At 34.6% G+C, this 72089-nt stretch overlaps 3 protein-coding genes and 1 pseudogene across 5 annotated transcripts; 2 read left to right on the top strand and 2 right to left on the bottom strand.

Annotated features, from left to right (window-relative positions):
- Positions 1 to 17091: 17091 nt before the first annotated feature.
- Positions 17092 to 19107, bottom strand: LOC136208542 (UDP-glycosyltransferase 73C1-like). The gene has a single exon (XM_065999505.1). The coding sequence runs from the start codon at positions 18759 to 18761 to the stop codon at positions 17199 to 17201; it is 1563 nt and encodes a 520-aa protein (XP_065855577.1). The 5' UTR covers positions 18762 to 19107; the 3' UTR covers positions 17092 to 17198.
- Positions 19108 to 26792: 7685 nt separating this feature from the next.
- Positions 26793 to 34336, bottom strand: LOC136208544 (UDP-glycosyltransferase 73C6-like). Of its 3 annotated transcripts, none has more exons than XM_065999509.1 (4): positions 34175 to 34336; positions 33564 to 33626; positions 33077 to 33205; positions 26793 to 31500 (listed from the first exon to the last, which is right to left on the bottom strand). In XM_065999509.1, the coding sequence occupies exon 4, from the start codon at positions 28556 to 28558 to the stop codon at positions 27143 to 27145; it is 1416 nt and encodes a 471-aa protein (XP_065855581.1). In that variant the 5' UTR covers positions 28559 to 31500; positions 33077 to 33205; positions 33564 to 33626; positions 34175 to 34336; the 3' UTR covers positions 26793 to 27142. The 3 variants fall into 3 exon arrangements, with proteins under 3 accessions (XP_065855581.1, XP_065855578.1, XP_065855580.1); XM_065999506.1 differs by having other exon boundaries at positions 33572 to 33626; XM_065999508.1 differs by having other exon boundaries at positions 26793 to 31423; positions 33572 to 33626.
- LOC136208543 (UDP-glycosyltransferase 73C1-like) lies at positions 31117 to 32748 on the top strand (annotated as a pseudogene).
- Positions 34337 to 37520: 3184 nt separating the features above from the next.
- Positions 37521 to 41163, top strand: LOC136208160 (protein FAR1-RELATED SEQUENCE 5-like). The gene is made up of 7 exons (XM_065998974.1): positions 37521 to 38221; positions 38754 to 38998; positions 39146 to 39459; positions 39608 to 39873; positions 40030 to 40481; positions 40583 to 40709; positions 40859 to 41163. Exons 1-7 carry the CDS (start codon positions 38128 to 38130, stop codon positions 41161 to 41163), a joined length of 1803 nt encoding a protein of 600 aa, XP_065855046.1. The 5' UTR covers positions 37521 to 38127.
- The last annotated feature ends 30926 nt before the right edge of the window (positions 41164 to 72089 follow it).

Here is a 72089-nt window from a genome sequence, read left to right as displayed (position 1 = left end):
CAAAAATAGAGTGTTTTAATAAAATAACAAAATAAAAATAAATTCCTTACTTTCGGATAATTTTCCTTATTTTTGATTAATATTAGAAAATAAAACGTCAAGCTAACTCGGCTCTCAAAGATTCATATTTCAGGTACGAGGAAGGAGTGAAAATCTACTCAAATATGCGGAGCGTATCATTATTTACGCGGGGCGTATCATCATTTACGCGGGGTGTAAAACATGGTGTCAGAAATAATTGCCTTATACACAAGCACCATGTGGAAATGACTCAGCATACGCGGGGCGTATGACACCTTACGCGGGGCGTATGACACATATCGGAAATGATTGGCCTAATCCTGTAAGTCAGACTGCATTGTCTCCCGGAGTCAACTCTCCATACGCGGGGCGTATCACCATTTACGCGGGGCGTAAAAGGTAGTTCTTCAACGTAAAAAGATCAGAGACTCATTTACGCGGGGCGTACTTCAGCTACGCAGGGCGTATTTGAGACAATTAGACACAGAATTGGTCCACATGCAGGAGATTTCTGACGGAATGGGCACTTACGCGGGGCGTATATCACCTTACGCGGGGCGTATCATGGGATTTCTGCACCAAATAATGTTGCTCCATACTTGTACCATATGAAGTTACAATTATACCCCTAGCTTGATGTATAAATAAGAGTGACTAGCACTCATTTAGACACCTTACCTTGAACATAGCTACATTTTGCTTCTTCTAGATAGTTGTTGTATAGTATTGGTTTTAGATTCAGTTTATGTAATAAAACTCTCCCACCTCGAGAGCTTGTTCGGTTATTCCGGCATTCCATCAATGTTCCGCTCCATCATTCGTCACCAAGCTCGAGAGTTCCACCTCCAAGTCCTAAGAGACGGCCTTGAGTCCGGTTAGTTAGTTCCGAGGGTGAATTCTTCCCTTATCACTTGTTAATTAGTTTGTACTCTTCCTATGTACTAGGCTTGGCTGTATTCTATATTTTTATTCTCCATATTTATAATTTATGATTTGCAATTTCCGTTTCCATATACGTGTTGATGTTTATTGCTTGTTTTGATACTCATAATTGACTATTGTGTAGGGGAACGCGATTTCCGACGCCATTCGGGCTACCTTTAGGGATTCATATAGGTGTTGCCTTACCGGAAGTGACAAACCGGAAACCGTAGGAATTGACAAGCCACGAAACTTACGGGCCCTAGTTCCTGATCCCCAGCATTAGACACGCCTTGACTAGGAACCACGTAGTCTAAGTACTTCACCGGTCGGTCGAACTACACGTAGTCGTCTTTGCAAAAGTAAATCGTCAACCGAATATATTCGGAGTTATTGCATATTATATTTATAACTTATCGTCACCCATATCACTCTGTGGAGTTTTCCATGACATAAATCTGTGTCACCAATAGGTTAGGAGTAGTTTGTAGTTGTGTCTCACACCAACTTAAAGTATTCACCGCTTAGATAACGTATAAAACCGAGTCGTCTAATACTTGCAGTTATAAATCCCGTGGATTCGATACCCGGTCTTAACCGGATTATTACTTGATACGACGGGGTACACTTGCCCCTAAGTAGTCGTAGCGTCTAGTAGAGTTAAGAGCATTAGAAAGATCACATCCATATTAGTAGCACATTCATCGGAATACACATTTAAGTCGTCCTACAAAAGCTCTATACCCCTAGATCCTACGCCCCATCAAGTTTTTGGCGCCGTTGCCGGGGATTTATAATTTCTTGCAATATTAGACAAAAACGTTTTATTGTTAGTCTAAGCATTTGTACATATTACTTTCTTTTTGTGAATAATTTATTTTGTTTCATACTAATAATCTTCTCCATGGTATCATAGTTGTCATCTGTGGGACGATCTCATGGATGACGAATGTTCGCACCAACAATCTCCCTTGCAATTTGATGTGGTAATCTCTATCCTTAAAGATATTCAAGTGAGATTATCTAACAATGAGGCATATTGCAGGGATTTGGGAAATCAAATCACTAGATTGACATCTCGTATTGATTCAACCGCGGACGAATCAATTCGAGACGCCAATCCGGGTGGTCAAATTGTAGGGGTCGAGTTAATTGAGCCCTCTCAAGAGGAGTCCCCAAGTCATGTAGGATGTCTCAACTGCGAGGAGCCAGAAATCCTAATCGATAAGCCGGTTGTGTGCGGGCCCATGGAAATAAATCCAAAGCTAGAAGAGTTTGAGGTTCCTTCTACCTCGGAATATTTCACTCTTTTTGAACTACCAAAGGAGTCAAAAAGGGAGCAAACGAAACTCTTCAATAATTTCTGTAAATATAGTTTTTGGTTTTTGTTAAATTCTTATGAAGCTAACAATCCGTTTTGTAGGTACGGATTGTTTATTCAAGAATTTGCATTTCTAACGCGAATGGAAGCATCCACCTAGGAGGAAATGCTAAGTCGAGCTCACCGACTATAACGTAGCGCTTCTTGGGAGGCAACCCAAGCTCGAATAAGGGAGTTTTCTTTCCCAACTTTTATTTTCCGCATGTCATTTCTTTTAAAATAAAAAAATCCCACTTTATCCAAAGAAGAATAAACCATGCGGGGCGTACACACATATACACCCCGCGCACCGTGCTAGTTATTTCTGTTTTTGCGTGAGTTAATAACATTCACGCGGGGCGTATCCCTGTTACGCCCCGCGTGCTCCACCTTTTCCATAATAAGATGGCTCAGAGCTCGGAACACGCGGGCGTCCCTCTACGTGCGCCCCGCGTATCCGAGTCTCTGGCCCCGGTGCACTTAAAAAGCCTCTTCTACACGGGGCGCCCCCAGGGATACGCCTCGCGTAGGAACTGACCTTAAGGGTCCCTTTTTCAGCTCATTCTTTATTTTTGTTTTTGTTTTGTTTTCTTTTTGCGATGCCCTTGGAATAGGCGTCATTTTAATAACGCGGAGGGACGTGCAACCCCGCACTTTTAGTTTGGTTTGCACTAACAAAAACAAAAATAAAAATCAAATAATTATCAAAATAATTAAACAAATTTATTGACTCTTGAATTCTTCCGACACGCTACACCTCCTTCGGAAATTAACTAAAGTTCCGTTATTTATCGTCAAAAATAAAAGACGTCGACACAAGGGGATGACCTAATTAAGGGATTTTAGTCTTGGTTTTGAAATTAGGGAATTTGTGCAAAGCTTAGGTTAGTACTAAACTAAGCCATTGAGTCTTAACCCAAATGTTATCTCCATAATGAACTTTGAAAAGGCAATAAAAACGGGATAGTCGAGAATTTAGCGAAGACTTAATAGTACACAATTTAAACCCGAATCTTTGTGAGGTATTTTTGAGCCTAAAAGAGTTCCTACGAGAACTCTAATTCTTTCACAATTTTTCGAGAGCTTTGACTTCACTCGACTCATAGAATTTGCATCCAATACCGGGTTAAGTACACTTATTTTTGGTAAAAAGGCAATAGATGATAAACCGAACCCACTTAGGCTAATTTTTCTTAATTTATTTTTCTCGTTTTCACTAAACATTAGGAAACCCCTTCGAGCCTATTAACCAACTTTTTTGTTAATACGCTTTTTAACATTTAACCATTTTTCCTCTTGTTCGAATAACGACAAAATCAATTTGCATCCAAATCACTTGGAAAAAGTCACGGCCTTAACAAACGAGCACCATAAGCCTTCAAAATATTGTTTTTGTGCCTCTATCAAAACAAATGATACAATAAAAAACAAAAAGGCATTCTCAAGCTCCACCCAAGCAATTTTGAAGTATATTTTGTAAAAATCGCCAAGGCCGAAATAAATAAAAACACGGTGCAATCACAAAACGGTATTTTGGAACTTGAGTCTCTTTAAACTAACCACTAAAAAGCCACCCGCATTACAACCCCCCTCCGGGTTCATTTTTAATGTTGCCTAACCATGTTATAGGAGGAAAAACCCGGATAAAAATGCAAATTCAACATGATCTTGAGTAAGTACAAAGAAGAGTGCTAAAACACCGACCCACCAAAAATTGAGCGTAAGAGTGAAATTCCTTGGTGAGGTACTACCGAGTTCTCAAAAGATGATCGGCTCCCGTTAATATCGCCTATTAAACTTAATCATGGAGGTCTCAAATAAGTTTTTGTACTCAATTGCTTGCGTAGGTACTTACCGAAACCTTTGCATAAAACCGTAACTTTGAAATCACGCACTAGGTAAAACCAACCTTCGGTTTGTTTCTCAATTATCTCAATCCCTTGTCTTTCGATTTCTTTTACTTGAGGACAAGTAAAACTTTAAAGTCCGAGGAGGTTTGATAGGAGCGTTTCGTCCCTATCTTTTAGCGTGATTTACGGTTTAATTTTAGAAGAAATAAATAAGTTTAATTACAAAAATAGAGTGTTTTAATAAAATAACAAAATAAAAATAAATTCCTTACTTTCGGATAATTTTCCTTATTTTTGATTAATATTAGAAAATAAAACGTCAAGCTAACTCCGCTCTCAAAGATTCGTATTTCAGGTACGAGGAAGGAGTGAAAATCTACTCAAATACGCGGGGCGTATCATTATTTACGCGGGGCGTATCGTCATTTACGCGGGGCGTAAAACATGGTGTCAGAAATAATTGCCTTATCCGCAGGCACCATGTGGAAATGACTCAGCATACGCGGGGCGTATGACACATGTCGAAAATGATTGGCCTAATCCTGTAAGTCAGACTGCATTGTCTCCCGGAGTCAACTCTCCATACCCGGGGCGTATCACCATTTACGCCGGGCGTAAAAGGTAGTTCTTCAACGTAAAAAGATCAGAGACTCATTTACGCGAGGCGTACTTCAGCTACGCAGGGCGTATTTGAGACAATTAGACATAGAATTGGTCCACATGCAGGAGATTTCTGACGGAATGGGCATTTACGCGGGGCGTATATCACCTTACGCGGGGCGTATCATGGGATTTCTGCACCAAATAATGTTGCTCCATACTTGTACCTTATGAAGTTACAATTCTACCCCTAGCTTGATGTATAAATAAGAGTGACTAGCACTCATTTAGACACCTTACCTTGAACATAGCTACATTTTGCTTCTTCTAGATAGTTGTTGTATAGTTTTGGTTTTAGATTCAGTTTATGTAATAAAACTCTCCCACCTCTAGAGCTTGTTCGGTTATTCCGGCATTCCATCAACGTTCCGCCCCATCATTCGTCACCAAGCTCGAGAGTTCCACCTCCAAGTCCTAAGAGACGGCCTTGAGTTCGGTTAGCTAGTTCCGAGGGTGAATTCTTCCCTTATCACTTGCTAATTAGTTTGTACTCTTCCTATGTACTAGGCTTGGCTGTATTCTATATTTTTATTCTCCATATTTATAATTTATGATTTGCAATTTCCGTTTCCATATACGTGTTGATGTTTATTGCTTGTTTTGATACTCATAATTGACTATTGTGTAGGGGAACGCGATTTCCGATGCCATTCGGGCTACCTTTAGGGATTCATATAGGTGTTGCCTTACCGGAAGTGACAAACTGGAAACCGTAGGAATTGACAAGCCACGGAACTTACGGGCCCTAGTTCCTGATCCCCAGCATTAGACACGCCTTGACTAGGAACCACGTAGTCTAAGTACTTCACGGGTCGGTCGAACTACACGTAGTCGTCTTTGCAAAAGTAAATCGTCAACCGAATATATTCGGAGTTATTATATATTATATTTATAACTTATCGTCACCCATATCACTCCGTGGAGTTTTTCATTACATAAATCTGTGTCACCAATAGGTTAGGAGTAGTTTGTAGTTGTGTCTCATACCAACTTAAAGTATTCACCGCTTAGATAACGTATAAAACCGAGTCGTCTAATACTTGCAGTTATAAATCCCGTGGATTCGATACCCGGTCTTAACCGGATTATTACTTGATACGACGAGGTACACTTGCCCCTAAGTAGTCGTAGCGTCTAGTAGAGTTAAGAGCATTAGAAAGATCACATCCATATTAGTAGCACATTCATCGGAATACACATTTAAGTCGTCCTACAAAAGCTCTATACCCCTAGATCCTACGCCCCATCAACAACCAACCTATCAAGCCCAAGAAGGGAAAAGGGGTCATCGAGGAGGCTCAGGGGGAAGCTCAGGAGGAAGATGATGCTGAGCTACCTCAGGAAGAAAATATTGCTGTAGTCGAAGCTGCTGTCCAAACCTAGCAAGAAAAGAAACGCAAGGCAATCCAAACCAGCTCAAAGGATGTTGATGCTGTTCCCAAGAAAATTCGGGTTGTGTCAAAAGGGAAGAAAGTTGATGCTGACCAGGGTAAGTCAGCAGAGAAAAGAAAAAGGCAAGATGAGCCTGATGAACTGGAAAGTGAGGAAACCCCTCTGAAGAAGAAGAAGAGAACTTCTGAACTGAGTCCAGTAGAAGTTGTCCCTCTTGGCTTTGCTGTTCCTGATGATTCTCACTTCATCAGAAGCCAAGAGATTGACCTTGAGCAAATTCCTGTTGATCAAGAAGTTGAAGAACAAAGCAACAACGAAGGTCAGCATGATCATGATGAGGATGTTGAACAACATCAAGAAGCTTATGCTGAGCAAGAACAAACAGAGAATGTTGAGGAAGTTGAAAGTCCAGCTGTACAGGATGAGACAGTTGATGATGAGCTCTCAGAGCAAGAAATGGTCAATGAAGGACTCAACACTGATCTCGCGTAGAATCATCTCTTGATTCCATTCCTGCTGACCCGTCTCCCCCAAAGACCAAAAAGTTGAAACGGCTTAAGAAGAAGGCCTACAGATCTCCAGTTATTGACCTCTTGGATGATTCGCCTCTGAGGGATGAAATCACAGACCTTACGGATACTCAATTTAGGTTCTTCACATCGCATCCTGAGCCCTCTACACAAGAAAAACAAGCCTCTGTTACTCATACCGAGCAACATGCCAAGACTCCAGAAAATCCAAACCAAGCCGAGCAAGAGCTCGAAGCCCTAGATGCTCAAGGAGACAAGCACACTAAGGAAAATCCTGCTCAACTTGAGGTGCCTCTCCCTGCACCAACTCAAGTCCATGTTGAGCAGGTAATTATCTCTGCAGATCCACCTCCTTCCCATTATGTTTCACAGAACATTGAGCAGTCTGCTCCTGCTGCTCGTCAACATCAAAGTCCAGCTGCTGATCATACTGGCACTTCTACTCAAGGACAGCACCAAACACCTCCTCAATCAGGTGCTACTAGAATTCCGGCCACTGAGTTAAATCCTGAGGCACAATTTGCCTATCTTCATGCAACTGAGTCGGGACGTCGCATCATTGACTCAGCTCAGCATCTTCTTCAGGACTTAAACAATTCTCATGCCGATGTTGCTGGGTCCGTAAATGAGATCAAGAATCTCAAAGATTTAGTACGTGTCATGACCTCAGTCCAAACCCAGCAACCCAAGCAAGAATCTTTTGTCAAGCTGACTGAGCTGATATTGATGATGGTGAATCACATGAATTCACTTCAAAGACAGATCAATGCTTTACCAACAATCAACATGGGCTACGCTACCTCTGCCGAGTTAGATCATTGTTTTACCAAGTTGTCTTCTGAGCTGACTGGTACTCGTGACCTTCTCTCCTCATCTTCCCAATGTATGATGGATGAAATTAGTGAGGCTGTCCGTCTTCTAAATCTGAGTAAAGAGGAGATGAAAACTGACGTGGTCAAAACCAATACTATCCTCCAAACCACTCAAAGCCTATTTCGCCATGTGCGTCACACAAACGCTCAGCGTGACATCTACGACAAGGCTATAATTAGAATGTACCATCAATCTTATGCCCAGCTAGCGGAAGCAATGTCATGGCTAACTAAGTCACAAGAATACATGCTCAGCATGATCAGCTCATCTATTCGCGTCCCAGGTTCAGTTCTGGATGATGGAGTTCCAGTGCTTGATGGGTTATTTGAAAGCACAAAACGTCTCAAGGCATACTCGGTCAAGCTAACTCGTGCTGCTCTCAATGACGCCTTCATTGCTCCTCCGCCTGATGGTGGAAAAACGGGGGAGAAAGCACAAGCTGATGGAACTCAGCCTAAGGCAGGAAAGGCAGGAGAAACTTCGGGAAGTAAGAAGAAAGACAAAGGCAAAGGGGTAGCTCAGGCTTAGTTATAAGAAATTAACTTATGTATTTTTTTGTATGTTGACTGTTTATATTAAGCATCTTTTTCATTCACATTGTCTTCCATAAGTGATGCTTATCTTTATACTATATGCTGATCTGAACAAACAACTAAATCCAAAATATATACTCAGTACACATAAACTCTGATACCAAAACTATTCATGTATCAGACTGAGTAAACATTGAACTCTTCTGAAAATTGACCTAGGTTCATCTGAATTAGATCTTAGAAAGTCTAGAGTTGAACTAACTTTCAGAAGAATAAAATGTAATTCAATCATGGGGAATTTCAATACTGAGTTCCATAAATTAAATATTTTGCCAACATCAAAATGGGGGAGTTTGTTGAAACACCTTTCCACAAGATTTTGATTTGACAAAATCATTTAAGTTTAAACCATGATTAAGAGACAATTAAATTTAAGTGCTTTGATTTAATTGTACTAATCCGTTTGTTCAATATTGAGTATAAATATAAATGCGAAAAGAAATAAAAATTAAGACAGGACAAAGTCAGCATGAGAACACAACACAAGCTGAGTGAAGAGCAACTCAGCACAAGAGAAGATAAGTCATCTTCAAAATAACAGCTCAAGATAGAAGCTGATCAAAGAAGCTGAGTGGAACGGAACTCAGCATAAAAGAAGTTTGCTTCAGAACTAGATCTTGCAGAACGAAGCTGACCATGGAAGCTGAGTGAAAAAAAAAACTCAGTATGAGAATTGGTGACAATCAAAGACAATGACTATCGAAGTGAAGCTGAGTGATCTTCAGGACAACATGAATGATTCGTTAGCTAAGAGACAAATTCGACAACTGTCTGCACCAATAATAGAAGTCTTGGAATTACGCAAAAGCCAAATTCCAAGGTGTATGGGTCAACTGTTCTTTGCTATAAGACAAACTGCCGCAAGAAGACAAAGCCTGCAGGAAAAAGACAAGTCTGACATCTGAGGAAATCAGAAAACATGATAGGCCTGCATATCTGAAGCTGACCAGAAGCTTGTCCCCCAAAAGATCCGTTTTGGATTCAACGGACAAATCAAATTCAAATCATTTGATCCTCAAAGTTCAACTATAAAAGGACAAGCAATTCTCTTGGATCATTGCCGATTTACAGAAAATCACAAGTGAGAAAGATACAAATTCAAAGCACTCAAAAACAAGAAAGAAAGCTTACACCAACTGTCTATTCTTTGTGTAAATGCTAGATTGATTGTCTGTAATCATCTAAAGTGTTCTTTATCTTAAAAGGAACAAGTTTGTGATCAATTGTAATATTGAGAGTGTGTGTGCTGAGTACTTGGTATTAAGTACTTAGTGGTAGAGAAATCTAAGTGCTGGGTTGTAGCACTTAGTAGGAGTTGAGTAGACGAATAGAGGAAGGTACTCTTGCATATTCAACTGCCTGTAATCGGTTTGTGCTCTACCTTTAAAGAGCTCAGTATTGGATTCTAAAAATCCCAAAGGATTCTGGGGACTGGACGTAGGCGGAGAGGCCGAACCAGGATAAGTGATACTGAGTAATTTCTAACTCTCTCAAATATATATATATGTGAATGTGTTGCTTGTTATATTTACTCAGCATATAAACTGTTTGACGCTGACATTGAGTAAATTGGAGTGCTGAGTTGGAAGCTGACCATAAAAGTGTCAATTCCCAACTCTCAAGTGAAACAGTCTTAGTCAGCATCTGACTAAAGCTGTCTTACATTAAGATCGGCCAAGCTGACCAAAGCTGAGTTAATAGACTCACCAAAATCATTAAGTCAGCAAGATTAATTAGCGAAAAAGTTATATTAGTTCCTAACCCCCCTTGGAACTAATCACACGGGACCAACACTAATTTCCTTTATAAATCTATAAACGATGATTCACTACAAGAAAATAAACGATGATTAATTGATTTGAATTCCTTTATTATTAGTTGATTATTTGTTATTAATTAATTAATTATTAATGTATGTTTGTAGTAGTTTGTTATTAGTTGATGAATTATTAAAGGTGTTGTTAAACCCAGCCCCAAATTCCCACCCCTAGCCCCATGAAAGGACGAAAATGCCCTTTCATGAGTTGTGGGGATGAGAGACCTATTTTTTTTGCCATTTCGTAAAGCTGGCGTGTGGCTATCACGCCCGACCACGCGGTGAGGCGTGATAGCCACACGCCTAGCCGTGTGGTCGGGCGTGTTAGCCACACGCCCCACCACAAGGTCGGGCGTTTAACTATCACGCCCCACCACACGGCTAGGCGTGTGGGCGTGATAGCCACACGCCCGCGTTACGGAATGGTAAAAAAAATAGCTTATTTAAACCCGTAAATAGGCCGTTAAACTCGTAACTACAAAATTGGACTTAAAACCTAAAAATACCATACAATTTTAACTAAAATCAGTAACAATAATATAAGTTCATGAATAAATATTATTAATTACAACACATAAAACTAATATAATCTAGTCCAAGCCGCTCTCCTTTCAGCGTATAGATTGTCCAAGTGACGAACACTGGGATCACGAAATATACGCCATTGGGTGGCAATGGGAGGCACTGGAAATGCAGGACTTAAATAAAGACGTATGTAGTGATGATAACTCCCCAAATGACAAATCACAATCTCTCGCTCTGGTGGTCTTCCATCGTCCGAACGCATCGATAGTATAGTGCAACATCCTAACTGTGATGTAGTAAAAAGGAATATTACTGCATTCAAAACAGATGCAGCAGCATATAAGTCATCCAGACTCACCATCCAGTGGGACTCACTACACCCCGCTCATGCCTATTTAATATGCGTGAGGGCAGCATCGAATCCGTTCCCGTACACTGGCGTATACAGATCACGGTTTTCCCGCATCTCATTCTCTATGAGCACTCTCATCAGCTTCCACTCCTCCTGGTTATAGGTGATGGCATCGGCTAAAACACGAAATCCACAGTTACCATCTGCTACAACATCATGGTATCTAGTAATAAATGGTACGATGAGATATTGAACCCGATGTAAATGGTGGTAACCGGCGATATCCGCATCAAATCCGACTGCAAATATTAATATATGAAATTCATCAAAATAAATATATTTACTTTAACTTCGACATATATATTACTAAAATAAAATATACCCGGCATCTCGTTGTTATGCACAAATGAGGATGAAGATCGGCCTCGACTACGACTACTCCTCGAACTTAAGGACCGTGCTCGACCTCGTGGTGCCTGACTGTACTCGCATGCACTCGGATTTCGTTTCGTTGATGAATTCCCCTTTGGTCTACCCCTAACAGTGTCTTTGACCTCAGGTTCTTTGAAGCCACTTTGTTCCGGGTTTATCTGGTCATGAATCATCATCGATATGCTACGCACCATCGACGGATCTAATTTTTCAACCTTTTCCATAAGAGAGTGAAAAAATCGGTGATCCTCAGACCCGTCAGCATATACGGGAGCAGTAACTGCTATGTCACTCAAACCTTTAAATGCAAGAGATCTCCAAAAAGGATGGATGCGGTCAGCACGGACCGATTCATCTGTGTCAATACACATTTTAAGCTCACATGCACACAGAATGCCATGAGTCATGGGCAACACGCATCCGCATTCACTTACCACATCCATACTCAATCCGCACATACGTTTGAGCTCCTCATTCAGTACACGCAAGCAGTAATGTGAAACGTGTAAGTTGAGATACTGGAAAGGTTGTTGACAGTCAGCCACCGCAGTTCTTCTTCTCGAGTCCTCGAGTGAGTATCTGATTATATACAATAAAGGATTACAAAACTAATGTATTACAATTTAAAAGATTAAATTAAATAACAGAATAAATGTCTTACTTGATCGCCTCGATCTGAGCCTCAATGTCCTTGTGCACTTTCGCCCACACTGTATCGAGTGCACTAGTAGATGAATTCAACCAGTGTTTCAACTGTGAATGTGAACTCTCCACTCGACATGTTGTGGTGTTTCCTAAGTGTAACACCTTGTTCGTCCATGCTCGACAAAACTTCTCTTTGTGCACTAGCCATGTGGTCTCCACATACTCTATCACACGAGGCCAGTTGGTAGTAGTATTCTTCATGGCTACCACTTCCACCTCATATTCAGCTACTGTTGGGGCTTCAATTATACGTTTCCATTTGGAATTCTTAAAAATTTCACCAAAACTCTTCATTCCACTCAACTTGCCTACTCTATCCTCCACATCTTTATAAATATGCCATGTGCATAATAAATGATGACTATGAGGAAATACCTCACGAACCGGTCTCATCAGTCCTAACTCCCGGTCCGTAGCAATGGCTATCGGATGCACATCAGGTTGGAGCAAAAGCTTCAAGTTTTGTAACACCCACATATAACTTCCCTCAGTTTCATCCTTCATGATTGCATATGCGATCAAGAAGTTTTTGTTTGAAGGCGTCATTCCAATGATATCAAAGAATGGCATCTTATACTTGTTTGTTTTATATGTTGAATCCATACCAACTAACAAGTAATAAGATCGGAACAGTGTGATCGATGTAGGATGTGCCATAAATAAGTGAGTCACAACATTGCTGCCCGGCACCGCTTGCATCCAACGTACGTATTCCTTATCTATAGCAAGCCAATAAAACTGACCGATTACATCCCGACCCTTAAAGTTCTCAGTCCTGATTTTCTCCCTGTAGTTATAGATGTCTTTGTGTCGGGTAATCCTCCGGATGTTTTTCTTTGATTGCAGCAAAAATAGCACAAGGCTTGGCTTGAGCTGAACTCATTTCACGAACAAGTTTTTTGGAACACGGGCTTAGTCCGCTCAACTGTAATCAATGCCGTTTCCGCCAAAATCTTCCCACGAAACCTCTTACAAATAATAAATAACGGACATTACATTCCAACACGCGATATTTCTACAGCGTTTCGGTGTCTAAACCCGAAAAACAGCAACAAATATGCCTGGGCGTGTGAGCATCACGCCTCACCATGTGGTGGGGCGTATGAATATTACGTCCCACCATATGGTGGGGCGTATGAACATCACGCCCCACCACATGATGGGGCGTATGAACATCACGCCTCACCATGTGGTGGGACGTAATACTCAAACGCCTCACCACATGGTGAGACGTGATGCTCACACGCCCGAGTCCGAACCAGCGATTTTTTTTTCTAAAAAATTGACAGAAATCAATGGAAGTTCAATCGGAAAAATACCTCGACTTCAGGGACATCGTCATTTCCGTCTCTTCGCGGTGATAACGGATCGCTCTCCATCAAACATGTTGTCTTTGATTTCGGAAAAAAAATGTATTTGGGAGAGTTTGAGAGAGTTTGAGAGAGTTTGGGAGGGTTTGGAATTTTCAATTTTTTGCTAAAGGGCGGTTACGTCTTTTTCCGAGGCTGGAAGTGTGAAATTGGGGCTGGGTATAGTAATCCACATTATTAATGGTTGATAAAATTGCGATTAACTTTTGATATTAGTATATAAAATGTGCAATATGAATATTTTTAAATAAATAAATAATAATTTATTAAACGGAGTAAAACCTTATAAAGATAAGAATAAAGTTAAAGAAAAATGTGTTTTGTAGAAATAAAAAAAAATGATAATTTTGTCAATATTAAATAAATACAAACATGTTAATTTTTGTGTGGAATTCATATAAGATCTAGTTTTCTTTATAAATCTATAACCAATGATTCACTAAAAGAAAATGGTTTATAAAACATGATTGATTTGAATTCCTTTATTGCAAGTTCATTATTTGTTATTAATTAATTAATTATTAATGTCTGTTTGTTATTAATTGATGAATTATTAATGTTTGATAGAATTATTATTAGTTTTAATGTTAGTATGTAAAATGTGTAATATAAATATTTTTAAATAAATAATAATAATAATAACAATAAAAATTTATCAAACGGAGTAAAACTTTGATAAAAATAAAGTTAAAGAAAAATGTGTGTATATGGAAATAAAAAATGATAATTTTGTCAACATCAAATAAATACAAACATGTTCATGAAAATCTTCAAAAAATGAAGTTCTCATGAAAAGATCCAAAACAATATTGTTTTTATAAAAAAACTAAAAGCTAATGTTGTATTCAACTTAACTAAACATCATATTCCCTACAGTTTGGAGTGAAAAGGCTAAACGCTGGTCTAACAATCTGAAATAAACACTCGATTAATAATGTGTATCGATAACTGTTACATCAAACAAAAAATTCTACTGCGAACCGGGATATTAAGCTAAAGTGATGTTTGCTACTAGTTGTTTGATATCTTTTATTAATAACTTCAAATTCTGATTAGACCATTCATTTTCCTCCAAGCGCTTTCTTAGCTTTCACACTCAACTTTTCCTCTTTTCATTTTTCTCTCCTACCTCCATTAGCTTTAATATAGCCTCTATAGTATCTTCTTTCTTAACCACAACTCCCATCTTATCTTCAATTCCCCCAAACCACAATTACTTCAGCCCAAACCTTCATACCAATCTTCAACGCATCAACAGTTAGCTTTTCATTGCAAAACTGATCCCCGAAAAGTGGCCAAGTAATCATAGGTACTTCTGCACTTATCGCTTCCAACGTTAAATTCCACCTGCAATGTGCCAAGAATTAGGGATGCCAACGGTGCGGGGGCAGGGACGGGTATGTATTTACCACTCCATTCCCAAATGTTTACGGGACGATTTCGAGAAATTTCCATTAAATGATTCGGAAATTTTTTCATCCCCATCCCCCCATACGATTTCAGGGAATCCTCATGCCCAATAAATTAATAATATTAATTTTTTTATTTTTTTTTAATTTCTAATTCCTTTTTCCTCACGTTCCAAAAAAAATATAATATTAATTTATATATATACAAAAATTTAATTATAATATTTTAAAAAAATAACAAAAAAAACATTTAATATTGTACAAATTACATAGTAACAACAAACTGGTTACATATTAATCTGTAAGAGCATCTCCAACAGCCTCTTAAATTGGCTCTTAAATTAAAATTTGAGGAGAGAGAATGAAAATTCATCTCCAACAGCCTCTTAGTGGCTCCTCAAATTACTAAGAGCCTCTACATCCTCTCTATTAATAGAGAGCCTCTCTCCACCTCTTAGTGCCTCCTAACTTCATTTTTTATTAATAATTTATTATTGATGTGTCTCTCTCCTCACACTATTGGTAATGTAACAATAAAGAATAATCTTAATAATAAAATAATAAATAAGGAGTGAATACAAGGAGCATTGTTGGAGATGATATATCTTAGCCACTCTTAAATCACTAAGAGTCAATTATATATATTATTTTTAGAGAGCTCACTAAGAGTCTCTTGGAGATGCTCTAACCACTTTGCTGGTTACTCTTTAATCTGTAACCAGCAACAATTGCTAGTTATATTGCCCATGTACATATATTTTTTATACAAAAGTTACTAATTTATTACGATACATTGATATAAAAATAATGGTTATAAATTAAAATTAATAATTTTATTTGGGGATCTCCATGGGAATTTACACGGTAACGGGGCGGTGATCCCCACGGGACGGATATAGCAATCCCCGTCCCCATTTAGGTTTCGAAAAAAAAATTCTCCGTCCCCATCCCCAATTTTTACGGTTATTCCCTATCCGCGTCGGTTCGGATACCCGCGGTTTTTGGATAATCCCCTCTCCATTGCCACCCCTACCAAGAATCTCCCAAATTGCTATATGTGACAGTATAACAAGTTGCACTACCCATCCACTTATTATAATCTAAATGTGTTACGAACATGTTTACCTCGAACCCACCTTACTCTATTTATAAACCGAGGTTGAGCTATAGAAGAAGGATATGTATCGTGGAGCAGAGTGAGCCACATGTCTCTTGTTAATACGAGAGTGTGAGCCTAGATAATAGGGCCTGATATTCCTCAAAGCCATTGGGCCCATGGTTCCCGAGATCGCAAGTGGTTATGGCAAAGACTAGATTCTTGATTGGATCTTATGAGGTCTCCTGAATCAATCTTCTAGTACACCACCGTTTAGATGGGTTTTACACAATGAGGAGCTACATATTCTATCTTTTAGAGGTAGGTTCAGATGCATGTTGTTCCACGTGTGAAGTTTATATTTTCATGATATTACTAACCAAACACTATATTTTCTATGGTTGAAAGTGAGACACTAAAAGTTGAAACAAACACCCATTAATCATTAGTCTACAAATTCTAGTTTAGCAGATGCGTGATATGATATGACTCAAATTAGAATTTTGGATAGGGTTTAAATTATTTCCAGCTTTTTCGGGGAAGCGCATGTTACTTAGAAAATTTGATCGTGTTGATTTGACTATCACATCAGATTGTGTTAATTTGATCGTCATATCAGATCTTCCTAACATCAATTATATCTTACTTACTGTATTATTAATATAATTAGAAATAATAGACCAAAACAACATATAAATCTATCACAGGTAAGTTAATCACATAAAATTATAGGGACAATTTAAGTTCAAATTTTACCATTTTGTAAATTAATTGGAAATCTATACTCTAAAAACAATAGGTACAAAATTAAATATTTTTTTAAAAAATTCTTTCTTCCATAACAATTTTAGCAAACTCGCTTTTATGATAACCATCATATCACTATATAAGAACGATTAGTGTTAAAAACAAATAGAAATTATACCACATTGCGAGGCACGTCATATTAGAGTATGATGTTGTGTGTATATCAAATTCTATAATGTGATACTATATATTTATTAAATGACATGTGTCATTTTTTATTGAGCAGCTCACATCATATGAGATTCTGATGTGATATGCTTGGCACATAGTATAATTTCTCACAAAGAGAAATGAAAATGAGATGCGGATGAAATTCTTACTAAATTTTCTTTACAATTTGAGGTAATGATGGAGTCAGAAATTTGCGAAAGGAGCAAAATTCTTACTAAATTTTCTTTTATAAAGTGTTTTAAAACCGCTAATTAGATCAACTAATTCAGTACCAAAGGGTTAAACAATGCATAACATGATACATATATTAGCTTATTATGCTAAACCTTTATTTGCGGCTAGCATCCTAATATCTTCTATTAATAGTTTCAAATTGAGATAAGATGACCCATATTCTTCCAACGCTTTCTTAGCTTTCACACTCAAGTCTTTTACTCTTCTTTTCCTCTCTTCACTTTCCTCTCCTACCTCCGTTAGTTCTAATATAGCCTTTGTAACATCTTCCTTCTTAACCACAACTCCAATCTTATCTTCATGCCCCCAAACCACAGTCACTTTAGCCCCAACCTTCACACCGATCTGCAACACATCCACAATTAGCTTTTCATTGCAAAACTGATCCCCAAAAAGCGGCCAAGTAATCATAGGTACACCTGCACTCATCGCTTCCAACGTAGAATTCCACCCGCAATGCGTCAAGAATCCCCCAATTGCTACATGTGACAGTATAACAAGTTGCGGCGCCCATCCTCTTATTATAAAACTTCTCCCTTTAGTTCTTTCTTCGAAACCTTCTTCCTCTATCCACTTTTCCAACTCCCTCGATTTCTCGCCTCCTCTTAAAACCCAAATGAACGATCTATTCGACGCTTCTAACCCTAACGCAAGCTCTATTAACTGCGAAGTTACTAAATTACAAAGGCTACCAAAGCAAACGTATATTACAGAACCTGATTGCTGCTCGTCGAGCCATTTCAAGCATTCATCGGATTTTTCGGTCGATGTACTATCGCCTCTTTGAATCCGATCCAAGTTATGTTTATCGTTGATGAGCGAAACCGGACCGATACACCAAACCTTTTTATCTTGTAACTTTTTATATTGCTGGATAAATTCCGACTCCAAATCTTCGAAGGAATTGATTATGAGACCGTATGTTACCTTTTCGGCAGCTGCCACTTCCGAAGCAAACGCATCGCCGTTTTGAATAACTGCACCTACGAGTTGCCGTTTGGTAAACTGTAGATGAGGAGGCAATCCAGGAATAGAAAAGTATTCTGAATCGGAATTGATAGTTTCGAGTATCCCGGAATTGTATACTCTATCCATAAATAACATAGAAAGGCAAGAAAATCCAACGAAAGATATTCTCGGAAGAAGAAGTTTCGTAGCAACTCGGCTTGTGTAAGGCAAATTCATATCGGAAATGATACAATTAGGGCTTGGATTCATCTGTTGAAGCAATGTTTCAACTGGATCTTGTAGAAGATTGAATGCGGAGTAGAAATCTATGGTTAAGCCTAACGAAGATAGCATGTCGAGATTTTCACAATCTGCTGGTAGTCCTGCTGATTCTGCCGGAAATTTGAGTTCGACGAGGTTGATTGGGAGGCCGGATTCGAGATCACGATTGAGGATTTTTCTGAAACGATTAGCATTGATTGGAGTAGTGATTATTGTGATGATAACTCCTTGTTGAGCTAATAATCTGGCGATGTCAATCATCGGAATCATGTGGCCTTGAGCCGTCAGAGGAAATAACACGAAATGTAGTTTTTCAGATTCAGACGCCATTTGGGAAAGAAAAAGATGGAGGAAACGCAGATAAGAAGATGAAAGAAGAAAAGAGTTTTCAGTACTTGGTGATATACATCTCATAAATTCCACTTATCTCTTATCTTTATCGAATAATAATCTGAATTTCCAAATAAACAATTCAAATTTTTTTTTAAAAAAGCATCGTTAGGTTCTGTGTAAATTATATAATGATGTACCGCATTTGTCATACTTCACACTGATGACCTTTTATTGAAGTGTATAATCGGTAATTTTAACTAGTCAACATGTCACGTTAGTAATTTGACATTCATTAAAGTCAAAACTACTGACCTGACACGTTAACTTTACATTGGCCGGTCAATTTTTTATTTTTATGGAAATCAAATTGTTGATGTGGTGTGTTGACTGAATGTTAGCCAGTCACAATTACCGGTTGTATATTTCAGTGGAAGATCATCATAAGATTGTACCCTTTTATGTGCAAAATTAAAAGTTGTATACCAAAATGTAAAATATAACAAATGTTGTACACCACATATGTAATTTGCCTTTAGGTTTTTTATCATTTTTTTTTGTCTAATTAAGTCCTTAATGAACAAAAAAATCAATTTTGAACATAGAACTCGGTTAACGGAGTGTTATTCATTGCAAATGCATTCAAAATTTTTATTTTTTTTCACTGTTTGAAATCAATTTTAGATGTGTAACGTGGCTATAGAAAAAATGTAAAAATCTTAATTCAAATGTAAAATTATTATTTTTTATAATTTTAAATACAAATAAAATTAATAACATTTTTTTAACAGAATTAGATGTTCACAACTTACTAATTTGATAAGCAATGGTTTAATGGGATCAAAAATAAATGATCATGAACTTAATGTATTCAAATAAAAGATTAAGAGCTTAATGAACAAAAAAAAAAAAGATTAGAGACCTAATGATGCCCTTTGCCTTAGAAAATTGTGAAAAGTTTTATATTTGGATAAAGATCAAATTTAGTCCTAACATTTTAAGAAAAAATGCAGATTTAATTTCAACCAATAAAATTATATAAATTTAAGTTTTTTTTTAGTAGAAAAGGAAAGAAAAAAAAAACAAACAAACAAAACAACTCAACCCGGGATCAGCCTAGGAAAACTGACCCCCACCACATCCTCCAAGATCAAAGAAGAAATGAAGCCCGGTGGAGAAGAAAATGTAGAAAGACCCAACAAACCAGAGTGCCATTCCATTGCAAGACGGTCCGCGATGCGGTTCTGCTCCCTATAAATATGAACAAACTTAATAGACTCAAAGGAGGACCCAATCCTTTTAATGCATTTAATAATATTCAAACTATTCCGGCAAACAGACTTGCCTTCAGAAATCATTTTAATCGCTTCTTGGTTATCTGAATCAATTTAAGTTTAATGTTTCTAAATAAAATCAATTTTAGCATTACCTTATTGAAAAATTAAAAAAAAACAACTTAATTTGTATTTAACTGTCACTCTAGACTTTTAAATATCAATTATATATAAAATATTTAGTTTATTATTAATAAAATTATAAAAAAAAAAATCTATTAAAATGCTAAAAGATAATTCTGCTATGCATAAATCAATCATAATTTTTTTTATCAACTTGTTTAAAATATTTGTTGTGTTTGTAATAGTTACACATAACTAATAAAAAAAATGTAAATTTATTAATAAACATGTTAGAGAAGTTGCAATGTGACTCTATATTTTAAATTTTTCTTTTTTTTCTGAAACCATAACATAAAATATTTATATTTTATTTTCTTAGCTGTTCACTTTCACTTGGTGCTAGTATAAAATTGGGAAGTTTCTATAACCATCCACGTGATTGAGCTTCTTTTTGTACAAATTCACATTATTATATACTATATGATGCTCTTCATCACCGCTTTTCTGGTAGGGTGTCGGGACATAACATGGAAAATTTGTTCATAAGTAAATACATTTTAAATAATTTTAATTATTCTAAATAATTTTAATTATCTTGTGAATCCAGAAATTGAGGGAGGGGTTGTAAATTTTTTTTAGTCCAGGATCACTAATTATATCATCTGGGTTAAACTCAACACTAGTATTTGAATTGAGAAGTATTTGTGCATTAGGACTACTACTGCTAGCTAATTCATCAACCGAACTTCGTGCTCTTTTAAACACAAATTTATCCATTAACCTACATAAATGAATTAAACCAATTCAATTCAATAATGCCAAATCAATTCAATTAATAATACCAAATCAATTCAATTCAATTCAATTCAATAAATACCAAATCAATTCAACCAATTCAATCCATTAACCTAAAATTAAGAATAACCTAAAATTAATATCCATTAACCTAAAATTAAGAACAAACAAAATAAACTATCAATCAATATCCATTTTCCTAAAATGAATTTAACCTAAAATTAATTTAACCTAAAATTTAAATTAAAGGAAAAAAAGAAGTTAAACTAACTAACAGCAGATTGGAGGAGATGATCAGGGGCGGACGGCCGGCCGGAGGCAGGGGAGCGCGTCGGACGGAGGAGGAGGAGAGGAGGAGAGGAGTGTGTGCGTTTGCTGTGAGTGGGGGGAGAGGAGAAGCGAGGGTCGATGATATGAGGGAGAGAGAAGAAAGCGATATATTAATATATTGCTAGGTTTCTGCTGTTTAGAACAAATTACCAAAACGACGTCGTTTTGGGAGAAAAAAAAAAAAATTTTTCCCGGGTGAAGGGGGGCAAATGCCCCCTATGCCCCCCCCCCTCCCCCCTAAATCCGCCCCTGAGAGAGAGCAATTTTTTTTATAATAGTAACTTAGAAAATAAAAAATGGTGATTCCATCTGAAATAAGAACTTTTATTATTGAGATCAATATTTTGAGATTGAATTTTTATGTTAGGACGTGTTTGGTAACACCTTTCAACATTTCAAATTAATACACCAATGATTTTTAATATTTTAGTGATATTACATCAAATAAGGACTTAAAAGAAATTGGACATATGGACCAATAAGAGATCCTATGACTGTTAGGGACATGCATGGAAGGTTCTAGAGAAAGATTGTATAGGCAGCTGCTTAGAGCTTTCCGATTAGGAGGGTTTCCCATCCAAAAAATTAATTTTTTTCTTTATAAAATTAAAAATTACTTTCAATTATAATACAATAATGTCTCTTTTTTTTTTGTTAGTCATCGTCTCTTAACAATAGCATAACAAAGGTCTTCAAATTTTATTTTACAAATTTTCTTTTAACATTAATAGGGATGCGTTACAGATTTAGCTATATGGTTATTGGGGAAAGCAAATTCAGTACTAAAATAGCATAATTTTAAAGCCAAGATTCACCAAACAATACTATGTCAATGTCATTAATAAATGATGAGTTTTTTAGGTAACATGAAAGCCTTATTGGGTTGTCAGAATGCTCGAGGTCGTAGGATAGCCAGAACATAAAATTGCACATGAAACAAAAAATCATCTTTCATTAACGAGACTTTTTTTAGTGAAAGATTGGGACGCGATTAAGAGGTCAGACATCCCAACTAGGTTGACACCTCTAACGCACTTAACCAACCCTGAATATTATTAATAAAAAATAGAAAATTACAAAAGAGGGAGAAAATTAAAGGAAACGAATATGAGCAACATTACAAAGGTCATCGAAAACATGAGATTGGCAAAAATAAGGCGCAGAATGCCACTAGTGGAACGCTGACGCAGATTTGCCAAAACAGGCAAGACGATTCGCAGCTTGATTACCATAGGGATAAATTTATATACAATCTAACAATAATATATCTATTAATTGTTTCGTTATTTGCAAAATTTTCAAAAAGTTTGATCTTTAATTGGTTCTTTTTGTTGAGTAAAAAATTAATTGTATTTTATATATATTAGATTTAAATTTGTAAAAAAAAAGGAGTATAGGAGTTGCTAAGGGTCAGGACTGGCCTGAGCATAGGACAGAAGTGTGACTGCCTAGGACCTGGGCCAAAAGAGATCGAATTGTTTTTTTACTGTATATATAGTAATTTTTATAAATGTATTTAAAATACCCATTCATACTTAGAAAATGACCATATAATATGATATTTTAGAAATATGCCCAACTTTTTATTTTAAGCTTTTAAGTACAATTTTTAATTTATTTAGGGGTCATAAAAATGTAAGGACCGGCCTTGTCTAGTGTCTCTAAAATGCTGAAGCCGGCCATGAGGACATGTGTCCCAATCACTTGGCCGTATTCCAAATATACGCTTCTAATCCTTAAGAAGCGTCGTAACTTATGGAAAGGGTGACAGTTACAAAAGCGTATAGATATGTGGGCCAATCAGGTATTACCACGTGAAGATTAACACAGTAGTATGTACCTTTCATTCATATCTATAAACAGTCATTCACAAATGGCACAAGGTATACATCTTCCTTCACTCTGCCTTCTAAATCATGCTTACTTCACTTTTAGTAACGTCGTTGATTTAAGCATTAGAGGATGTCATACGTCGGTCCACCTCTAACAGTTTGTTAATTCCTTATCAGGTGAATCAACTTCAGTTTCTCAAGCCTACGTCACAGTTTGAGAGTCATCAAGTGTTGCAGTGAGCGTAGACTTACCTCTCGACATGATTTAGATGAAAAGTTTTGTGTTTCAACATGTCATTCGACCGATTTCAGATATCCCAAGTACTTCAGTCATGTACACCAGAAATCGTGGCCTCGTTGACTCCAGTGACAACTTGCTGGAACCATTGCTTATTGCTCTAGCATCATAGCATAAAATTGAAGTCTTCTTAGGATCTCTAGATCATGAGCAGCATAGGTTTATGGATGAGATCACGAAAAAGCTCATATAGAATATTGGCTCCGTTTAGCAATCTATGAATATCTTGAGAGCAAAGCACGCTATTGATAGGGACATTTTGTCCCTATCTTTTGGGATAATTTACGGTTTACTTTAAGTTAAATTATTAGATTTAGTGCTAGTTTTATGCATATTTCAATAAATTAGCAACAAGTAATAAATTACTCCCTCCGTTCTTTTTTATATGTCGTTTAAGGTTTTTCATCAAGACCAATGCAATATTAATGAGACTATAAAAATGACTAATGTACCCTTAATACTTTTCTCCTAGATCTCTACTTTCTATGCAAAGTTTCTCTCTCGTATTAATTTTTATGGCTTAATTAAGATCATTTGCATTAATAACTATATTTCTCTCTTACAATAAATAGGGGCAAATTAGAGAAAGCATTGTAAAAAGTGCATTGGTAATACAAAACGACATATAAAAATGAACAAATTGAAAAGCCCAAAACGTCATATAATAAAAAACGGAGGGAGTATGTACTTTTAGTTAATTTTCGTCATTTTGAATCTCATTTTGTTATAAATAAAGTAAATAAATAAATCAAGTAATCTCGGTGTTCATAGTTGTTCTTTGCAGGATAAACGTACGAGATGGAAAAGGCGATGAAAACTGGTCAACTCAGTCCCCGCGGAGCATAACATGTACCACGCGGAGCTTGAAGCAGTGAGAAATGTTTGATAAACTTCAGAAACTCATTCACGCGGAGCGTGACCCTTTCTACGCGGAGATTGAACCTTTTATAGAACAGAAACAAGGCTTCAGCAGCTCATCCACACGGAGCTTGAGGTATCCCACATAGAGGGCAGATTTGACACATTTTCGTATTTTCATTGTATCTCCCTCATACGAACTCGGATTCAGGCGATTCAAAATGCGTTGGAAAGCTAAGAGAAAGATGAACAAGTGACTAATAATATCATCTCCAAATTTGCAGTGTAACAGACTCAAATAATTAATCTAAATTGTTGGACGTGTTGAAGCCTAGGAAATCTTTCATGGCTGTGAAATATGCAAGGAAGAAAATAAACAAATAATGAAGCATCATATGCTTCATTATTCTACATCAAATTCAAAGTCTTCCTACCACTTTTACACACATTCAAAGTCTCCCTTCACATTCAAAGTCTTCCTTCAAAGTCTTCTCTTCACATTCAAAGTCTTCTTACTTAATGTAATTACAATTATGACCCAAACTTGATTTGTGTATAAATAGGAGTGCTTGGTACTCATTTAGATATGGAGATTTTTGTGTAAGAAAACTCTATCAAATTCAATTTTCCATGTACTAAAGTTCCTTACACCTTGAGAGCTTTGTATAATCCTTCTGTTACGCCGCCGACTTCCATCCGCATTCACCAAACTCGAGAGTTCCACCTCCAACTCCTACGAGACGACTTTGAGTCCGGTTAGCTAGTTCTAAGGGTCTATTCTTCTTCCCTTTCTACTTGTTAATTAGCTTTTACTCTTTCTATGTACCAGGCTTGGTTGCATTCCGTACTTACACGTTCCACATTTATAATATATGATCTACAATTTCAGTTTCACTATACGTGTCATTATTTATTACTTGCTTTGATACTTATAATTGATTATTGTGTAGGTCGCTTACGAGCTCCGAAATCTACTAGGAATCACATAGGTGTTGCCTTATCGAAATTGACAATCCGAAAACCGTAGGAATTGACGAGCCACGGAACTTACGGGCCTTAGTTTCTGATCCTAAGAATTAGAGTCTCCTTAAGAAGGAATCACGACCCTAGAACCTCACGGAGTTGTTCGATCTATACATAGTTGTCTTTGCAAGAGTAAATTATTAACCGTATATGTTTTGAGTTGTTTGTCGTATGTTATAACTTATCATTACCCGTATCATTCCAAAGGGGCTTGAAATACATGAAAATTGTCTCACCCCTAATTTAGGAGTAGTTTGTAGTTGTCACCAAACTCAAGCCTAAAGTATTTACCGCTTAGATAATGTGTAAAACTGAGTAGTTTAATACTTGTAGTTATAAATCCCGTGGATTCGATACCCAGCCTTAACCAGAATTATTACTTGATATGACGGGGTACACTTGCCCCTACGTGGCGTCTAGTAGAATTAAAGCACTTAGAAAGATCATAACCATAACACACACATAATAGTTTACCGATCTATTGTAGGCGCGCCACATCAACTATGCAAATGGAGGTAATGCGAGCTGATCTAAATGGAGCAAATGAGACAAGTAAACATGCCGATAGACATGACTACATGATATGTTCTAATGGAGATCATATCGCCTGAACTTGTCCTCAAAAAAAAATGCATCAAAGGAATCTCAACATGGAATGGATAGAGGGTGATCTAAAAAAAAGGACTATTAGTCATGTGCACCGAAAGCATTGGCATTCGCTAACCCCTCCTAAACAGCCTCATCAATTGGAAATTTAAGAACAACCCAATAAGGGTTAGCTAGACGGGTTAGCATGCCTATGAAAAAGTCTAATCACAATTAATTAAAATCAATTTTATAATATATTTAGTTCAATTATTGTTTACTGTTTAATGTTTAAGTTAGTTATTTGCTATATAAATGGTAACCGATAAATATTAACTAATTCTTTTTTAAAGTAATTATCAACAATTATTTTTCAATTCTTTTTTTTTTTGGTAGGCAAAGGAAAGAAAAAACAAAGAAATCAAAAACCAAAACATTAACCCGGGATTAGACTGGAAAAGCTAACACCAACTCGATCCTCAGAAAGCAGGGAATAAAGGAAATCCAGAGGTGACGAGAAGGTAGAAACTTCCAGCATCCTCGTCTGGCCTTCAGCAGCAAGGCGGTCAGCAACCCTATTCTGCTCCCTACAGACATACTCAAAGATGATGGAATCGAAAGAAGAACATAACCTATTGATCCCTTTTACTAAATTTTGGTTGCCCAAGCATAAAGCCTTCTTATCAGAGATAATTTTAACTGCTTCAAGGTTATCTGATTCCACAAAAAGATTTTTTTAATCCAAATTTTTAGCGAACCTAAGCCCAGAGAAAATTCCCCAGAATTTATTAGAGTTAATATAGTTTCAAGTAAAGAAAAAAAAGTGGAATATACATTAGAGTTAATATTAATTTCCTTAGTAATTTTTATATGTATTTACTTGAAAAATGTTAACATTTAACTATAGAGTTTATACCATTTGGATCAACATTAATCTGTTTTCAACTATAAGTTAAATTGTTGTTCTCCAAAAATGTTAGAAACAAATTCAATCATCATATATATTAATACAAGATAAATCATATTAAACCAAATGATTACATATATATTATGATAATTGATAGATTAATGTTCTATACTAACAACAAGCAATTCTTCTCAAAACAAAACGACAACCAATGGATATTATAATAATTTACTCCAATATTATGTAGATATTATCCGCGTTTACATGTATTGAATATACCTTACTAATAAGTCACAATCAGTCTCCCTAAATTTTCGATGTGGGATTCAGTTTATTCATACTCCTCATTACCATCCTTTACGGTGGTTCATTGCTCAAACCTTCTACCGAACTCCACCCGCTCTGGACCGGGTTTGGTACATACAATGTAACAATTCACATCAAGGTAAGGTTTTGCTTACTACTAACATCCTAATATCTTCTATCAATAGTTTCAAATTGAGATAAGACGATCCATTTTCCTCCACGGCTATCTTAGCCTTCACACTAAACTCTTTTGCTCTTCTCCTCCTCTCTTCACCTTCCTCTCCTACATCCATTAACTTCAATATAGCCTTTCTAACATCTTCCTTCTTAACCACAACTCCAATTTCCTCCTCCTCCCCCCAAGCTAACATAACCTCTACCCCAACCTTCACACCAATCTTCAACATTTCCACAACCAACTTTTCATTCGAAAACTGATCAGCAAAAAGCGGCCAAGTAATCATAGGCACCCCAGCACTTATCGCTTCAAGTGTTGAATTCCACCCGCAATGTGTCAAAAATCCCCCAATTCCTACATGCGACAGTATAGCAAGTTGCGGCGCCCATCCTCTTATTATAAAGCTTCTCCCTTTAGTTCTTTCTTCAAAACCTTCTTCCTCCATCCACTTTTCTAACCCTATCGATTTCCCGCCTCCTCTTATAACCCAAAGGAACGGCCTATTCGACGCTTCTAACCCTAACGCAAGCTCTATTAACTGCAAGGTTACTAAATTACAAAGGCTACCGAAACATGCGTATATTACCGAACCTGATTGTTGCTCATCGAGCCATTTCAAGCATTCATCGGGTTGCTCAATCAGATCCGAATTGTTGAGTGAAACCGGACCGATACACCAGACTTTACCGCTTATCTTTCTATACTCTTTCACAAATACAGACTCCAACTCTTCAAAAGTATTCATTATGATTCCATATGTTACCTTCTCAGCTTCAATTACTTCCTCATTAAAGGAAGCCATGTCTCGGAGAGTAGCTACCGGAAGTTGTTGTTTGGTTATGTGCACAGGATGAGACAATCCAGGGACAGAAAAGTATTCAGAATCAGAACTGTATATCCTCTCCATGCATAACATACAAAAGCAACAGAATCCATTAAAACCTATTCTTGGAATTTGAAACTTGATAGCTACTTGACTTGTGTAGTATAAATTCATATCAGAGATCATACAATTAGGCTTTGGAATCATGTCTTGGATCAATTTTTCCACTGGATCTTTTAAATTGTTGGTTGCAAAGAAGAAATCTTTGCCTGATTCTAATGAAGTTAACATGTCGAGATTTTCGCAATCTTTTGGTAGTCCGGCTTCTTCTGCAGGGAATTTAACTTCGACAAACTTGATTGGAATGCCGGATTTTAGAGCACGATCGAGAGTTTGTTTGAGCCGATTTGCATTAAGAGGTGTAGTGATTAGTGTGACAAGAACTCCATTTTGAGCTAATAGTTTGGCTATTTCCATCATGGGGATCATATGGCCTTGGGCCATGAAAGGGAATAAAATGAAGTGTAGTTGCTGAGATTTAGAAGCCATTGAAAGTAATTTGACTGTACTTTTTAGAATGAAAAGATATATATATATTCTTCTAAGAAATGATTCTTGGAGTTTTATTGTTTAGCCTGCAATACAATGTTGGTAATATTTGGATTCGGCAGATTCCAAAAGTTTATAGAAAATTGTATTAGCAAATTATTAGCTTCTATGTGAATTGATGTATTATTAAATTATAGGTAAATAATTTATTAGTCCCTTCCTTTTTACTGTTATATTTGGCGTAAGCTGAGAGACAGAAAATAACAGAGTAACATGATCATTTTGTAATTACTATGGCTATCCTGAAAACTAAGATATGTTCGGTTAAAAATCTAAGAAAACTAGACAAAATGACCAAATGGTTAATATTCACAAAAGATATAGACCTTATGATGTGTTTTTCAAAATAAGAGGATTAAACAGTATATTACGTAAAAAGATGGGGACTAATAAATTGTTTACTTTTAAATTACATGAATTGGTAATTACCGCCCTCATTTGGACTTTTTGCCTTCTCATAATTTTGATCAAAAACTGAAAATTCTCTCTCCAAAATCACAAACCCGAACAACAATAATTGAAATTATGAAAATAATTGATGCGTGACAACCCGAGAACTCCGGAAATGGATGATTACCTCAGAAACATTAAAATTTACGTTTTTTTATCAAAGAAGTCATGAAAATAATACATATTTTTTGTGACGATTTTGCATTTTTCGCAACAAACAATTTGACTGATTTTTCATAAAAAAAATTTATGCCTAGGCGGATGAATCTGACATGCAGATTCTCTTTCAGAAAAAAATCAATTTTTGAAAAAAATATATGAAAAGGATAAAATTGTCCAAATAGGGGTGGTAATAAGTAATCTGGGGCGGTAAATAGCAACACCCATTGATATTATTGGTACACCTGATACAAGCATTAAAGTTGAAAACCAACTGTATTTTTTGAAGTTGTTTCTTTGGATGTTTATATTGAATTGATCAAATCAATGCTGCAGCTTTAGATTAAGTTTAGAGGTAGAGGGGAGTGGTACAAGGTTTTACTAAACATGGAAATTAATGAAATTGAATTCTATCTTTTCTTGTTTATATATTGTTAGAATTGATGTTAGTCTATAGCAAGATATAATGAGCTTGTTTCTATTAAATCGTATTGTTTATACTACTGTCAAGTGGCACACTATTTCATTTTCTTTATTCTTTGCCGTTGTATGTTTTTTAATCAGTAATGTTCACCTGAACCCTAATTTACCGTTAGATCTAGACTTATTAAAATCCTAATATGGAAATTCAAAGCATTATAAGGCTTCAATTTAACAAATCTAAATCTAACCGTGAGTGACCAAGGGTCTAGATGAATACTACTGTTTTGTTTCCTGAACTATATATATGCTCTGTCTTTTCCTTTTGTAACTGATTATTTATTGCAATGAAATGAACAAAGAAAGTTTATTTCCTCTCTATCAAAATATCATGGGTGTCAGAGCTTCTAGGTTTATTGCCAAATTGTTTCAAACACTGGGTCTGCATTACCAACTTAGTTCTAACTAGTAAATAGTGTAATGTTACTTTAATAACACACTATATTTATTTGTATATATGCTAATAAATGCTAATAATTTCCTAGAAGTTATCTATGTTTTATATGTTAAAACATTTCTTCAGAAATTTAATCTGCCGAATCCAAAATGCACAAAACATACACAAAGGACAACCTTTTCCTTTTTAAATCAAACTAGACTTTGTTGCATCCATTTAACTTCACTTGGTAATGGTGACCAAAAGGTTCCAAAATTTATTGGAGCAAAGCATCTATTTTCAATAGGTTCTCATTAAACAATTTATACTGACACGATGCATTTATACCAGGGTAAAGTTTAAATAAAACCCATGTGGTTTCACTAATTTTCAAATAAAGGACTGTGGTTTACTTTTTGTCAAAACGAGGACTGAGGATTTCAACTTTAGCAAAATAAGGACTTTTTCGATTGATACTATTAAAATCACCCTTAACAACTTCAAAAATGACATATTTTAAGAACTACTAATATTCTAAGCAACTTTAATTCTTCAACTTTTTTATTTCGAGATTATTTAGATGATGTTTGGTAAAGAGAGAGAAAGTTAATGTTTAGAGAGAGAAAGTTCCAAAAAAGATGATTTTCTAAAATCGAAAATGTAGTTCCATAGAAAATATGACATTGAACAACTTTAATTCTTGAAAATTTTCATTTTCAGTTCGTTAAAGATAGTTTTAATAGCATTATTAAAAGTGCGAAACCTCAATCCCCGTTTTGACAAAAAGTAAACCACAGTCCTTTATCTGAAAATTAGTGAAACCACGTGGGTTTTATTTGAACTTTCCCCTTTATACTATTATTTTTTCTTTTTTCATCTTTTATATCAATATAATCATACGAAATACATAGATCATATAACATGATAACCCATTTCAACACTCCTAATTTTGACGAGTATATATATACATATATAGAGAGAGAGACGTACCTATTTAGCCTACTAATTCAGTAGTACCCAACATATTGATTTCATGGCTTCTGAATCTGAGCAGCTGCACATTATTCTGTTTCCTTTCTTGGCCCAAGGTCATATGATCCCCATGATTGACATTGCCAGATTGTTAGCTCAGAATGGAGTTATTGTAACAGTAATCACCACCCCTCTTAATGCAAATCGTCAAACAAACTCTCGATCGAGCTGCAGAATCCGGGCTCCCAATCAAGTTCATCGAAATCAAATTTCCTGCAGAAGAAGCTGGACTGCCAAAAGGTTGCGAGAATCTCGACATGCTACCTTCTTTAGGAACAAGCATGGACTTCTTCTTTGCAACCAACTTGCTACAAGAACCAGTGGAAAGATTACTCCAAGATATAAAGCCAAGACCAAGTTGCATCATTTCTGATATGAACTTTCCCTACACAAGTCGAGTTGCCACAAATCTTCAGGTTCCAAGAATTTCTTTCAATGGTTTTAGTTGCTTTTGTATGTTAGTTATGGATTTGGTATACCATTCCGGGATGCTTGGAAGTATAAATTCGGAATCTGAATACTTCTCAATTCCTGGATTGCCTCCTCATATCCAACTAACCAAAAAGCAACTCCCAGGAGCATTTCTTTCAAATACTGATGCTTTTACAGCAGAAATAATGGCTGCTGAAAAGGTATCGTCTGGGTTCATAATAAATTCATTTGAAGAGTTGGAAAAAGACTTTCTTCCACAATACCAAAAGACAAGAGATGATAACAAGGTATGGTGTATCGGTCCGGTTTCGCTGAACAACAAACATAATCTGGATCTGATTCAAAGAGGTGATAAGATGTCTATCCAAGATTCTGATGAATGCTTGAAATGGCTTGACAAGCAACAACAAGGTTCTGTAATATATGTTTGCTTTGGTAGCCTTTGTAATTTGGTAACTTTGCAGTTGATAGAGCTTGGTTTAGGCTTAGAAGCATCGAATAGATCGTTCGTTTGGGTTTTAAGAGGAGGCGAGAAAACGACCGAGTTAGAAAAATGGATAGAAGAAGAAGGTTTCGAAGAAAGAACTAAAGGGAGAAGCCTTATAATAAGGGGATGGGCACCGCAACTTGCTGTACTGTCACATACAGCAATTGGCGGATTCTTAACACATTGCGGGTGGAATTCAACATTAGAAGGGATAAGCGTAGGAGTACCGATGATTACTTGGCCACTTTTTGCAGACCAGTTTTGCAATGAAAAGCTAGTTGTAGATGTGCTGAAGATCGGTGTGAAGGTTGGGGCAGAGGTAAGTGTTGTTTGGGGGGAGGAAGACAGAATCGGAGTTTCGGTTAGAAAGGAAGATGTTACGAAGGCTATATCAAAGCTAATGGATGTAGGAGAGGAAGGTGAAGAGAGGAGAAGAAGAGCAAAGGAGTTGAGTATGAAGACAAAGATAGCAGTGGAGGAAAATGGCTCATCTTATCTCAATTTGAAGCTATTAATTGAAGATATCAAGCTGCTTACAGCAAGCACAGCTTTAGCCTGATGTGAGCAGATATTTTTATTATGGGTTACATACATGGTGTATTGTCATTTTTCAACCTTCATTTTGCACACAAAACTGTACAACTTTTTGGACTTCCCACTAAAGTGTACGGCCGGTAATTGTGACCAGTCAACACGCCACATCAGCAATTTGACCTCCCTAAAAGTCAAAGAGGTTGTACACCAAATTGTGAAATATGGGCAAATGTTGTACACCACGTATGTAATTTACGTCTAATATTACTATAATATGCATATTTGTAATCAGTTATTTATCATGTAATCTTTAAAAAATGAGTTGCAACCTATTACAAAAAATGATAGAGCAATCATTTGACTACATTTTCTCAACAGAGACCAAGCATAGATTTTGTAAACATTTAAAGCAATCCATATCACATTACCTTTTTTTTTTTGGTAAGAATCCATATCACATTACTACTTATCTAGATTACCAGAAAATTATTAGTAAATTGTTACTGACCTCTCCAAGAAAACTTAAGGATGTACTCATCATCACGATCAAAATAGCTGAAAAAGTTATAAGTAAATTGCCACAGAGCTCTCCATTATGGCTTCACCACTAGTTGCTTTTGAGTGGTATTAAAAAAACCTACAGATTTGGCATTTGAACATAGACATGGTTCAGCAAAATAGTATACAGGCATCAGATCTGCACGGTGAAAAAAGTTGTTTCTCTAAAAAATGATTCTAGATCTCTCATTAGTACTGAATGATGTTATTGGGCAAGCTATGGTTCAGTTTTAGACAAATTTTATTGGTAATGCAATGAAGATTAGATAGCATTGTCATACTAATGCTTTTTAATTTGGGGCTTTTGTTTCTGGTGATGATGCTTTATCTCCTATTGTTAAAATCAATTACCAATTCATCAAAGAACAGGATAATACAACTATAGGATTACAAAATTAAATATTAGTAGTACAACTACACAAGGCTAAATAACATACAATTTTACCTCCGCTTTTTCTCGAGCAACACAGTGTCTTTTGCATCATACACTTCAAACTTTTCTGCAAGGAAAAATCAAAAGAAAAGGTCAACTAAGCTGCAACTTTACAACAGATTCATGAACAACAGCAAACACATTGGAAGATCTTCAAACCAAAGCATTATCCTCCAATTCCAGAAAATGAGTAAACTCACCTATTATGTAATTGCTGCTAATCAATTATGAGAGGCTTCTCAAGGTTTAAAACAGCATTGTCTTAATGAACATTCTATACTGCAAGTTATGTAATCAATGGTAGGTGAATTTGTAAATTAGTAATCTAGTGCCGTTTTTTCTGTCTTCAACAGTTGCAGTCAGTCGATCTACCACACATACAGAGCCAGTTACCTTAATCAAATATGAATCATACAATGAATTAAAACTAGCCATCTAGAAGTTAGTTAGTTTACAAGATATAACTGAAGATTCGATAAATGAGACTAATGACAGAATGAACATTGATATTTCGTCCTATGTAAAAAAGAAATAGAGGTCACTGAAATCCACTCAAAATAAATTCGATCAATAGAAAGTGAAATTGCTTGTCCTGTTAGCCGTCCGATCACTTACTTGGTTCGTGATAATCCAGTAGTAGTCCCTTCTGAGATGAGACTCTCTCGACTGAATCGGAAGGAGGAAGAAGGCTGAAAACCAGAGTTGTAATCTATCGAAGAGAAGAGGAAACTGAGTTTGTACCGGGAATAATCTCGCATTTCTCACACGCAAATGAAAAACAATATATATATATAATAATATAAAAAAAATGGTAAATCTATCTATCTATCTACCTATCTATTAAAAGCTGGATCTTACAATTGCTGATGTGGCTGCATTTTAAAGATTTGGCTGATGTGTCTTTTTTCTAAAGCTACTTTAATTTTCATATATTTTTATTTTTCTGTAAGCAGGATCGTGGACGTTTATGGAAATCAGACTTAACCGCTGATACTTTATAAACGGTTTCTAATTCTAACCCACGTTGCTTTCTAATTCTCGCTGACTTATCGTTTGCAGGGTATGTTGATTTCTGTTTTCGTCTGTTTTCATCTGCTCTGTTTGGATCACTGGTTAGTTTCTATTGATTTCCATCTGTTCTATTTGGATCGCTGCTTTGGTTTCTTGCATTTTGTCGAGTTTCTTTTTGATTTCTTTGTGTTATCATACTGTGAGTGGCCGGATTTAGGTTCTTTTGCTCTTTCTCGTGACTTCGGTCTTGCCGTGGCTCTCGACGTTTCTGCTGTGGGTGCGCCATGTCCGAGTTAGCTCCATACCCAATTGGTTTCTAATTTTAATTTTTACAGATTTCATTATCTGGTAAGAAATTTCAGATCCTTCATTAATTTCTTTGTTCATAATTGGTTTTCTAATTTCAGACCTAGACATCTGGTGAGAATTTAGCCATAAATAGAAAATCATATAGTTGGGTTCAAATGGGTTGGGGAAGGTTTTTTTATTTTATTTGTGTTCTTGGTTCATATTTAATATTTATTTACTAATTAAATTATTTGATGTTTAGGTTCTTAAACATAAGTCGAGCAGATAAAGTTCGATAAAATTGGAGGAGAAGTGGGTTTTATATCAGTTTCCACATTTGTTGTTCATCTCATTTAAACTTTGACGGTTAATAGAAAATATATCTACATCTTTCATTTGCGTCAAATATTGACTTGCTTGAATTTTTTTTTCACCAGAATATTATAAGGCCGCACGGGGTTAAAGGCTAGTTTCAGATAAAACCTATGTGGTTTTTTGTACCGGGAATAATCTCGCATTTTTCAGATAATGTACTGTCATTTACTTTTTGTCAATACGAAGATTGAGGTTTTCAACTTTAGCAAAATAAAGACTTTTTCGATTGACACTATTAAAATCACCATTGACAACTTAAAAAATGACATATTTTAAGAACTACTAATATTCTAAGCAATTTTAATTCTTCAACTTTTTTATTTTTAGATTATTTAAATGACGTTTGATAAAGAGAGAGAAAGTTAAGGTTTAGAGAGAAAAAGTTTCAAAAAAATGATTTTCGAAAATCGAAAATGTAGTTCCATAGAAAATATGACATTGAACAACTTTAATTCTTGAAAATTTTCATTTTCAAGTCGTTAAAGATGGTTTTAATAGCATTAATCCAAGTGCGAAACATCAATCCTCGTTTTGACAAAAAGTAAACCACAGTCCTTTATTTGAAAATTAATGAAACCATATGGGTTTTATTTAAAATTTACTCAAAAAATTTATGATAAGATCAAAGGTTAAAAAACACAAGGAACAAAAACTACTGCATACGAATACGTTGTTACATAGTAACTTCATTCGTATAAGTTAATAACTTATCCTCCTATAATTAGAGGTGTTCAAAAACCGAATTGGACTGAAATAACCGACTGAACTAAAGTGTTTTGGTTTTTCGGTTCGGTTTTTTTGGTCTGTTACATTCGGTTTCGATTTTATTTTTTTATAATAATTTGGTAAATTTGATCGGTTCGGTTTTTAAATTAAAATTATCAAATTAACCGAACCGACCGAACTAAATTAGATTTATTAATTATTAGTTAGTATAATTTAATTGTCTCTGATTATAATTAGCTTTAGATTTAACAATTAATAAGTAATAAATTGTTGAAATTGTTATATAGTATAAACTATAATTTATACTGAATCCATACAGGAGACCAGGGACGGATCTACAGTGGGGGCAATGGGGACACTTGCCCCCACTGAGATCTATAAACAGATAAAATCCCATGTATATGTTGAGAGCCTGCCATTGTGTGGAAGAAAAATTTGAGCTTTCTGGTTCTTTCCCAAGGTTAAAGAAGATTAGGGATCAGATGAGTTTTAATTTTTTCTAATGTCTACTAACTAAAACGGTGTCGTTCCAATAAGTAGTACCCAATTGAGCAACCTAATAGGTAGGGTCCAATCAAATAATTTGTTTTATTAGAGCATCTCTAATAGGAGATAGTAACTTAGGAGTGCCACCTAGGATAAACTACACCTAAAAGTTACTTCATATTAGAGTAGTTGTTATTTCACATTTTTGAAAGGGTTAAAAAACAAAAAAAAATATTAAACAGGAAGGACCTTATATAATATTAGCCAACTAAAACTATGTCTTCTTGCTTTATTTCTTCCATTAGTGTCAGAAAAAGTATGCAACCAAATTTGATTACATACCAAGTTTAGTAACAAGTGTTGGGTTTCCATAATTTACATCAAGTTAGAACATGGTCATAGTATATTATATACTTATATGCTTTGATAAAATAAAACAATAAATCATATTGGTCAGTTCACATAAGGGTACGATCAATCATCATGTGTGATTAACCAAAGGGTACGTTGAATCCTATTGTTTCATTAATGAAAATGTACCTTATGGATGAAGAGATACCTTGATGGAATGTATATTTATAGAACATAAATCAGAATTGGTCCTCTCTCTAACTTATCTAAAAGTCATTTTCTCTCCATCTAGAAAATCTGTAAAGTCTAAAGGATTAAGTGAGAGAAACACAATTCTCGTGATTCCAGAAGAACTCGATTGTAATCGTCATGGATCAAGGTACGCTTTTCTCACTGTTATTAAGTGTTTGTGAAAGCCATCTTATTCAAACATCTGGGCAATTATGTTTGTCTAATATTATTATGAAATCTAAGATTTCTAACATGTGGTATCAGAGCTTGGTTTTGAATGGATGATTTTTCGATTATGTTTTAGTTTTTATCCGCTGCATTAATGTTTTGCTCCATATGCAAATTCAAGTTTAAAGAAATTATTATGAACATATGCTAGATTATCGTTTATGATTGAATATATATATATATATATATATATATATATATATATATATATATATATATATATATATATATATGGGAGGGATCAAGTGAGAACCCTCCCCTAGGTGAGAACCACCCCAAAACTACGTAGTTTTATACATTAAAAAAACAACAACCTATCCCAATTACAAAACTACAGCGTTTCACTCTTGCAAATTGAGGATCAACAATCGCAGATCATTCTTCCATCATCGCAAAATCACGATCAACAATCGCACCTCCTCCATCACTTCGATCTTCATCATTTTTCTGTAATTCAACCTCAGATCTTCCTCATCATCCATCCTCCTTCGTTAATTAGATCAGCCTCCTTCCTCATCATCGTTCCTCATTCCTCATGGCTCTGTCATTCAACCTCAGATCATTTTTCTGTAATTCAACCTCAGATCTTCCTCATCATCCATCCTCCTTCGTTAATTAGATCAGCCTCCTTCCTCATCATCGTTCCTCCTTCCTCATGGCTCTGTCATTCAAAAATCGCAAATCAGATTAAAAAGACGATCTACATTCAAACAAAAAGATTGAAAGCAATTGATCTCAATAGCATCAATCAGGTAATGAAATATCCAACAACTATAAATGAATATTATTCTCTGTTCTGTTTCTTATGTTTATAATTATTCAGAAATTCGTTAAATCTGAAACAAATTGGAAATAATTCAGATTCTATCCAGATGGAAACAATGGATTTGCATGAAATAATAGACAATGATCTACAGGAGAATGATGATCATCATCAAATTTCTCTGTCTTCAACTATAGAAAGAGGTACATTCCCAATTAACATTCTTCATAATCTAAAAAAGCTAGTTCCAAATAATTGTTCATGTGTTCTATAGATAATAGTACATATTATTCGTTTCTTATTTATAATTAGTTCTAAAAATTGTTGAAAAAATAAAATTGAGTATATTGAAATATATAGTTCAATACATTCTTCAAACTGTACCTAATGTTCTAAACATTTGTTCATATGTTCTATATATTATCACATATATTCAAAAATTCAACTTAAATGTAGTGTCAAATCAAGAGCAGCCTAATGATTCTACTACTGCAATTATATCCTACACTCAACAAGTAGAATTTGGGCAGACTCCTGAAGGAACAAAAGAATGGAAGCCATGTTGCTCTCCAGAAAAAATACCTACTATAGGAACAAAATTTAATACTATTGATGAGGGTATTGAATTTTACAAAGCATATACCACTGAAGCAGGATTTAATATTAGAAAATCTACAGTTAAAAAAAGAAAAAACTCAAATCTTGTCATTTTTCAATACTGTTTGTGCAATAAAGCAGGCCATAAGCAGAAAAAAATTGTTGAAGAAATTGAAGGACACATACCAAGAAGAAGATTAATAACACGTGTTGGATGTCAAGCGCAAATTGTTTTAAAGTACTGCAATGATGGAAAATATATTGTCTTTCGTTTAAAAGAGAAACATACACACCCACTTTACAGTCCACGATGTATGAAATTTCAAAAACAGGGAAGAAATCTGACAATACTACACAAGAAGATGATTGTTGATAATTCTAAGGTGAGTCATATTATAAATTTAAAATGTTTACAAACATCTTTACTTGTACATTTCTAACAGTTCATAGTGAAACATAGAACATAACATCTACAATATTTCAAATTGTATTTACTTTCCTTATAAAATCTCTTAATGTCTTTTCTTTAGATGAATGTTGGACCCGTAAGAACATACAGACAAATAAAAGAAAATGTTGGAGGATACAACAATGTAGGTGCATCTAAGCAGGATTTCAAAAACTTCCACAGAGATTTAAAGGCTTACATTTATGAGTCAGATGCCCAAATGTTTATTGACATTTTCAACAAGAAAAAACTTCTATGGTCTACATTCTTTTTTGACTTTGATATGGATAAAGACGATCATCTCTGTAGAGCTTTATGGGCAGACCCAATTTGTAGAAAGAATTATGCTCTATTTGGTGATATGGTATCTTTTGACACAACATACCAAACAAACAGGTATTATATTATATGTATTGATTTCTTATTGCAATGTTCTAAATATTTATTAATGAATTTCAATATATTATTGGCATGTTCTAAAATCTTATTCTTATATTCTTAATAAGTTTTCTTATTTACAAATTTTTTTATATTATTTCCACAGATATAACATGATCTTTGGCCCCTTTACTGGAGTAGACCACCACAAAAAATGTGTTACGTTCGCTGCTTGTTTCATTGCTAAAGAAGATATTGCATCATTTGAGTGGGTTTTCAAAACGTTTCTTAATGCAATAGGAAGCAATGAACCTACATGCTTAATAACAGATCAAGACCCAGCAATGAAGATTGCAATAAAAAATGTTTTCAAAAAAACAGAACATAGATTCTGCATGTGGCACATTATGAAAAAGATGAATGATAAATTAGGTAAGCATTCTAAAACTTTGTTTACAATTAAATTTTTTACTGCTTGACTGTTCTACTATATGTTTTGATTAGGTATTAAATTGTATGTTCCAATATATTATTCGCATGTTCAAAATATTTGTATATTATGAAAATACTAACTCGTTCTTTTAATAGGTCGTACAATTATGCAAGAAACCAATTTCTTAAAAAGGATTCAACCAATTGTTTGGAGTGTTGAGATAGAACCTGTAGAATTTGATGAAAAATGGAAAGCAATCCTTTCAGAGTTTAATTTGGAGAAACATGAATGGCTATGTCAAATATTTGAAATCAGAAAAATGTGGATTCCAGCGTATTTCAGGGACTTGTTCCTAGGAGGAATTATGAGAACTACATCAAGGTCAGAGAGTGAGAACAACTTTTTCACTGCTTTTACAAATTCTCATCTAAGTCTTGTAGAATTTTATATGAGATTTGATAGTGCAATGGATGCACAAAGGCATAACCAAGCTCACAATGACAATGAAGCTAAACATAAAAGACCTGTATGCAAAACACCAATGGGTATTGAAACACATGGAGTTGATGTTTATACAACCACTGTCTTTTATGAGTTTCAGGAAGAGGTTTATAATGGATCTTTTTTTGTGGAATAGAAGGATTCTATAAACAACCTCCTTTTGAAATTTACACTATCAAAGAGCAAAGGACATCAAAAACCTTTCAGGTTACGTACAGCAACATTGAAGACGAAACAAAATGTTCGTGCAAGAAGTTTGAGAGACAAGGCTTACCATGCAGACACATGGTGTGGGTTTGGAAGGCAAAAATGCTTGAATCAATTTTACAAAAAGGTATGTGCTTAACAGATGGACTACATTAGCAACAAGTCAAAAAAATATAAATCTGCAAGGAAATCTTATGGAAGAATGTGCTGCTACAATTGATAAGAAAACATGGCTGAATCAACTATGGTCAGCGATTAATGTTTGTGTCTATTTAGCTCAAGGTAGTGAGGAAAATATAAAGGATCTTGTGAAGAAGTTTCAAGCAATCAGAATGGATTTAGAAGCTAAAAACACTCAAAAAGACACTAAGAAAAACAAAACTCGTTCAAAAAATCAAGACATTAACAAAGGTACAGGTGTACATATTCCAAAAGGAAACAGTGATAAAAGATTGAAGGGTGAAAGAGAGAAAGCTGTTGAGGAAAACCAGAAAAAAAGAGGTTATGCAGAGTCTGTAAACCTCTTGCTAACCATGATAGCAGAAACTGTCCAGAAAAAGAGAACTGATCTCATATATTGATTAGAACATATCATATAAGATTTAGAACATATCATATAAGATTTAGAACATATGATACATGTTTTAGAACATACGATCTTTTTTTGGAACATACAATAATTTTTTTCCAATGTAAGAAGCTGAAACATAAATTTTTTCTTATATGGTACAATATTTTGATGACAAACTGGATCTAACATGTTTATATTGCATCTAAACATGTATAGCACTAAAATTTAACTTCAACCTTCTAATGCTATTCTGATTAATTTACATATGATTACACATATTTTGTTAAACAAGCCACTAACCTACACAACTTTCCACTTTAAACAGATATATACAATCTACTCAAGAAATTCACAAATCCTACACATTCAGTTGAACAAAATCACAATTCAAGGTTTGGCTCAATAGACCTGATTCCACCATTAAATATCTAACTTCCATTTCAACATTCACTGTAAATTACAATATTCATCACCTGTACCCATTTCCAATCTTCATAATTATCACCATAATCAATTTTACTGCTGTCATTTGGTTCTCATTATATCCTTCCTTCTCAAAACTGAGATATCACATCCAAGAAAAGAAACCACTAATTCACCAATCCAATTCAAAATATGTGTTTCAAACACTTCATTACTGTTAACAAAATCGTGCATGTTACAAATAATATATTTCATGTTCCAAAATAATATGTCTTACGTTCTAACATATATAATTACAACAATTGCAGAATATACAATTATTTTAATTGTTCATTCTTCCATTTTAAGGCCTTCTCATTTACAACAACAACTTCTTTGTTTCCAGAATTTGACAGAATCTTCCAACAATATTCAATTCTGAAATTCTTCAACTGATCAACCTACAATATCCCATTCATTATTACTAACATTATCAAAATAATAACAACATCCTATAATAAATAAGATTAAAAAAAAACTCACATTGTTATTTCGAACTCCAATATCCCATTCAGACTCCTCTTGTCCAAAATAGGATTCCATATGTTTCAAAAGGAAAACACCACAATCATCATTATTGCTTGACTCTTTCCACTTCAACTTCAAATGTTTTGAACCATATGCACTGATATCATTCAAGCAATTAGGGCTCTCTCTTTTTATATAAAGATAATATGCTTTCACCTGAAAAACATAGAACAACATCTTATCAATATTAAAACAAATCATCAACTACTCAGAACATACACTTAGATTTTCTGAACATGACAGTAAATATGTAGAACACAATAACAAAACTAAAAAACAGATAAGTAATATTACCAAAGCCTTTGCAAAACCCTTATATTTACTATGGACTGTTACGCCTTTATCAAGAGCCTTGTTATCAATGACGTCTATCTTTCCAGTAAAATGGTTAATAACGAAAACATAGAAATGGGCAGCATAAACAACTGGAAAGAATACCTACAAAAAAAACCATTAGCAATCATAATAATTACAAACAACAATTAAAGTAAAACACAATTTACTTTTAATATAATTACCAAGTGATAACTCTCTAAACTGTTTATTTTAGCCTCATGAAGTTCATAACTAATTCTCTCAAAAAAAAGCATTGTGTCTGTCGCTGTACTTGGTACTTCCAGGAACTCCTTTATTAGTACACAGTAAAACATATACAAAAATACAACATTCATATTAATATAATCCAATTTCTTTTTAACAAAAAAATATATCAAAATGTAAAAACACATACAAATGGTAGAGTAGAGAAGAAGAATCTATGCACAGAAGTTGGACCCTTGCACTTCTCTTCAGAATTCAATATTCGAGACCACGCATCAACCACATTACTAACCAAATGATTGCTTCCTGACAAGCTCATAATCTCCTCTCTATTGATTGTGGACAAACAATCACTATACAACAACTCACTTCAAAAAGAAAAATAAAATAAAATAAAAACAATCAGTATAACTTAAAGAAAATTTAAATTAACACAAACAACATTCAATTAAGATCTTACTATGGGTCTTCATTAGAAAAAGCATATTCAATCAACATTCTCCGCGAACTAAGCATACTGTTTAGTAAATGCTCAGACTCAAGCAAAAATGGAGACTGTAAATATCCAGGCAACTTTGAAATCCTTTTTGAACGATCTCCAACGCCAACTTCTTGCACTTCCTCAACTACATCTTTGCCTACTCTCCTATTAACAACACAAAGAAAATAACAAAAGGGAACAAAATTAACCAAGTTCAAAAACAGAAACCACATAATCTTAAATTCTATTCTCATGTTCTAAAATATAAACCATATGTTCCAAACACACATACACATGATCTAAATTAAAAAACTTCTTAAATATCACTTACCTTGCATTACTATCAGAAACATCATCAGCAAAACATTCATCAAGCCCAGCAACCCCTACTCTAAACACTTCTTCAACAAACTCTTCCCGAACTTCATCCAAATCAAATTGACTATATTTCATACCACACCTACTTTTCCACTATAAAATATAAAAAAATTAAAACCATAAAACAAATTATAATTTCAAAATAATGCAACAAAACACATTTATTATAAATGGACTATACCTTTTCAGCAAACTTCAAATCCTTGTCCATCACAATATCTCTCATGAACCGCATTACAAAAAAACCACATGTTTTGTGATCTTTTTGCTCTGGCACACCCTACAACACAACAACCACAACATTAAAATAATGTACATCAATCTAACCTTTATGTTCTAAAAAATTTCACACATGTACAAAACAAATATACAAGTTAAGAATTACCAAAAGTGCAGTCCATTTGACTTTAACTTCATCATTCTCAGAGTATAATTGAACAGCTCTGTTAAAATAAAAATCATTAAAATCAGTAACATCATCTTAATATTCAAACATAGTTATATATCAAAATAAACTATAAACAAAATACAAACAAAAAAACATACTCATTCACAACATCAATCCATACATCTCCCTTTGGCAAACGCCTTCTCAACGGATCCAACCAATAAGCTCTAAAATTCTTCAAATCAATAATTGACAACGTCCAATGTCTACTGAAAATAATACTATTATTATTTCAAAATACATAAAATTACTTAAAAAAATATTAAATAAAATAACTAAAACAATCATACCCTGTATTATATGGACACAAAAAGATAGACTTATCCATTGTGGACATCTTCAATCGATTCATCAACTCATTAGAGCGCTGGCTTACTGTTTTAGAACTTCCAATGGAATAAGTGTAATGAGGATCAACGAAATAAAACAATTTCTCCATTTCTCTTTTCTTCAACAAATTAAACAAGTAGCTACATAAAAACAAAAAAGAACATAGTAAGAATCAACTACAACTAATATAAATAAAACTATAACATTTCAAAAACAAAATACCTCATATAGAAAATTATAACGTTGCAAGTTATCTCTTCCATATGAACCATATAATATATATTCTGTCTCAACAATAATGATTTAGCAGAATGTCCAAACAACTCTTCATAAACAACATAGCTAACAAAATTCCCTTTCACCAACTCTGCATTTGCCCATTTGCACAACATCCGTAACTTATCTGGAATATTTCTAGGCAAAGCTTGCAAATCTACATCCAACGCATCTTCTATCACCACGTTATCAACTTCATCATCAACAACAAACCTGTTGACAAAACAAACAAACTTAAAAAAATCAAATAGGAATAACATAATCAGAAGCATAATACGTATGTTCTGAACAATAAAGCATATGTTCTAAACAATAAAGCATATGTTCTAAAATATAACAAACATTAAAAAACATAAACAAAATATAAAATAATTATTTTCACATACACTACTTCAGGATCAGACTTATTCTTCATATCAGCACCATCCGATTTCTCAACAAATTTTTTTGCTTGTGTAGATCCACCTTCAGTTCCAACAAAATCAGACAACTCTTGACTCAAAAAATTAAAATTCGGAGAAGAATTTTTTCCTTCAGAATTCTTCATTGGAGTTTTACTCTCTCTCTGATCTTTCTTCTCTCTTTTAATTCTTTCAACCAACGCATCTATCTCATCAAAAAATCAGAATTAAAATAAGGATAACTATCTTGACTAGACAAATCACAATCAACATCTCCAGTCATTGCTGAATCTTTTTTACTTTCCGGTTTGTTCTCATTAACTACTTCTTCTTTCTCTCCTTCACTTTGAGAAACCGGATATTCATTGCCTCGAGAATATTTACTCCACAAGTTGTTGATAAGATTAGACATCTCAACACTTGTACCATCTTCACCAAAAACAACATTAGCTTCTTTCAACATAGAGTACATTTCATTAACTTTAGAACCCAATTCTTTAGCTAATGATTGGAACTTCGCAAGAAATTCCTGCATATACAAATCCATAATAAAAATCAGGGCATGTTATAAACAATATTAAGCATGTTCTAAATTTTAATAAACATGTTCTAAAATGTAATAAGCACGTTCTAAAATTTAAAAACATAGATAAAGATGTAATAACATACAAAAATTTGACCAGGTCCACTAGAAGAAGCTTCTCCACATTCCTTCCTATTCGCTCCTTCAACATCTTGATTATCTTCTCTTGGCACATTTCCTTCATCCATATCCATACTTTCTCTTACCAAATTTTCTCCCACCACTATTCTCTCTAACACAATCCCACTTCCAAAGCCCCTCATCTTTTCCAAAACCATCCTCTTTTGTATTCGTTCTTTATTCCAAACAGCTATCAGTGGAAAATCTCTTGGATTAACAACATTAGCTCGTTGAAGCCTATCAAAATAACTTATCTACAAAAAAAATAACAAAAATGAACAAGTTATACACAGATTAATAAATAAACAACAAACAAATGTTATAAAACACATAATAAAAAAAAGAAAATTAAACTTACCAACAAGAAAGGAAGGGGACCTGTAAAAAAAGTAGGACTCCTTTTCCATTCACTGACAGAATCCAACAAATGCTTATATGCAAAAGAACACCAATCCAAATTTGCAATCTCCTTAACATTCCTACAACTATAAAGAAACTTATAGTTCATAGACTGGTTCTTGGTAGAACGAATACAACAATTCACAACACAGAATACAAAATGCAACAAAAATTCATCACACAACGGTTTCGTCTTCAGATCATTCAACTTAGCAATCACAGTACTATTAATTGGACTCCCAATCTCAAGACCAAAATACGACCTCCATTGAGCAAAAAAATCTGAAGACTCGTCTTCACCAACATCTTGTGGCTCCTCAATCTCTACACCTCCACAAGGCAAGCCATAAACAGCCTTAAAATCATCCTTAACAAACTTCAATTCTTCACTATTATCTAGCATAAGGCTACACCTATCAATATTAAAACTATTCACAAGTTTTTCACAAAAAGTAGCATTATGAACATCTAAACTTAGATGCAAAAAACCACCAAAACCAATACGCTTAATTGCATCCTTATGAGTCTCCGGAATATCATGAAGAATACCCATAAACTGTTTAGGAGGTATTCTTTGACCAAGAGCAACCTTATTCCATTTGGAAATATTTTCATCATCACCTACACTCAAAACATTCTTCCTCTTCTTTAAAAAACTAGAAGCAACAGACAAGTTCCTGGCAAACTTCACTTTCTTTACCTTCTTAGCATCAACATCTTCCTTTACCTTCTTAGCATTAACATCTTCCTTTAACGCATCAACCGAAACTTCAGAAACTTGAGAAGAATCAACACCTTTACTAGATATACTCCTTGTTTGACGCCTAAATATACCTTTCCTAGATTCACTACTAGTTTGCTGAATAAACTCACCTTTCATAGATTGACTCCTGGTTTGCCGCCTCAACAAACTATTGGACGGAACGACATAACTAGACAGCAAATCATTGTCAGCAGGAATGGCTGGCATTGAAGGTCTTTTAGAGATTGAAGGTCTTTTCGAAGTCCTCTTAAATCTTTTAGAAGTATGTCTTTTTTCACTTCTATCTTCAACAGGAACAACAGGTTCACCTTTCTTCTTATTTTTTTTTATCTTCATTAGAACAATATTCTTCCATAATATCAGCCAACAATTTCTGATCAACCACATTCTTGGGAAAAATCTCTTCTCCATCATTCCTGCCCATTTTCTAAAAAACATAACATATACTCAACATTTTAGAACAAACAAATGCAAATATAAAACAAATATACAACGAAACATAAAACAAATGGAATAACTCATCAACCAAACATAAAGTAATTTAACAAAGCAATAACTCAACAACATCACGTTTGATCAATATTTTAGAACAAAAAATGCAAAAACAGAAAACAATAACAGAACAAACTCAAAAACATTCTAAAACTAACTACATTTGAATACAAAAACATACAAAATCATACCACAACAAACTTTGAAAGTTCAAACAAGCGAAAACACCAAACAAACAAAAATAGTTTTAACAGAACAATAGTTCAATATTTTAGAACAAAACACATGCAAATATAGAACATACGAACATAATTTTAGAACAACATAAAAACATTCTCAAACTGAATAGATTTGAATACAAAAATCAAAGAAAAACATACAGGAACTTCTTTATAAAGATCATACAAACAAAACCCTAGAAAATCAAAAAATATACAAAATCGAACTCAAAATCAACAAAGAATATAAAACAACAAAATAAACGAAACACATAAAGCAACAAACCTCCTTCAGACGAACAAATTCACAAAAAAAAACAAAAAACGAAAAAATGCAAACAAAAACAATGAACAGAAAAAACGAAAAAGATATAAGCAACTAACCAGATTTAAGAGGAACAAATCCAAGGTAGAATCGATGAAATAAAGAGCGGAAATCTTCTATAAAAACCAAAGTTGATCGACGCTAGATTAGAAGAGAAATGACAGAAGATAGAAATGAGGAAGAAGAAGAGGAAGAAGTCGAGGAACGAAGTCGAGGAACGAAGAGACTCAACTCTTCAACTTCAGAAACGCGCGCAATCAGATTACCAAAACACAACGTTTTGGTTAATGAAAAACCCCCAAAACTACGTAGTTTTGGGTGGTTCTCACCTAAGGTGAGTTCTCACCTAGGAAAGGGTTCTCACAAGAGCCCTCTCCTATATATATATATATATATAGAGAGAGAGAGAGATAAGGTGTGACACATTTCTTATGGTGTGACAAGCTTTATTGTGTGACAATGACCAATTTTGTAATTAACCAAAAGAATGTGGCAAATTTGTAAATAAAAGCAAAGAGAAAATTGTTTTATTTTTTTCTTTAAAATGCATTTTCCCAACTTTTACAACCTTTTTTTTTTAAAACAATTTATACCGTTGGACTCGTCTTAATTAGACGGTCATTTTAAGATCCCAGAAGCTGGGGTAAATTTTTTTTCCGGTGAATGGAATCCGGCGATCTGTTTTTCTGTGAGAAAAAAATGTCCAAAAAATTTTCAAAAAATTCCAGAAAATGTAAAACCTTATTCTGAGAAACTTTAATTCTTGACTCAAAATGAGAGTCCTTACAGTTTAGTCCCAAATCAACGGAATTCGGCGGTTAGATAGGCGTTTTCCGATAAAAAAAACCTAAAATGGCCTAGAAAATTCTCAAATAATTCCAAAAAATGTAAAACATTATTTGGAGAAACTTTAATTCTTGAGTCGAAGTAGTATTTCTTACGGTTTAGTCCCAATAAAACTTTTTCCTTAATTTTATCCATTTTACATCCTTCAATAATTTATTGGGTCAAAATCGTAAGAAATCTCGCTTCGGCCCAAGAATTAAAGTTTCTTAGAATAATGTTTTACATTTTTTGAAATTTTCTGGGCACTTGTTTTCTCACTAGAAAACGCCCACCCGGATTCCGTTCACCGGATTTTTTTTTACTTGAGCTTCAGGGATCTTAAAATGACCGTCTAATTTAGACGAGTCTAATAGTATAAATTTTTTTGAAAAACGAGGTTAGAAATATCAGGAAAATGTATTTTAAAGAAAAAAAATAAAATATTTTTCTATTGGAACAATATAAGTATTATGTGGTTACAAATGGTACACTGATTTGGAACAAATGGTACACTGATTTGGAACAATGTAAGTATGACAAAAAAACGTGTCCAGAAAATTATCAAAAAATTTCAAAATATGTAAAACATCATTTTAAGAAACTTTAATTCTTGGTTCAAAGCGAGATTCCTTATAGTTTTGACCCAATAAATTGTTGAAGCATGTAAAATGAATAAAATTAAGGAACAAGTTTTATTGGGATTAAACCGTAAGAAATCCCGCTTCGACCCAAGAATTAAAATTTCCTAGAATAATGTTTTACATTTTCTTTAATTTTTTGAGAATTTTTTGGGCACTTTTTTTCTCGCCAGAAAACGCCCACCCGGATTCCGTTTACCGGATTTTTTTTACTTGAACTTCAGGGATCTTAAAATGACCGTCTAATTTAGACGAGTCTAATAGTATAAAATTTTTTGAAAAACGAGGTTAGAAATGTCGGAAAAATGTATTTTAAAGAAAAGAAATAAAACAATTTTCTGTTGGAACAGTATAAGTATTATGTTGGAACAAATGGTACACTGATTTGGAACAATGTAAGTAGGACCAAAAACGTGGCCAGAAAATTATCAAAAAATTCCAAAACATTTAAAACATCATTTTAAGAAACTTTAGTTCTTGGCTCAAAGTGAGATTTCTTACAGTTTTGACCCACCAAATTGTTGAAGCTTGTAAAATGGATAAAATTAAGGAAAATATTTTATTGGGACTAAACCGTAAGAAATCACGCTTCGACTCAAGAATTAAAGTTTCTTAGAATAATGTTTTACATTTTCTGAATTTTTTTGAGAATTTTCTGGGCACTTTGTTTCTCGCCGGAAAATGTCTACCCGGATTCCGTTCACCGGAAATTTTTTTACTTGAGCTTCAGGGATCTTAAAATGACTGTCTAATTTAGACGAGTCTAATAGTATAAAAAATTTCAAAAAACGATGTTAGAGATGTCGGAAAAATGTATTTTAAAGAGAAGAAATAAAACAATTTTCTATATCATCTCTTTCATTTTATTTTCAAATTTGCCACTTTGCCCTTTTTAATTATCATCAAAATTACGTAGTTTTGTTATGTCATACAATAAGCTCATTGTCACACTCTAACCCCTTGTCACACTGGATCTCACATATATATATATATATATATATATATATATCAGTTACTGTTTCAGTAATTTATGAATCAATATTTTTTTATATGTATTTATTCATGTTTTAAGCTGTTGCTGAATTCGTAATCATTGAATATTTCATAGGTTAATAATGATTCTGAATATATGTTGTTTTTTCTATTAAAAACTTAAAGAAATTATTATGAACATACAATTATGAATCAATATGTTCTTGGGCCATTGGTTTTACTCCTTATTTTATGAATTGAATTATTTTGCAAGGATCAAGTTTCTGGACAAAAGTCAGTTTGTATAAATCAATGATTAAATGGCCATTCACATAATTATATATATATATATATATATATATATATATATATATATATATATTATGTCTTTATATATCCAATGAAAGACAAACTTAATTAAAGTAGTTTAAAGTAAAATTGTTTTATTAAACTTTATGAAATTCAGTAATAAATTTAATCACCAAAGTGATTAAATATTAGGGTCTTATAGATATTTAATTGTATAATATTGTTTTATAATTTGATGTTTATATTATGTGTAATTTGTTAGTCACCAAATTGGCCAAATTAGAAAGGTTTCATAGATGTCATATTAAAGAAAATTTAATTACTCGTGTGTATGTGATGCTTATAACTGAGATAATATGAAAATATTTTATCACGAGTATATTGAAGTTCATTGTTATAAAATATTATGAATCGCCCAAAGGTTGATTGGTTATTTTATAATTTATGGACATTATGTGGTAAATTGATACACTTGGTTAGATATGTTCAGTATATCCAAAGATAAAAAAAAATATATCTAATTGGAGTATATTAATTACAAATTACGTGTAATTAAATTAAGCATCAATTATGTTTTGTTTCATTGTTGTACATTGATATTTTACCCAAAGGAGAATTTCAATGTACAAATAATTATTGCTTGATATTATGAATCTGTATTATTGAAATTAAATTTTACTCAGATAGAATTCGATGAAGGAATTGTTAATGATCCAGTCTCATTTTAACAAACTATAAAAAGTGACAATTCTACTAAGTGGTTAGATGTCATGAAAGAAGAGATGAAATCAATGGATCACAACAAAGTTTGGGACCTTGTTGAATTGCTAGAAGGTTGTAAACGAGTTGGGTGTAGGTGGATCTTTAAGACTAAACGTGACTCAAAAGGCAATATCGAACGTTACAAGGCTAGACTTGTTACCAAAGGTTTTACTCAGAAAGAGGGTATTGATTTTAAAGCACTACAAGAATTCAAGCTTGTTGCGACAATTTAATTTGTCAAAATAAGTTATATTTTTGTCATAAGAAACTTCTTGTTACAAAGTGTTTTATCACCATCCTAGTCACAATAAACCCGTCTTAATAAGTTTTTATTGACAAAATTGTATTACCTCATAATTAGTTTTTAATTATTGTTACAACTATAATTTGTCATTAATCTAGCTATTATGACAAAATTTAAATAACCGTGAAATATGATTTATTGTGACTACATAATGTAGTAAGAAAAATGTTACATACACACCCCCATACGAAAATGTCCATTGGGCTTGCAGCTTGTACAACACAGGCTCAACCCGCCATGTGTTTTTAATTCTACAAATTTATGAGGTTGCCAGGACTCGAACCCTCAACCGTTTGGTCCAAGCAACTCTAATACCATGTCATGGAACCGTTTAAACTAAAAGCTCAAGATGATTAAGGCTTAATCGTATATCTTATATTCATCTCTGACACATTCTAATCCCCAAATAAATATGAAAATTTGTAAATTGATTTCCGAAACAATAGATTAGTCTAATTTGACAAATATTACTGTCATAATTTGGTTTTGTTTTTTCATTTTTTTACTAATTGTAATTTTATCATAATAAGTACATTAATTGCAAAAACAGTTATTTTATCGCATGAATGTTTCGTTACATCTTTATATATTTATGACAAAAATGACGTGGCAATTTATTTTTATAATAATACGTATTAAGTTCTACTTTCTTGTGATAAATATTTCGACAAAATATTTGTTCTCACGATTTCTTTTGGTTTTTTTACCTTTTCTTACTAATTATTATTTGATCACAATAAATACATTAGTTGTGATAAAAAAATTATTTTTATGTATGAATTTTTGTCACAACCTTATGTATTTATGACAAAAATGTGTGACAATTTTTTTTGTCATAATATTGATTGGCCGGTGCTTTATTATGATAAATATTTGGACGAAACATTATTTTGTCATAATTTTGTTTGGAATTTTCACATTTTTTTACTAATTATTTTTTTGTCACAATAAGTACATTAATTGTGACAAAAATTATTTTGTCAGACAAATTTTCGTCATAATATTAGATATTTGTTGTAGTGAAGAGACTTTTTCACCTGTCTCTAGAAAATACTCTTTTAGAATTATTATAGCATTGGTAGCTCATTATGATTTGGAGCTTCACCAAATGGATGTGAAAGCCGCTTTTCTAAATAGGAATTTAGATGAGGATGTTTATATGGTTCAACCAGAAGGATTTGTGGTTGAAGGAAAGAAAAATATGGTGTGTAAACTGAAAAAGTCAATATATGGGCTAAAACAAGCTTCTCGATAATGGTATCTTAAGTTCAATGATACCATCACATCTTTTGGATTTAAGGAAAACATTGTTGATCGATGTATATATCTGAAGATCAGTGGGAGTAAGATTATAATTCTAGTTCTGTATATTGATGATATCTTGCTTGCAACTAATGATCTTGGTTTATTACGTCAAACCAAAGAATTTCTCTCTAACAGCTTTGAAATGAAAGATATGGGTGAGGCAACCTATGTGATTGGAATAGAAATATTTCGTGATAGATCACAAGGATTATTGGGATTGTCTCAGAAAGCATATATTAAAAGGATTCTAGAGAGATTCAAGATGGAAAAATGCTCTGCAAGTGTTGTTCCAATTCAGAAAGGAGATAAATTTAGTCTCGATCAATGTCCAAAGAATGAATTGGAACGCAGTCAAATGGAAAATATTCCATATGCATCTATTGTTGGGAGTTTGATGTATGCACAGACTTGTACCAGGCCAGACATTAGTTTTTCTGTTGGAATGTTGGGCAGGTATCAAAGTAACCCAGGATTAGATCATTGGAAAGCTGCAAAGAAAGTGTTGCGATATCTTCAAGGAACAAAATATCATATGCTCACTTATAAAAGATCTGATCATCTTAAAGTGATTGGATATTCAGATTCAGATTATGGAGGATGTGTACATACTAGAAAATGCACATTTGGTTATTTGTTCCAATTAGCTGGAGGAGCAATTTCATGGAAGTGTGCAAAAGAATCAATTATTGCTACATCCACTATGGAAGTTGAGTTTGTGGCATGTTTTCAGGCCACAATTCAAGGATTATGGGTACGGAACTTTATTTCAGGACTTGAAATTGTCGACAGTATTGCCAAGCCGCTGAAAATTTACTGTGATAATTCTGCAGCAGTCTTCTTTTCTAAAAACGACAAGTATTCGCAAGGTGCTAAACATATGGAAATTAAATACCTTGTTGTTAAAGAAGAAGTTCAGAAACAAAGAGTGTCAATAGAACACATTAGCACAAATGTTATGGTTGCGGATCCGTTGACAAAAGGATTATCCCCTAAGGTGTTTAGTGAACATGTTGAAAGAATGAGGATTATCAAATATCATTAATGATGATGTTATAATTATATTTTATGATATAATGTATTTGACACTTTGAGCTCATTTACATATTGTTTCTGATATAAATTTTTATATCCTGTTTCTTATGAATAGTATATATACATAAATGCATTATGGGCATTAAACAGGATATAGTCTCTAACAAAGACATTATTGTTGGACCATCATGAAAACCTTATTATAATTCATTTTGAGTATAAGATTGATATTGTGATACATGGAAGGAACTATGTCGATAAACTGACATACAACCGCTATGATCCTTATTAGTCTTATTGCTTAACAATGACTTTATATTGTGACCAGTATGATAATGGATTTATTTTTAATGCGCGCCTTATATTTGTTATTAAACTGTATATATATATATATATATATATATATATATATATATATATATATATAATTTCACACGGACCAAGTGGGAGAATGTTGGATTTTCCATAATTTACATCAAGTTAGAATATGGTCATAGTATATTATATACTTATATGCTTTGATAAAATAAAACAATAAATCCTATTGGTCAGTTCACGTAAGGATACGATCAATCATTATGTTTGATTAACCAAAGGGTACGTTGAATCCTATTGTTTCATTAATGAAAAGGTACCTTATGGATGAAGAGATACCTTGATGGAAGGTATATTTATAGAACATAAATCAGAATTGGTCCTCTCTCTAACTTATCTAAAAGTCATTTTATATCCATCTAGAAAATCTGTAAAGTTTAAAGGGTTAAGTGAGAGAAACACAATTCTCGTGATTCCAGAAGAACTCGATTGTAATCGTCATGGATCAAGGTACGCTCTTCTCACTGTTATTAAGTGTTTGTGAAAGTCATCTTATTCAAACATCTGGGCAATTATATTTGTCTAATATTATTATGAAATCTAAGATTTCTAACAACAAGCTCCCTACTCATTGGTTACAACCAATTTGTGAAAAGTTACAACCAAATTGGTTGCACTACGGATGCTCTTACTTATCAACTGTTGGATTAGGCAGTCATAGCTCAGATTTAAAGACTATTATCCTAGGCTTTTCTTGACAGCATTCTAACATCCTAGGCTGCAACAAATCTTATCTTTAAATTTAGTTTGTAGACTAATAAATCTACTTAACACTGTAATTAATACATTTTGAACTTATAAATCTACTTAACACTTATAGTACATTTTAAAAACTCTTTTAATGGATATATAATTTTTTAGACAAACCCAGCATACACATAATATATGATAATGAGAGTTTATTTTACTTAATCCATTAATTTTTAATTAAGTATAAAGTTAACTGCATGTTTTTAAAGTTATTAAAAAATAATAATTTTATCCTTATCTATCTGTTTAGCTTAGATCGGGAATATAAATCAAATTTGATCCTAATATTTTTAAATAAGTTTAGTTCTAACCTATGAAATAATATTGTTTAAAAAAACATATGAAATAAAATGATGTAAATTTAACCTCAATGGTTCCAAACCAGATTAATTTTAATCCTATATTAATGAAAATTTTTAAAAAGTTGGTTTGACTATTATTTAGTTGTCACACTAGAACTTATAAATAAATTTGTCGATAAACGGAAGTAGTTTCGTAATTTTTAGTTGGTTATTACTAATTATATCAATAACATAATAAAAAATTTAGGCACATTGACAAAACAAATTGTGATTAACTTGGATGTGGTAAACTTGGTTGTCAGTATTTTAACAAATTTTTTTGTAATTGTGTTAGTGAAACATTAAATATGTTAGACTTAATTAAAGTTTGGAATGTTCAGTGTAACCATTAAACAACAGTTAAACCGGCATTTCAAAGTTTTGATAATGTATAGATAAAATTGATTTTGTTTGGAAACATTACGGTTAAATTTAGACTATTTCATATATTAAGATTGAATCTTTATTTCACCGAAAACATTAGAATCAAATTTGGTTGTTGTCTCCTTAATATATGCTGTTATTGATTTGTTGTACAAATTTATTTTACAAGCATATATAGTTTGCCCCCACTACCTACAAATTCTGGATCCGTCCCTGCAGGAGACTATATGCACAACATAATACATAGTCTTCTCTATTCATTTAAAAAAAGGGCGGCCCGGTCGCATATTACGCGTCCCCGCTGAGCGAGGGTCCGGGGAGGGGTCCCACCACAAGAGTGTATTGGGGGCAAGCCTTCCCTTGCCAATTTAATTGGCAAGAGGCCGCTCCTTAGACTATTCATTTAATTCAATATAAATTATAATTTATATTTTAACTATATAATATAATATAATAATTTTCTTTTTTATTTAATACAACATCAAACATGAGGATCCAAAAAGAAAAATAAAAAAAAAAAGTTAAACTTTGGAGTTTCAGAAGCCATGAAAAGGACCAGATAAAGGAGTGGGAAGGAAGGGGAGGAGCCTGATTATATATATATATATATATATATATATATATATATATATATATATATATATATATAAAAGTAAGCATAGCCAGTGGCGGAACCAGGATCTCGGATGATCCGGGGCTCAAACATAGCAGTAAAAAAAAACGTAAAAAAAAAAAATCAAAATTAACTGTGCGGTTGACGGTAAATTTTCAAAGTCTAGCCCGTTAAGGCTGGGCAAATTTTTTTTAAAAACTAGCATTGAATTAATAATGGTAACATGTTTTTATAATTATTGAAAAATAAAATAAAAATAAATAAAAACGAGGTTGAAGGGAGTTGAACATAGGACCTCTCAAATAAAAGTAAGCATCCTTAGCCATTTCATCTACCTTTAAACATGGAAATAAGACTACATAGAGTCAATATAATTCTCTCCAAAATATTACCCGATACCATTACTAAACTTTTTTTTTTCTCAATTCTCCAGCCGCCTGCCGAGGGTCGAGCCCCCCCTAACCCCCCCCCCCCCCCCCCCCCCTTTGGTTCCGCCCCTGAGCATAGCCTAACCCTATAAGTAAATGTCAAGCAATATCATTAATAGTGTAATATTAACCTTACTATTGTTAATGGAATTTGTTAATGTAAGGAAACCGAATAACCGAACCGAACTAACTGAAATAATTCGGTCGGTTCGGTTTGGTTATTTATTATTATTCGGTTATGTTCGGTTTTTATTTTTGAGACTATTTGGTTTTTGTTTATTTCGGTTCGGTTCGATTTTCAGACCAAACCGATCGATGAACACCTCTACCTATAACCTCTTTAGTCATAGATATGTTCTCAATCACTAGACTAAAAGTTTCACCACAATTCCTATTTTATATATTAACAATAATCATTATAATCTTATTAACGAAAGGGTAGAGGCTATGCTTACTTTGTTTTTGATAAAGTAAGTCTTATTATGTGTGTTTTCACTGTTGGATGAATTTTCCACTCCATCATCCAATGGTGAAAAAAACAAAGTAAGCATAGAAGGCACCGAAAGATTAATAATTAATTAGTTAATAACAAATTAATTAATAACAAATACTTAACATGAAACAATTAACCATTGAATAAACAAACTTTTAATATTTAATTAAATTTTATAAAGTAAAATTTTTATTTTTGTATGTACAAATAATAATAGTTTATTAAATTTATACATGGTTTGACTAACAAAACAAAATTATATTTCTTATTTTTCACAAAATAAAAAAAAATTAATGTTGATCTTCCTAATACCATTGATGAAAAAATGAAATTTTACTCATTTCAATAAATTTTTATTAATTTTACTCATTTCAAGAAATTTTACTCAATCCAAACAATTATATCAACCTTTCATAAAGAGTAAACTAGTTATAAACAAAAATAGTCCCCGGCAACGGCGTCAAAAACTTGATGCTTGTAAAGTATATATCAATTAATAGGACAAGTGTATCCTATCGCAACAAGTAATATAGTGCTTAAGCACAAGATCGAACCACAAAGACTATTTGTCACAACTAATCGACCTAAGAAAGGAAACGCAATTGTTCGAAGGTTGAATAAGTTTGTGGATTGAGTAAGTAGATAAATTTCCAAAATAAAAAGGGCAAGAGCGTTTGACAGTAGAAGGTTCGAATTAATGAATGAGATAATCTGAGATGGGATTTCCCTGATTGGCTTCTATGTATGACTTGCTGGGATTTGGGTTTATATCCTAATGTTAATTGACGGTAATCACCAAATTAACCACGTGAAGATGGCCAATCTCAAGTAGTCTATTCGCATGCATTCGGTTGACGGCTTGATTAGGCATATAACCTAGGTCATGCAAAGCATTAGTTTCTGTGGTGATTAAGGCTAAAGCCGTAGCCCAGCCACTAGTCCGCACTCCTAGTGGTCCCTAACGAGGTCAGGTTATGCTAGTTCGGATTAGATAGTTCCTTGGTCAGGTCACTATCTATCTACTATCGTGGATTTATCAGATTCAAGGCATTAGGTTCCAGACTTCAGGCTAGTTGATTATCATCGAATCTCATTCTAGCAATGATCATATTCCTGATAAATCTAGGACATTAAACACGCATAATCTAATCAATTGGAAGCAATTCCATAAACCTAAATCCCTAATCATACATAGTTACGCAATCAATTCTATCCCCATCCCAGATTGGATGGGGATTAGTTCATAACTAAACCAACCAAACAATTAAAGCATAGATTATCAACATAAATCATCATTAATCTGAATAAGTAAAAAGTAAGAAACATAGTTAGGGATTAGAAGTCTAAAACCCAGTCTTTGTCTGATTCTGATTACAAAAGAGAACCTTCACTACCAATCTTAAAATAAAATCTCAACAAATTACAATGGAAGAACTGAAAAACTAAGAAAAACTGAATTTGGAAAAGAGAAAGAGGTGAAGAGGAGAAGGAAGTAAGCAGAGAGAGAGAGAGGGGGAGGAGCCCTAACAAAGGAGAAGATGGATTCTATTTATAGTGCAAACAAGATTAGGGTCATTTTGGGCATTTCCCAGGGCCAAATTCGCGCTTAAATGGTAAGGGGACGATGGGGAATTTCTCCCCTATGTCTCGTCTCGTCGAGACCAAAGGGGTCTCGACGAGACGACATGGTGTCTCGGCGAGACACTAGGCGTCTCGCCGAGACACGACGCGATGGTTCCTTTTCGGAACCATCGATACCGCCTCATCTCGTCGAGACATGCTGTGTCTCGATGAGACAGGCTCCAAATGGGGCAACATTCTCCGGCTTCTCTCTGTTTAGGTCCCTGGACTTCCGGAATTTGCTCTAATGGTCCCTAATGAATCCCAAAAGTGCTCCGAAGGTCCTTTATAGTCCGAAAGTACTCCACTTGGCTCGGGTTTGACTCGGAAACGCTAAAATAACCCCAAAAATCCCTGAAAACACCAAAAATGCAATAAATAACGGAAATTACTAATTTCAACCAAAAACCAACAAAACGATAATATAATTGAATAGAAACATAGCAAAAACGATCTAAAACGATCCTAAAAAGACTATACAAATGGGAGCTATCAACCTCCCCACACTTGAATCTTTCTTGTCCTCAACATCAATCAGTGTTCGTCTAGTGGCGAGAAAAGGCCTCCCTAGAAAAATCGGGACTTGATCATCTTCTTCAATGTCCATGATCATGAAGTCAGCCGGGAAGATGAACTGATCTACCTTGACCAAAAGGTCTTCCACCACTCCAACCGGACGCCTTATAGACCTGTCAGCCAACTGAATTGTGACTGGCTTAGGCTTTGGGTCTCCCATTCCTAATTTCCTATAAACAGACAACGACATAAGATTTATGCTTGCACCAAGATCACATAAAGCATGTTTAAAATGAACATTGCCTATTGTACAGGGAATGCTGAAACTACCAAGATCTTTAGATTTTTTAGGTAATAAATTCGTTAACATGGCAGAACATTCCTGGCTCAGCATTACAGTTTCATGATCTCCTAATTTTCTCTTTTTAGAGATCAGCTCTTTTAAAAACTTTCCATACACAGGCATATTCTCAAGAAGTTCAAGAAACAGAAGGTTAATTTCTATTTTTTTAAAACGTTTAACATCTTGGAATAATCCTTGTCTAACTTAGCTCTCCTAGAAGTAGGATAAGGCAAGGTTACCTGTGTTGGTTGTTCAACAGTATCAGTAATTAAAGTTGGATCAGAAACACTTACCTGGGGAGAAGACGAGGTGGATAAGATATTACCAGGAGTGGGATCAGAAACCTCGTCTTGCTAAGGCACCAAGTCTGGTGCACTTACCTGTGTTCCGCTCCTAAGCGTGATTGCTCGTGCTTCCTCCTCTACGAGCTTACATATGTGTTTGAAGTCTTTGGCAGAAATTCTCATTGTGTGCCAACCTCCCTTCTATGGCATTCAGGATCTCCCTCAGGGCATCTATACTTCTTTCCAATTCAAGATCTGACCCCGAACCTTGATATATGTCCTGCTGCCAAGGTATCTTATTTGATCCATACTGCGTTAGATAATGGATCTGTTCAAGTACCATCGGGCACTCCACGTTCCTGTGCCCTCTACTGCAGATCTCGCAACTCGTTACTGGCTCTGGCGCTTTTATGTGAGCTACCAGTGAATCGACCTTTTCTATTAGTGCTGCTATTTGAGGATTTGGTTCTGAAGATATCAACCTTTCACAAAGAGTAAACTAGTTATAAACAAAAATAGTCCCCGGCAACGACGCCAAAAACTTGATGCTCGTAAAGTATATAGCAATTAATAGGACAAGTGTATCCTATCGCAACAAGTAATATAGTGCTTAAGCACAAGATCGAACCACAAAGACTATTTGTCATAACTAGTCGACCTAAGAAAGGAAACGTAATTGTTCAAAGGTTGAATACGTTTGTGGATTGAGTAAGTAGATAAATTTCCAAAATAAAAAGGGCAAGAGTGTTTGACAGTAGAAGGTTCGAATTAATGAATGAGATAATCTGAGATGGGATTTCCCTGATTGGCTTCTATGTATGACTTGCTGGGATTTGGGTTTATATCCTAATGATAATTGACGGCAATCACCAAATTAACCACGTGAAGATGGCCAATCTCAAGTAGTCTAATCGCATGTATTCGGTTGACGGCTTGATTAGGAATATAACCTAGGTCATGCAAAGCATTAGTTTCTGTGGTGATTAAGGCTAAAGCCATAGCCCAGCCACTAGTCCTCACTCCTAGTGGTCTCTAGCGAGGTCAGGTTATGCTAGTTCAGACTAGATAGTTTCTTGGTCAGGTCACTATCTATCTACTATTGTGGATTTTTCAGATTCAAGGCATTAGGTTCTAGACTTCAGGCTAGTTGATCATCATCGAATCTCATTCTAGCAATGATCCTATTCCTGATAAATCTAAGACATTAAGCCCGCAAAATCTAATCAATTGGAAGCAATTCCATAAACCTAAATCCCTAATCATACATAGTTACGCAATCAATTCTATCCCCATCCCCGATTGGACGGGGATTAGTTCATAACTAAACCAACCAAACAATTAAAGCATAGATTATCAACATAAATCTGAATAAATCTGAATAAGTAAAAAGTAAGAAACAAAGTTAGGGATTAGAAGTCTAAAACCCGGTCTTTGTTTGATTCTGATTACAAAGAGAACCTTCACTACCAATCTTCAAATAAAATCTCAACAAATTACAATGGAAGAACTAAAAAACTAAGAAAAACTGAATTTGGAAAAGAGAAAGAGGTGAAGAGGAGAAGGAAGTAAGGAGAGAGAGAGAGAGAGAGAGAGAGAGAGAGAGAGAGAGAGAGGAGCCCTAACAAAGGAGAAGATGGCTTCTATTTATAGTGCAAACAGGATTAGGGTCATTTTGGGCATTTCCCAGGGCCAAATTCGCACTTAAATGGTAAGGGGACACTGGGGAATTGCTTCCCAACATCTCGTCTCGTCGAGACCAAAGGGGTCTCGACGAGACGACATGGGGTCTCGGCGAGACACTAGGCGTCTCGCCGAGACACCACGCGATGGTTCCTTTTCGGAAGCATCGATACCGCTTCGTCTCGTCGAGACAGGTTGTGTCTCGACGAGACGAGGGCCTGTTCGACGAGACAGGCATTGTCTCGACGAGGCAGGCTCCAAATGGGGCAGCATTCTCCGGCTTCTCTCCGTTTAGGTCCCTGGACTTCCGAAATTCGCTCTAATGGTCCCTGATGAATCCCAAAAGTGCTCCGAAGGTCCTTTATAGTCCGAAAGTACTCCACTTGGCTCGGGTTTGACTTGGAAACGCTAAAATAGCCCCGAAAATCCCTGAAAACACCAAAAATGCAATAAATAAAGAAAATTACTAATTTCAACCAAAAACCAACAAAATGATAATATAATTGAATGGAAACATATTAAAAACGATCTAAAACGATCCTAAAAAGACTATACAAATGGGAGCTATCAGCTTCATAGTAAGGTACACACACATTTATTGAATTATTATTAAATCGTTTTAAATTATTATTTTTATATAGTATATTATACATATTAATTAAATTTATATAACAATTTATTTATTAACAAAGAAAAAATAAACAAATATAAATCTGATTAATCCTCGAGGGTCATGTCTGTCCGACTAGCGTCTATAGTTTTTTACAACCTTGCACACTCATGTGTTGACTCTTTCCCACCACACTCAAAAAGATTGCATCGTACTAGTATGATCAACTCTGGATGTTCAACCAAATGGAAAATAAGTTTATTAAAAGGAAGACTATGCAAGATTTGAACTACTTAGTCCAAGAGCCCATGAAACTCTTCGTGAGTGGGTACAAATATTTCAGAAGATTGCAATACAGATCAGTCAACTAAACATAGACGGAGCTGGGGAGGCTATGGCTTCCAATTGTAGAAGCAAAGATTTATCCAAAAAGTTAACTACTAGACGACCTAGACTTTTCCAATTCTAATGTCACAAACTAGAGATTTAGTGAAATGGAATGGGCACCGCTTGAACCCCTTGCTCAAGAAAAAATTTGGACCAGTAAATGTTCCAAAAGAGTTGAGAAATGATAGAGGCATAGATCGTTGAAAATGATGCAATTTTACCCTAACGTTTGTAGCAAAAAGAAAATTTACAATTAACATTGACAAAATTTTACCTCTAATGTTGATAGCTACCCTCTTTTTTATTCAATTCATGTGTTTAATGATTTTAATAGGATATCGTATAGGCGATATAACACAGTCTAGTATGGGACATGTGTCCACATATTTATTTATCATTCTTTATTTTTTTTCATTAATTTTTGTAATTTTTTTCTTTTTCAATAATATTAGGGGTTTGGGGGTTGAACCTCTTGGACTGGTGCCAACCTAGTTGGGATGAGTCTGGCCGCTCACCCCCTTGTCTTCTGCTTTTAGTTAAATAATAATAATTCATCAAACTGTCTTATTAGTCATGAATTTTGTTATCTACATTTCACATATGTGTCATTTTATCACTTATTAGTACCAGATCACAAACATATGAACAGACATGAAAAAAATATAAAAATGAAAACTAAAAAAATTATATTGTATTTTGTATAAGTTGGATAAAGAAATCCAAATATTTCAATAAATTTAAAAATATTAATATCCAATTCTATTATTAAATCATAAAAAATATGAATTTTTTTAGAACCAATTGATATGCGATTGGTGCAAAATAAGGAACAAAATATATGTGTTTGACTGTCACAAAAAATATGTGTGTTTTATAATAATGCCTTAAATTAACTCAGGTTGCTAATATTAAAGGTAAAATTGCTCTTGGATGTCAACATTATAAATAAAATTCCCCATTTTAAATATTAAAAGTAAAATTACTCCTAGCTATCAACTTTAAAAATATTTGTTGCACCTCATCCTACTTATAAGTGTGTACTCTATTTTATATTATATATAGAAATTTTCACGATGCGTGTTCAATTCATGTTCACCCATTTGATCTGACCTTACCATTTCACACTAGCACGTGTGCCCAAAATGCAAGGGCGAAGTCAAATGTTCAACGGGCTCGAAGGAAGATTCGAGGGACAAACATATCATTTTATTGCGTCTCGGGACTAGGCAAGACAATTACAATCACTAGGCACATGGGACGTTAGTAGTGGGGGCAGAGACAGCCAAACAGAGAGAGTGCCCCTCTATATGTTTATGGGGAATTGGCACGAAATGGACTCAACGGTTAGGGTGACTGGACATTTATATGTTTCATTCACCACTAGTCCACAACAGAAGCTATAGAGGTCTAATTGGCACGAAACTTTATGGGTGAATTCATTATACCATTTTGAGCCTATGGAACTTGGATTGTTGCTGGAAAATATTTTGGAACGTGAAAAATTGGCCAAAGGCCAAGCTGCGGGCCTGATAAAGTTTGCATGTCAGTGCTAGTGGGGCGCGCATGAGCAGCAAGCCCATCGAACCTCCAGAAATCATCCACACAGAAATCAAGTCTCCTTATGGGTAAGGAAGTCCCCCCCCCCCCTCCCCCCCCCCCTCCAATAAACCCAAGGACCTTCTCAAAGCAGAAATGAGTTGCCAAGAACGATCAAGAAGTGTTCACTTGTGATAGGAAGGTCCTAAGTCAATGAGAGTAGACTTAGACTTCAAATAATTTATTGGAACTATGTGGATGTATTTCAAGCCATGTGGTTAATTATGTCTGGGTAAGTGGAGATTTCAGGAAGAAATCTCAACCCTTTGATTGTTTTAATGTTAGCCTTCCATTTTTTAGTTATGATGTATGTAAATAGAGGCTAGGACATTTTCATTTTATTAAGGTAGAAAAGGTTGGAGTGGGTTACAACATAAGCTTTTCACTTATATTACAAAGTTGTAAACTCAATATATATAGAGCATTCTTTCTATCAACAAGAGATATAGCTAGACTGATTTCGAAACACATTATGCAACACTTTAAGTCTTTTATTTCTATCCTGATGTGTTTCTTTTTTGCTTTCATTAATCGAGGGAGATCGAGTTGAGGCTGATTAGCAATCCGAGCAGAATTGCTAGTGTTGCATGAGGTTCAGTGACTGATGCACCTATTATAATATGGAACGGATCAATGCTCAAATAATTTGTAGATTATCAGATTTGTGATTGTTGATTTGGCAACCAATAATGCCTATTTATTAGATAATTTTATAATATATTTGTTGTACTACACATTCAGATCAATAATTTTTTTTTTTTTTTTGAAACTAGATCAATAATTTCATATTATATAGTTTAGAAATAGTAAAAAAAATGACGGTGAAAATATGTGGTTTAATAATTTTTTAATAAAGTTTGGTGGTATGATTTATTTACAAATTTTATAATTTGTTTACAAAACAAAATATTTTAAATTACATTGTTATATTTGGATTAAAAATTAAGAATATATTTTTCTTAAAAAACATTATATTTATATATCAACAACACAATATTCTAAGATACAACCCCCTAAATTAAAATCATAAATCATAGGTTGAATATTTATGTTTTTTTATTAATTTAACAGTTTATAAATTAAATTGATATTTAAGTTCATTTTACACAGTTTCAATTTAATTTGAGATGTTTATATTTTCAATATGTAAGTGTAATTTTTTTAAGATAAAAATGCTTTTGATAATCAGAACTAACGATGTATTTCAAATATTTTGTTTTATAAAAAAAAATATCGCAGACTTTAATTTGTAAATGTTTAAACCACAAGTTTATGTTAGAAAATAGAGCAAACCAAAGACATGTTTTTTTACACTTTGCCTATATTTTAAAATCCAGAGTTTAATGAAAATTCTAGATTCAACTCACGAGTTTATAATTTAGGATTTATAATTTTATTTTTATGATTTAAGTTTTACGGTTGGTTTAGCATTTTATTTAAATAATTAATTGGCTATGTTTATATTTTATTAATTAAGTTGTGACGTTGTATTAAATTATTGATCGGATACATGAATAATATTGTACATCTATTATATAAAAAAATCAGGTTTAAAATATTGTTTAGTTTTTAATTTATTAAAAACGTTTGTTTTGCTCACTAATCTATTTTTTACGCTGACTCCTGACCTATAAAAAAGTTTGTGTTTATCATTTGATCTATTATTTGGTGGCATTAAATCTCTAATGTATATGAATCAATCAAATTTGTTTATTTTAGACGAAAATTAGCGTGCGTATAAAAAAATTGATTAAGAGTTTGTATTTGATGATCGCTAATCGCAACACAATTGCTATAACATATCGCCAATCTGTTTAGTTATTTCAATTTTCAAATAATATTTCACTCTCGAAAACCATTTTTTCTGCTGTTTCTACAATCTTGTATCTCCATTAGTTTAACAATCATCTCACACGGATTTTCTTACATATACGCGAATTTTCATCTAAATTGGACCAAATGTAATTAATTGTTATACGTGAGTCCAAATTTGATTTATTATTATACATCAAAAGATTTTCTGATACAGATTGAAAGCGATAAATGAAGGTTTTAATCGTAAACCAACAAAGATGTTCTTCTCTAGCTAGACTAGAAGGAGTGAATCCCAAGATAAAGGTATAAACCTGTAATTCTCAAAGAGAAAGAGTTGGTTGATTAAAAGTTACCTCATCCTTACAAAATGGGAGTTTAAATTGTTGAAACACCTTTCCACATGATTTTTATTTGACAAAATTATTTAAGTAATTGATTAAAAAAATATTCTAACACATTAAATTTAAATGCTTTGATTTATTCATACTAATGTGTTTGTTCAATGTTGAGTTTATTGATCTATAAGACATTAAGATTAAAAGTCTAAAAGGCCATAAGTGGAAGTCAAGCCCAAGTCAACACATCAAGACCTTACGGCCCAAGATTTCAAAACGCAGTCGTTTTTGTACAAAGCACAAGCTCAGCTTGAAGAAGGATCGAGAAGCCTTCTCTCAATTGCTTCAAGATGAAGCTGCTGAGTGGAACGACAAGAAGTACAAGACAGCGGCAAACAAGAACCAACTTCTAGACAAAGTATTTCTACTTTGGGTAAAGTTCAGAAGGAGCAGGAAGCTGTCTGGAAGACTTTGCCAAATATGTCGAAACACTATGTTTGCCAGACGAAAAGCTGCCGAGCACTGCCATGGACAGAAGATGCAAGAATCTCATTGGCCAACGACACTGAGCGCGTACTGAGTGACAACGACAGGAAGTCGTTTCCCTCCAACGGTTATTTCGGAATTCGAAATTATCGGTGCCTCAAGTGTCACTATATAAAGGCCTCTCATTTGCTTCAATCGATGCAGATCTTCAATCAGTCGAAACGCTGTCCAAATTCATACTTGAAGTTCTGTGAGAAAAGCAAAGCAAAAACCTTACACCAATTTCCAATTATTGTGTAAAAGTCTAGAGTGATTTTCAATCATCTAAAGTGTCTTAGAAATTGTTGTTTAGGACAAACACTTTATCATTTCTAGAAGAATAGAAAGGAGAGACTGAGTACTCGGTTATAGTACTCAGCGGTAGATATAGGAGTGAGTAGAGGTATAGAGGAAGGTACTCTTGTATACTCAGCTTCTATTGTAAAAGGTTTCGTGCTCTACCTTTAAAGAGCTCAGTAGAGAATTCAAAAAGCTCGGATGAGTTCCGGGGACTGGACGTAGGTGGAGAGGCCGAACCAGGATATGTCTGCTGAGTAACATATTTCTAACCCTTAAACTCCTTTATATATTGCTTGCTATAAAACTGACTAAGTAACGAACTCACGCTGAATTGAGTGCACTAAGAAGCTGAGTTCAGGAATAGACTCTAAGTGCTATCTCCTGACTCAACGAAAGAAACAGACTTATTCACAAGTTGACTAAGCTTGTGTCTTAAAACTACTTAGCGCCGCTGTGTAAACCTTTTCTTAAGAAAAGAAGTCAGCCTAAACGGAAAAAATTTTAAATAGTTCCTATCCCCCCCCCTTGGAACTAAACTTGTCACGTTATAAGGGACGACCAAGTGGTATCAGAGCCTAACAGCTCACTGAGCAAGATATAACTATCTTGAGCTGATCCCCACAATGGCTGAGAACAGCACTCATTTCCTCCCAGGAAATCAGACAACTCAGATTTTACCTAAGGGACTGTCCATTACTCGGCCTCCTCTGTTCTTCGGGTCTAACTATACCTTTTGGAAGAACAGAATGAAAAATTTCATTCAGGCAACAAATATGAGTGCATGGCTTTCTATAGTCCAAGGCCCATTTGTTCCTGTTGAAACTATTGACGGCCAAACGGTTGTTAAAGCTGAGACTAAATGGACAGAGGATGATCTCAAGAAGCTACAAAATCATGCTTCGGCTATAAACATGCTTCACTGTGCGTTAGATGCTGCAGAGTACAACAAAATTTCAGGTTGTGAGTCAGCGTAGGAGATCTGGAAGAAATTGGAGGTCACCTCCGAAGGAACCAACAAAGTTAAAGAGTCCAAGGTGAACCAGCACGTGAGGTTGTACGAGCTGTTTGAAATGAATGATGATGAAGGAATCTCTGAGATGAACGCAAGGTTCACAAACATTATCAACGAGCTCAAGAGACTTGGCAAGATCTTTACTGAGGAAGAGCAAGTCAAGAAGATACTGAGGAGTCTTCCTAAAAGCTGGCAAGCCAAGAAAACTGTTGTTGAGGAAGCTCAAGACTTAACCACCTACAAGTATGATGAACTCATTGGCTCGCTGCTGACCCATGAGATCTCTATGAAGAACTTTGAGGTGAAGGAGAAGTCTGAAGATAAGAAGAAAAAGTCTTTTGTCATGAAAGCTGACTCCACTGACGGGAGCTCAACAGACGATGAAGAGATGGCAATGTTCACTAGAAAGATGAAGAGGCTGTTTAGAAAGAATGATAAATATTCCAAGAAGCCTTACAAGAAGTTTGATAAGTACAAAGCTGAGTCCAGCGACAGCAAGTACAAGAAGGACAGCTCAAAGCCAATCACATGCTTTGAATGTCATCAAACTGGCCATATCAAATCAAGATGTCCTACCTTAAGGAAGGAAAAGAAGAACAGCAAGAAGGCAATGGTGGCAACCTGGAGTGATAGTGATGAGTCATCATCATCAGGAGACGATGCCACTGAGTCAGCAAAGATCTGCTTCATGGCAGATGAGCTTGCTGAGCCATGTGTTTCTGAGCATGTTGACCCCTCCGTTGCATCTGACGGTGAGGCACACTCAACTGAGGTAATATCACTACCCTTGCTCAGAAATGAAATGATAAATGCCCTGAGTGACCTCTACACACTTGTCAAAAAGTGTAACAAGAAGGTTAGAGCACTCAGCAGGCGATGTGACGAGATTGAGGAGGTCAAACTGAGTGACCTTCGATATCTTCTCCAAGACAACTCAACTTTTCATAGTAACGTAGAAATTATGCAAAAGTTTGTCTCCGAGGTCCAATCAGATTCTAAGAAACTGAAAAAGGATGTCACATCTATTCAGAACCAACTCAAGGTTCCGAATAAAAGAAATGTTCCTCTGAACACTCAGTACCGAAGTACTAGTAAACAGAGATGGAATCCTCAACGGAACGTCCAGTGTGACTTCTGTGGGAAGAAAGGACACACCACAAAGGTGTGCTGGCACGCTCAGCACAGGGGTGCTGACCAGTCAGTGAGATATCCTAAACGGAAGGTCAGCTGTGACTTCTGTGGGAAAAATGGACACACTGTCCAAGTGTGTCGGCATAAGATGAAATATGATGCTTTACCTACTGAGCCTAACAAACAAGGACCCAAAAAGAATTGGGTACCTAAAAGTAACTAGCTATATTGCAGGTAAGCCTGAGGTGTGCTGAGAAGTCAAAGATGTTGTACATTGACAGCGCATGCTCGAGGCATATGACTGGTGAAACTCAGTTCATCACATTTGTGATTACACGAGGAGGAAGTGTAAGTTTTGGAGACAACAAAAATGGTAAGATAGTAGGGTCAGGAACCGTTGGTGGTAATCCTACTATTGAGTCAGTCTCCCTAGTCAGCGGACTCAAGTATAACTTACTCAGCGTAGCTCAGCTATGTGACAATGGGAGAAAAGTTATATTTGATGAAACTGGATGTAAAATATTCGAGGGTAAAACAAATGAGTTGATTTTAACTGCCCCTCGTATTGATAATGTCTTTATGCTGAACTTAGAAAAGAAGTTTTCAAAAACCGTATGCTTAGTGTCAAAGGAAGAAAATTCATGGCTATGTCACAGGAGACTTGGTCATGTAAGCATGGACCTCCTGGCCAAATTAGCAAGAAAGCAATTAGTTGAGGGACTGCCAGAACTTAAGTTTGAAAAAGATCAACTATGCCACGCTTGTCAAGCTGGAAAACAAACCAAAAAATATTTTCATAGTAAAAACATTGTCTCAACTAAGCGTCCATTAGAGTTACTACACTTGGATCTCTTCGGTCCAGTCCAGCCGCTGAGCTTGGGTGGTAGAAGATTTTCCTTGGTCATTGTAGATGACTTTTCTCGGTACACTTGGATCATCTTGCTGAGTATCAAGGATGAAACCTTTGAGACGTTTTCAAATTTAGTAAGAAAACTTGAAAATGATAAAGACCTTAAGTTGGCTCACATCCGAAGTGATAATGGTGGAGAATTCAAGAACCAACAGTTTGTTGAATTCTGTGAAGCCAACGGCATTGACCATAATTTTTCTGCTCCTAGAACGCCTCAACAAAATGGGGTTGTTGAAAGGAAAAATAGAACCTTGGTTGAAATAGCCAGGACAATGTTGAGTGAGCATAGGCTTCCAAAGTACTTTTGGGGAGAAGCTGTCAACACAGCGTGCTACATACTTAATAGGGCTCTAGTTAGACCCATATTAAAGAAGACCCCCTACAAACTTTGGAAAGGACGAAAGCCCAACATTGGATACTTTCGTGCCTTTGGTTGTAAATGTTTTATTCTAAATACCAAAGATAGCCTAGCTAAGTTTGACTCAAAAGCTGATGAAGCTATCTTTTTAGGCTACTCAACAAACAGCAAAGCATACAGAGTTTTCACTAAACGAACTCAGGCCTTAGAAGAGTCAGTACACGTTGAGTTCGATGAAACTAACTCTGCAGGAAGAGACATGCAGCTGACTGAGGATGATCCCCACTCAGCTCCCGCTGACCAAGAAACAACCGCTGAGTCATTGCCTCAAGGGCTGACCAAAGGTAAAAGCAAAACTCAAATTGTTTTCACTGACCAATCTACACCTGCAGATATTGTTGAAACACAACCAGCATAAGACATCAATCTACTAAAAGAGATCAGAATACCAAGAGGATACTCAAAGAGTGTCATTCTTGATGCCGCTGAGAACACCCTGATGACAAGGAATCTACTCAGGAGATACCTCAGCAACGTAGCATTCGTCTCAGTCCAGGAACCAAAGAATTTTGCTGAAGTTGAGTACAATGAATTCTGGATGAATGCAATGCAAGAAGAACTTGATCAGTTCAAGAAAAATGAAGTATGGGACTTAGTGCCAAAACCAAAAAGCCAGAAGACCATAGGAACAAGATGGGTCTTTCGCAACAAGATGGATGAACAAGGGAACGTGGTCAGGAACAAAGCAAGACTTGTAGCTCAGGGCTACAGTCAGCAAGAAGGTATTGACTACGGTGAGACCTTCGCCCCAGTGGCAAGGATAGAGGCTATAAGAATTTTATGTGCTTATGCAAGTTATATGAATATTAAATTGTTTCAAATGGATGTTAAGAGTGCATTCCTTAATGGAGTTATAAACGAGGAAGTCTATGTTAATCAGCCTCCAGGGTTTGAGGATCCCAAGTTCCCAACCCACGTTTATAAACTCAAAAAGGCTCTGTATGGTCTCAAGCAAGCACCACGTGCTTGGTATGAGAAGCTGACCAGTTTCCTGCTGACTAGAAATTATGTCAGAGGTAAATCTGATACAACCTTATTCATTAAGAGAAAGGGTAAAGATACCCTATTGGCTCAGATATATGTTGATGACATTATTTTTGGTGCCACTAACGAGTCAATGTGCAAGGAATTTAGTAAGCAGATGCAGACTGAGTTTGAAATGTCAATGATGGGAGAACT

The sequence above is a fragment of the Euphorbia lathyris genome, chromosome 10 (assembly GCF_963576675.1).
Source record: "Euphorbia lathyris chromosome 10, ddEupLath1.1, whole genome shotgun sequence".
Classification (NCBI taxonomy): domain Eukaryota; kingdom Viridiplantae; phylum Streptophyta; class Magnoliopsida; order Malpighiales; family Euphorbiaceae; genus Euphorbia; species Euphorbia lathyris.
Note: the sequence above shows the minus strand (reverse complement) of the source record. Positions and strands in the feature narration are given on the sequence as shown.

What these genes read in the sequence shown, in the direction of transcription:
- LOC136208542 (XM_065999505.1), bottom strand. Translation starts at nt 18,761, where the DNA reads ATGAGATGTATATCACCAAGTACTGAAAACTCTTTTCTTCTTTCATCT.
- LOC136208544 (XM_065999509.1), bottom strand. Translation starts at nt 28,558, where the DNA reads ATGGCTTCTAAATCTCAGCAACTACACTTCATTTTATTCCCTTTCATG.
- LOC136208160 (XM_065998974.1), top strand. Translation starts at nt 38,128, where the DNA reads ATGGAAACAATGGATTTGCATGAAATAATAGACAATGATCTACAGGAG. An exon ending in TGATTGTTGATAATTCTAAG is followed by an intron (nt 38,999 to 39,145) that starts GTGAGTCATATT and finishes TCTTTTCTTTAG; the next exon opens with ATGAATGTTGGACCCGTAAG. An exon ending in AAAGATGAATGATAAATTAG is followed by an intron (nt 39,874 to 40,029) that starts GTAAGCATTCTA and finishes TTCTTTTAATAG; the next exon opens with GTCGTACAATTATGCAAGAA.